Source organism: Puma concolor, chromosome A1, assembly GCF_028749965.1.
Source record: "Puma concolor isolate L17-30 chromosome A1, mPumCon1.1.hap2, whole genome shotgun sequence".
NCBI lineage: Eukaryota > Metazoa > Chordata > Mammalia > Carnivora > Felidae > Puma > Puma concolor.
In genome coordinates, this window is record NC_141667.1 from 221,904,926 (window position 1) to 221,965,873 (window position 60,948).

The window sequence follows — 60,948 nt, forward strand, 5'->3', positions numbered from 1 at the left end:
ACACTGGACCACCTATGTCTGTCACAGGCAGGCTCTTGCTTTTTCCCCACAAGGTATATTCTCATTTCCATTTGTATGCTGCAGAAACCGAGGCCCAGAGGGGCCAACAGGCCCACAGCCGGTACATTCAGAACTAACGTTCAGTTTTAGCTGACTGCCTTCAGAGCCAGTTTAAGACTTGTTTTTTTTTTTTTTTTCTGGTTCCACCATGGCAAGAGGTACCTCCTGAGGAAGTCCACGCTTCGTGTCATTCCCTTGACAGCCGTTCCCATTTGGCCAGAGCTGGTTGCTCTGCCCCTCAGCCCTTCTTGTATCTTCAGACAGCTGAACTAGAAGAGGAGCGCGTGGACATAGGGAACGAGGCTTTACGAAGAGAGAACCCCATCCCTTCAGGAAAATGCAGTGCCTGGAGGGAATCTAACCAGGGCCTAGACCCCTCAGGGTATCGAAGCTGGAAGGGAGTCCAGAACGCGCTGCAGCCCTTTCTGTCATGGGAGGTGACCCCGAAGGGAGGGGTGTCTGGCTCCCAAATCTGCAGCTGGCTGGCCACAGGGTCAGTCCTGGAACGGAAGGCTAGGTACTGGGACACTGACCTACTTTGGGAGTTGAAGTGATTATTTCAACTGCCCACCCCGGGGGCAAAATACAGACAGTTGAAACCAGTCGGGCGAGGCCAAGCCCTAGGGATTTGGGAGCAGGCCGATCAGTCATTCAGCGTTAATGAGGCTTGCTCAGCTCACAGGACCCACTGGGGGGAAACCGGATGTGGGAAAGACAGGTCCGCTCTGAGCACCTTAGAGTGCAGTCGTCAGGGAAGCAATTGATGGGAACGTAAAATAGCCTGAAACCTCAGGCATTTGAAAAAAAAAAAAGAAAAAAATTGAGGAACGAAGGAATGAGTCCCCTAATGAATTGGAGGCCCTATCAGAGCAGGTCACCGAGTCTCGGCTTGCTCTGCCGTGACATGGGAGTTTCTCCCACCTGACCTTCCAGAATTACTAGATGGCTCCAAGAAAGATGATGTGTACAAAGACCACAATAGGTACGAACAAGATAACTGCCAGTTACTTCTTGCACTAATTTCCCGCATGGGGTGCCCGGGCCTGAAGCCTCCAGGGCCCAGCAAGGCAGTCTCCTGGATGTCACGGGCCCTCGAGGCTGTGCCTGAGTCCCCAGCACACCCGGGGCCCAAGGTGGAGGTGGAACAAGTCCCCCAGTTGCTTGGCTCCCCTGCAGCCAAACGCCTGGTTATTGAAAACCATCTAGGTCTCATGAAGATGTCACTTTTCCCCAGGGATTTTTGGAGGCCACGCGAGCGCTCTCTCGTCCATAAAGCGGGCGGTAAATGACAGAGGTACGATGCAAACGCGGGACCCCCTGGCACCGAGGCCCAAGCCCTCCCCGCAGGCTGCTCTGTCCATACCGCTAACTGCTCCTCCCCTTCACCTCCTCCCGGAAAAGAAGCAGCTTGGGACCAGCCACCCTTCCCCAGTTGGAGGAGGTGGCGGCAAAGCCTCTCAGGATGACTGAGGCACTGCTCCGAATGTGCAGACTCGTTAGGCTGTGTGTGGATGGGGGCGGAGAGACCAGGTTCCAACTCGCGTCCGAGGCTCTTGGATGAATTCTCATCCAGAGTGTACATCTCGACAGCACTTACCTTTCTTTCTTGGGAGGTGGACTGGCCAGGGGCCTTTTCCGCCCTCTTGGAAGACTTGGAGGAGGTAGAGGAGACGCCCTGGGCGCCGTGCGGCTTCAGGTCCTGGAGGCTGCAGAGGTACTTCTTCCGCAAGGCCAGCAGCTCCTGCAGGTACTGCAGACAGTCCTGGGTGCGGGAGTACATCCACGCCTGGTCCCCTTCCTGCTGCAGGTAGTACAGGCTGGTGTCCATGCTGCCGGTGCTTTTGTATTTCTTTAAGGACTCGCTGAACGTCTCCCCGTGGTCCCCCACCACGTACACGGAGCTGCTGAGGGTCAGCCTCACCGCGGGGCCGGCTCGGTCGTAGAAGGCACTCTCGGCCACCTCCGCCTTCCTCTGCGGGCCGGGGTTAAAGAGAGAGTGTAGCTTTCTGAGCATGGTGCTCGATTTCCCTCTGCGGGTGCCTTCCAGCCGCCTGCGCCCTGCCACTCGATCTAGCTGGGGGCAGGGGTGCCAACGCACGGGCCTCCCGCCATCCGCCTTCCAGGAGGCCTCGGGTCTCTGCAATCCCAGAGAGTGTGGGCTCGGTCAGGCGGGCAGCCGGGGCATCTCTCGTGGGGGGGACGTTTACATCCAATGACCAAGATGCCATCAACCACCCGGGAATACGAGGACGTGCCCTGGGAGTTTAAAAGCAAGGGCCCCGGCTGCCTTCGAGCACCACCGGATGCAAATACCTTCCGTGCTCTTCCATCGAAGGCTCCAGCTGGATGCGGAAAGTGTGGCAAGGCTGCTTCTGCTCAGCTGTTCTCCTTCCTGTTCGTTTTCCACTTCTGGACGCGGTCTCACTCCGTTCGATTTGATCTTGGCGCGGACCTTCACATCTCCACCTTGGCCGAGCTGGCTCTGGTCCCGAGCGCCTCGCATCCAAAATGAAATCCTCCTTTGCAGAAACACCACGAAGCCAAAAATCGTGTGTTGCTTGAGGTAAAATCCAGTCCCCTGAGAGAGGCCAGGGTGGACGCGGCCAGGGCCGTTGGCAGGAGGCTCTCAGATCTTCGATAAGCTGGGCCCTGAGCAGGCATGCGGGCGTCCTGGAGGCGCCTCACCCTGCAGTAACGAGACCTCGCCACGGTTACCGGATAGCAGCCCATTGTGGAGACAGGAGGATTCAGATATCGGGACAACTTTCTGCACAAAAGCCTTAGTGAGCCGAGGGTGGCCGTGTACACGGGGCAGTCCCCCGTCCTTCGGCTTGAACACATTTTCATTTCCATAGACTAGTCATGATCAGGCATCAACTGCTTTTCCAAGAGCATCATTTGAATACATTAGAATCTCAGGGATGTCCCCGCTAGGATCTTTCTCCGGCAAATGGCAAACGTCATTATTACGTTCGTTTCTCCATACAGTCTATTTCTCTCCCTTCTTTACTCGGAGGACTAACGCCTCTAAATCTCTAGCACAGGCATTTGCTGAAGCTGGGACAGCTCTTAGAGGAAGACGATGAGACCCCAGACACCGAATGGGAAGTGTTCCTGGATGTGTGTATCAGCACGGTTTATTTTTGCCAGACTTTTGTTCTGTTTGTTGGTTGGTTTGAGAGAGAGACAGAAAGCGTCAGGCATTTTGTCAGACACTTGGAGAGGTCTGTGACACAGAAACAAAACTAAAATAATGTTTATATCCTGCTTCAGAGCGATGACTATGCTTTTTGAAATGCAGCTAGCAGAGGACATCGTAAGTATCTTCGTACTGAGCACGGGTTCCGTGCGTGGCATTCCAGACACGATGTTGACCCTGTGACCCCATGCCCCTGAACGTGCAGGAGCACTTAACGTTGTACAGTAGCAGAGGGCATCAGGGCTGATCAAGTGCCTCCACACACATTAATTTATCGAACTGTCATGGCTTCCTTGGGACAGAAGTGTCCTTTCCATTGTCATTATTCGTCCTCAATTCACAGGCGAAGAAAGTGAGCCTGGAGCAGTTGGGAGACTTACCTAAGGTCTAAATTGGTGAGTGAGAAACTTGTCCTCAGACTCAACCCTCCTTCTTCAAGCCCCACTGCCCCCTCGGTGCCATGGACTCATGACGTCACACGCTCTGAGGTCTCTGTCCTGCCCATTTCTCTGGCTCCGCACAAGCACAATATCAAAGCACTGAGGATAGACAAGAACTGACAGAACTTTTCCTAGAGGAATCCAGGGACTGTGACCTTTCTCAGTCGCTTCTGTGCCAGTGGGCTTACGATGAGATTAATTCAACATAAATTTAGAAAAGGTTTAAATAGATAAAAAATGAAGTGTAGGGGTGACTTGGTGGCTCAGTCAGTTAAGCATCCGACTTCAGCTCAGGTCATGATCTCAGGGTTCGTGAGTTCAAGCCCCACGTCGGGCTCTGTGCTGACATCTTGGGGCCTGGAGCCTGCTTCAGATTCATGTCTCCCTCTCTCTCTGCCCCTCATCTGCTCATGCTCTGTCTCTCTCTGTCTCTCAAAAATAAATAAATGTTAAAAAAAATTTTTTTAAATGCAGTCTAATCTATATCACATCCGGAACGTCCCAAGAACCTAACCTCTTGAGCCCAAAGAGAATGAAAGTATCTTCTATATTTTTCTCCTCTCTGCTCCTACTTCCTGGCTAGATTCTTCCTAAGGACCAACCTTATGAAAAAAAATTGATGGAAAATTCTAGTGACATCACTTGCAGAGCATCTCGTGAATACAAAAGAATTGGCAGTAGGCAGTGCCCAGCTAGCTGACTCTCACCTCCTTACCAAAGCAGCCTTGAAGCCACCCCTCTCTCCAGAGCTCCTGCTCAGGGAGTTGAAGGGAGAGAATACTTTCTCTCTACAAAAATATTTTTTGTCTCTGTTCAAGAAAGTTCATCTCAAGTAGCAACTGCCTTTATACCTCATTTAGATTTTCTCATGGCCTCACCAGAAGAAATGGGTGTGAAATCACCTTGTGGTCTTAAAAAGTATATTTCTAGGACCCTACAAATGCCCATCAAATCCCAAATCAGGCCAGGTCTGGCTCTTCCCTTGCATCACGGAGAATGCCGGGCAAGCACATAGGTGGGGAGGGCCCTTTGACTGCATCCTCGCCCCCAGCCCAGCCCCTCCACGCCAGCCCTGCTGTGCACAGGAAAGAGCCAGCTGGTCCTGGAGCTGTGTTCCTCACTCAGCACAGAGCCCACCTGTTCTTTGTATAGATATCAAGAGACTTGAGGCTTGACTAGAGCCCCCAGAGAATTGGCATAAGGTGACTCAGTGTATCCAACCTTGCTTTATTCCAGAATTTCTCAAACTGCAAGGGCAGAATCCCAAGGCGGCAGCAGAATGGTCCTGAGGGACCCAGGGGGTTTGTTCCACGGCAATGCCAATGCCAGGTGGTGGTGGCCACGGGCGGGAGGTGCGGACGAGGGTGTTGGAGCTCCTGTCTGCTCCCACACCAGCCTAGTCCGTGCCTCCATGCTCGCGGCCCAGGGGGCAGGGCCATTGGCAGGAGAGAATGCCAGCATGAGCCTCCCTCGAATCAGGTCTGGGTCCCAGGTCTGCCACCTCCCAGCATAGGAATGCTTTTTCAACTCTGAGTTTTGGTGTTCTCGCCTGCAAAAGCCACTATTACCCATTTCATCGAGTTGTTACAATGATTACAGAAGGCAATAGAGAGGGAACACTTAACATGTCCTATCCGCTCAGTCAAAAGCGTCAATTAACTCATACAATAATATCAAGATACTATTACTGCTTGTACTATTTTTGCGGCTTCCAGCCCAAGGCTGCCAAACCATCGTTGCAGGCAAATACTCTGCACCCAGGCCCCTCAACCTTCAGCATTCGCAGCTGTCACAGGCTGAGGCCCGCCTTAGGAAAGGTGGGCACGGAAATCTCTAGTTGAGCCCGCTGCCCTGGACAGTGCTGTGTTTCCCCGGGGACGCTGACTGTCCTGAGCAGCCCACTGCTTCGAGGGCACGTGGCCAGGCACTCCTTCCCTTCCAGCACAAAGCCAGTGAGCACCTGACCCCTTCAGAGTTGGGAATGTTGACCATGACTGCGCTGTTACCTGGGTAGTCCTGGCGGGGGGCACGCATCCCGAGGGAGCTGCTTCTCCCCTCCCGCCAGGCTGCAGCCGCTCTTCCTACGGGGTCCTGGGTCAAAGCAGATGGTCTGTCCGCTCGCCCTGGGTCTAGACACCCCCTTGGCTGTGCCCCTGACACGAAAGAGACCCTGAGTCAGCACTTCCCAGAAGGCAGGTAAATAGAGAGGAGGAATGAAGGGGGGAACGCAGAGGAAGAGGGGGGGAGCTGAGAAAAGGAAGAGATCAAATCATCCACGCTGAATATTTAATGAAGGGTAAGATTACAAAGTTTGACAACGCGTATCCCGTGTCGCTCTGGTCCACTTGCACGGCGTATTGGAACATTTCGCCTTCGGGCTGTGCTATGAATTGAAAGGAAAAGAATTTCCCCTGGAGACAGGCTCCCGTGGCTCAGACGCAGGACCCTGTGCCTTTGGACCTCTGTCCAATGAAGCACCGCCCTTCTGGAAGCAGAGAAACTCAGCCCCACAGCGCCCCACCCCCACCCCCGTGCTTGGCCCTCTGCATGTGGAGTCTGAAAATGGAATAACGTATGTTTTTGCCGTGCCTTTGTGCTTTAACAGGCTTGGAAATCTCTTAAGATGTGCCTGGAAGCAAACATCAGGTCCTCTGAGGTTCACAAGACCAAAACTGTCCTGGCACCTGAGTGCACGGAGCGCCAGGGGCTGCACTTGTAGACACCCCTAGAAGGCACAACCCCAGTTTTGGAACCGCCACCAACTGGAAGGCAGGATGGGAGGTAGGCTAACTCGGCTGGACCAAGATTCAGGAGCAGAGTGAGAGGGAAAGTTAGAGGGGAGAGCAAAGGTGGCATTAGGCAGTGAAAGGAAGCTCAGGGGCCAGATCGACAACTTTGAATTTGATTCAGCTGAATACTGTTTGTCAGAGCTCTGGGAGTCGGTAAGACATATTCATGCAATTTAGAAAAAGTGCCCTCTTGAGGTGAGGGCCAGGCAAGCAGTCCCCATTGGCTCTCTTGGTGAGGTATCCTGGCACAGTGCACAACCCATATAACTGTACATGACAAGCCTGACCGGTTAAGAACTTAGAGCAGAAGATGGTGTGGCAAATGGGATTGTGAGAAAATTCCATGTAGAAACCTTAAGTGGGAGCCCCATAAGATTTAAGAAAAGTTAGTGCTTCGTTGATCTATTATCACGTACAAACCAACCCGAAACTCAATGGCTTCAAACAACAATCATTTTATTTGCTCACAGTTCTATAATTTAGCGGGGCTTTGGTGGGGGTGTCAGTGGCACCCCTGTGCCCGCACTCCAGGTAGGCTGGGGCTGGGGTCAGCTGGGGACCTGGGACAGTGGGCCTCTCTTCTCCACAGGGACCTTCCAGCAGGGTAGCCAAAATTCTCGCCTGGCTGCTCAGGGCTTCCAACAGTGCAAAGGTAGAATCTGTCAGTCTTAAGGCCTAAGCTGCGAATGAACTTCATGTTCTTCCGCCGCCTTCTGTGAAGAAGCCAGATCACAGCACAGGACTAGCTCAGAGGAGGGGGCGAGGGGCGGGGGGGGGGGGGGGGGAGGTGACCCAAGGATGTGAGTACTAGAAGACAGGCTCACTGGGGCTACCAGGGCAGTCTCCTGCCACTGTCAGGGAGTTGTGGTGGCCAGCCGGGGAGGGGTGAGGACCTCACTGGAGGGCAGCCTATTTAAGGATGATCGCCTATCTTCCTTTTTTTTTTTTTTTTAATTTTTTTTAACGTTTATTTATTTTTGAGACAGAGAGAGACAGGGCATGAATGGGGGAGGGTCAGAGAGAGGGAGACACAGAATCTGAAACAGGCTCCAGGCTCTGAGCGGTCAGCACAGAGCCCGACGCGGGGCTCGAACTCACGGAGTGTGAGATCGTGACCTGAGCCGAAGTCGGACGCTTAACCGACTGAGCCACCCAGGCTCCCCTCTCCTATCTTCCTTTTTAAGGATAATCTCTGAATTATTTATGCTTGACTTGAGGTGTACTATATACCCCAATCAGTTTATCTTTCTAAGCACATTCAGCTAAGATTAATGGCAAAATAGTTTACCTTATCCAAAATCAAGTGTCAAAGGCCACTATAGGAATAGGCCTCAGGACGCCTGGGTGGCTCAAGTCGGTAAAGCGTCTGATTCTTGATTTCGGCTCAGGTTCATGAGATCGAGCCCCACATCAGGCTCTGGGCGGACAGTGCAGAGCCTCTTTTGGATTCTCTCTCTCTTTCTCTCTCTGCCCCTCCCCTGCATGCGCACCCTCTCCCTCTCTCTCAAATTAAACTTTAAAAGCAAGGAATAGGTCTCATTCTTACATATTTGTATGAAGAATACACATATATCAGAAATATACATATGTGTATGGCCAGAATATATGATCAGAAAAAGAAAGCACTTACAAACTTAAAAAAAAATGTCTTAACTGTTATCATCTTGTCATAAAGTGCCAGTTCTGCGTTTTGTGCTTTAGTTAATTCGCGCCCACTACAAATGGGCTTTACTGATATGCTAAGCTCCCCGAATAATCTGTGATGCATCTATGCATCTCGCTTGAATGTACATCCTTGGGACCCTGCGGGTCTCTATTCTTATCACTTCTTTTTGTCACTTCTGCTCTTGTTCCTGATCCTTATTTTAAAATAATCTTTTTTTTTTTTTAATTTTTTTTTCAACGTTTTTTATTTATTTTTGGGACAGAGAGAGACAGAGCATGAATGGGGGAGGGGCAGAGAGAGAGGGAGACACAGAATTGGAAACAGGCTCCAGGCTCCGAGCCATCAGCCCAGAGCCCGACGCGGGGCTCGAACTCACGGACCGCGAGATCGTGACCTGGCTGAAGTCGGACGCTTAACCGACTGCGCCACCCAGGCGCCCCTAAAATAATCTTTTAAAGCACTCTCTTTCTCATTGGATCCTCACCAGTCTTGTATGGATCAATTCACTGTCATCGGAAGTCAGAGCAGCGGGAGGGGGCCGTGCGGCTGAGGACAGCAGGAGAGAGGAGGGTTGTTCTGAACCTGTCTTGTTCACTGCTCTACCCCCTTCAGTAATCGGCTCTCTTTGGTCTTCTCAGAGAGCGAGCCAAATCAAAGCCACATGTGGCGAATGATCAATCAGCGTATTGATCCAGAAGCAACCAACCCTCCGTCTACCCCAGCCACCCTCACAATATATCATGCTCACTCTGTGTTATGTGTCGGTAGCATGGGCGAGTTTTGCTGTGGTCATAAATAACCCCCCAAACTCTTATTGGCTTGTTACACAGACTTGCCTCTTAGTCACGTTCCACGTCCTTTCAGGTTGGCTGGGGGCTCTGTTCTTAGTTTCTCAGGAGCCTCAGGCTGACAGAAACTCCATCCAGAAGAGTTTACCATGGCAGGTGGAAGATGGCATGGTGGAGGGTGTGTTATTCCTAGACCTTCCAGTGCAAGTTACACATTCTCTTCCTCCCACACTCCGTTGACAAAAGCAAGTCACATGCCCTCTCCCAGCTCCCAAGCAAGTGGGGAAAGGCAATCCTAGCATGTGCCTGGGCGACAGCCGGACTCTTTGTGAACAGCCTTAATAAATTCTGTGCGTTCTAATGCTTTGTTTGTAGCTTCAGTCTTCCCTCTTAGTGCGATGTGAGCTGGTGCAGGGCGAGACTCAATTCTACACAGTTAATCTGCCTCCACCACCTAGCCCGGTGCCTGGCACCCAGAAAGTACTTAAGGTTTATTGAATTAATTAATTAATAACTTGTCTCACATGATGAGGAAGTCAACATAAGAACGTAGGGGCTTGGGGCTTGTGTTGTGTCGTCAGTGGTCAACTTTGCTGGACTACCATCCACTTCTTAGCGGACCTTCCTTTCCCGCAATCCCTTCCTTGGAACATTGGAGCTCACTCTTTCAAGGAGAGGAACTTGCCTGAGCTTTGGAAGGTGGAAATGAAGAGAGACGATTATCCTCAGGAGGTCACAGGGGTCAGACCAGACACAAGGCTCTCGGGCTTCCTGGCAAGCACCAGATTTGGCAGATCTCCCAGGGATTCTTAAGAGTTGTAGCAGTTTCTCACCAAACTTTAGAGAAGCACCCACCTTGGTGTTTGAGGCTGTTCTCCCCGCTGTCTCCGTGACCTTCCAGCTGCTTTCACCCCCTCAGCTCTTCTCACTTCAGGTAAGCCCTAATTCCTATATTAAATCTCTATTCCCATAACATGTAGAATCATCCTTCATTTTTCCTAAGAGTTAAGTAAGACATTTTTTTTTTTTTGGTCACACCCCCAAAGAAACATGTTACCATGACCCTGGAGGAAAACCCTCTCTGTGAGATTTGCTATTCTTCTCCTCCCCCAGTCTGAGCTGAAAAGGGGGCCTGAAGAATTCAGACTCCGTCAGAGGACCTGCCAGCACCCTGCCTCGTCTCTCCACGCAGTGACAGCCTGTGTCCTGGGCAGAGGCGCCACTCTTATTTGTGACAAGTAAATTAGGAACAGGTGCAGCTATAAGCACTGAATCTCCCAAGGTTTGCAAGCAGATGGGCAAACGTGCCAGAGACCTGTCCATCCTGACCTATAATTGCATTATCTTCTGACTAAATTCTCAGCCCCCTGGCTTGCCCCTTCCGGCAAAGCATGTTATTTCCTCCTTCTTGGAATCGGAGGGAAACTGGTCCTGTACCCTGCATATTGATGCCCGGGTGAATTGCGGTTTCCGGGGCAGAGATCGCACTGTTCAAGAATGCATATTTTCTCTCTAAAGCCTTTCCTTCCTTTCGAGGGGAAAATGTGCAGCTACCTCTATGCCGTAGCTCCAAGAGCTGATGGAGAGAAGCCTCACACCTCTGCAGCAATGGCAGGTGGATTAAGCAACTCCTGGAAGTGAATATTGACAAATTTCAAAGAAACGCGGCACAATTCTCAGTGCTTGTGCAGGATTAGGTCACCTGGGTTGCTGCCATCAAAGCCCAGCCCCGTCTATGAATCAGAATCTACAGCCCCCAGGCTTAGCTTTTTATTTATTTATTTATTTATTATTATTATCTTCATGTTTATTTATTTTTGAGAGAGAGAGTGTGTGAGACAGGGAGGGGCAGAAAGAGAGGGAGACACAGAATCCGAAGCAGGTTCCAGGTTCGGAGCTGTCAGCACAGAGCCAGACGCGGGGCTCAAACCCACGAACCGTGAGATCATGACCTGGGCAGAAGTCGGAAGTTTAACTGACTGAGCCACCTAGGCGCCCACCCCCCCAGCCCCAGGCTTAGCTTTTTAATCTAGCAACAAATATTTCCTGGAGGTCACCCCTGTCCCAGGCTCTTCTGGGGGTTTTCCTGTGGCTGCTCTTTCTCTGTCTTCTTCGACTTTCCCCTTCCCCTTCCTCCGTCAGTCATCAAATAAACACAACCACAGCGTGATCCGCTAATATTTACTGGGCTCTTACGGTGGTGACTGCCATTTCTCTCATTTGGCTAAACATGCAAGTCGTCTAACTTCCACCAGAGGACAGCACCTTCACACAAATAGCCCAGCTCTGGTCCACGCGGAGAGTAAAGCAAGAACCATCCACGCCTCTGGTCTAAAGGTGAACGGGAACTGGGATGAGAGGAACCTGCCCAAATCTGTGTGTCCAAATAGCCCGTGTGTGCCTGCGTGAGTACGTGTATGAATGGACGGAGCTAAACATGTATAGTCACGGCTTGGAGGTTTGCAGAAAGGTCGAGGTACTATTGAGCAGCAACCACATACCAGAAATTGTGCTTCTTTTTTATTTTTTTTTTACTAAAAAAATGTTTTTTCAACATTTATTTATTTTTGAGAGACAGAGACAGAGCTCAAGCGGGGGGGAGGGACAGGGAGAGAGGGAGACACAGAATCCCAAGCAGGTTCCAGGCTCTGAGCTGTCAGCACAGAGCCAGACCTGGAGCTCCCAACTCACAAACCGTGAGATCATGACCCGAGCCGAAGTCGAACACTTAACCGACTGAGCCACCCAGGCGCCCCTAATTGTTCTTTTAACAAGGGATTATTTGTAACCAGTGCCATGAAGACCGGTGCCAATGAAATGCATTTGTCTTAATGCTTAAACAAAATAGGCATTTCACTCTAATTTTGTTGGCCCCATTCAGTTGGCTGATAAAGCATCTTTTTGTTAATAGTAATATAAGAAGAATAAATAGAGGAACTGCATCCAGGCAAATTCTATTTTAATGGTCTGATGATGAGGAAGGGATGTAGGGGAGAATATTCAAATTATTTTCTTGCAGTTAAGACATTCTGGAATTGAGCTGCAAATTTAAAAAGCATTGGCTTCTGACCCGTTTGTTAAATTGCCCACATGCACCCCGGGGTTCTGGGACACTTTATTTGCAAACAGTAACAGATTCGAGAACAGGAGGTATTGTGCAAAAAAGGGAGCCCTTCATGTGGTCCAAAATAGAGATGTGTGAGAGTGCTGACTTCACTTTCCTAGCCTGGGAAGTGGCCTCCCGGGGGACAGACGGCCAGGGAGACAGACGGCCAGAGACGAGAGGACTGGATTGCCAAGGAGGTTCTGACACAAGGTCAGGGTTGACCGTTGCTACTTTCTCCCTTTTTTTTTTTTTTTTGACGGACAAAGACCGAGACCAGACCTGACTGCTGTGACAAATGAGGAATTCAGTAGGGGTCAAGTGCTGGGTGTGTGAGGAATTTTAAAAGATGAGAGGGGAGGCAAAGGAAAGGCGCTGCAGGGAAATTGTAGATGCATCGTGAAGGAATACGAACCAACAGTTACGAATTCTACCAAGTTCCAGGCATCAGTCTAGGCGATTTATTGACTCATTCGATGCTGACGGTAGTGGTGAGGTACATAGGGGTTCGAGGGCTCCACATCTGCCTCCACCTGTTTTCCTGTCTCCCACAGGAAGTCACCGGGCCTTCCCTCTCTCCCGCCCCCCAGGGCAGTGAGAGCGAGGGCAGAAATGGGGAGCGGGTAGGTGGGGAGCAGACATTGGCCACGTGTCCCCTGCCGGCCACTGCTCCACAGCAGAACACAATAAAGCATGTCCCTACGGGCCACCGAGGGAGGAAGGGTGAATGCGAGGTTAGCCCCTCCCACGGTCACAGTGGGCCCCACGCGACCCCCTGGCACCCCTGGGCAGCCGGGCCTCAGTGCTGTGCCCACACAGCGTCTGGGAGGGAAGAGGTGTGGGGACAGAGGCCACCCTGCGAGGGGCCACTCGGCCTGGGGATGGCGTGGGCGGGACACGGTTGGAGGAGGGCAGCCAAGGACCGGGAGAGGAGGCCCTGAGACCCATCCCATCCTCCCTCAGCGGCCTCAGCCTCCGCCCGTGTGCAAACCCCCAAGGCCGCCTCCTTCTGAGACTCCTGCCCACCCCTGCACTTGGCAGGCCCTGGGGTGTCTGCCCACACCTCCCTGCCACTCGGAAAGAAGAGGCAAGGTGAAACCCGGATGGATTTGGATCTAAAACCCAAGCTGGCCGTGTCCTCCAGAGAACCCCAGCTGCTCCTCCCCCTCCTCTGTACTCCCCGACCCAGAACCGGAGTCTCCCTACGTAGTCATTGAGTCCGATCCTGAGCCGTTGAGCGCTGGGAACGAAGAGTTCGGTCAGTTTTCTTCCTGACGGCTGTCAAAGGAAGGGCCACCGTAAAATGTCACCTCCCAGAAAGGCCACTTGCCACAGACGTGCCTGATCGCAGGGTGGGTTCTAGGGCTTCAGCCTCGGTGTCCAAAGGAGCTCTCCAAATGATGCTCAGGCGTTCCAGAGTTGGTACCCACTAGGCAAGAGCACCATCCAGGGGATGAGGGCACACAGACACAGACCTCTTCACCAGCCCTGGGGGAAGGATGGTGATGCCAGGAGGGTAACCTGCCCAAGGCCAGGCCCCCAGAGGCCAAGAGCGAGCCAGAAGTGCTGAGAATGCGTACATGTCGTCATTCGTTCACCCAGAAAACATGCACCAAGCACCCAATGCGCTAGGTGCTGGGAAGACCATGGTGAGAGAGACCATGTGGCCCTGGCCTGTGTCAGTTCCTGGCTGCCTCTGCTCCTCAGGGACACGGTGAGGTAGCTGGAGGGAGGGAGAGGAGAGGGAGGAGGGTGAGAGCAGCAAGAGTCAGGCACCTGGCCCCATAAGAGAGGAGAGCTGAGCTGTGTGTGTGTGTGTGTGTGTGTGTGTGTGTGTGTGTCTGTGGGTGTAGTATAGCCACATCCATGTGCAGCTTTTGGTTATCCTAAAAACCAAAGAGAGTGCATGTGGCAATTAAACAAACCCATTATGCAATTTATTTGTGTTGATAAACAGTGTATGTGTTTGTACCGACTAATTAACCAAAATTATGCCCTGTGCTAAACTTCTAAGCAATGCTCCATAACTAATAACTGAGGTTTTAGGTACTTGACAACGGAATCAAAGCCTGAACGGCCCTCTGGGATGTGCAGCCGAGCAGCCCTCGGCACACAGCAGGTCTCTGGCAGGCTGCAGGCTGAGTCTGTGGGTTCCAGGATCCTACCTGCCTGAACGGGGCTGTGACTGGTACCACCTAGCAACACAGACCAAGTCTGTGCCTCCCCTCACTGGGGGGGAGGGGGGGGGGACGAGGGACAGGACAATCCTGAGGACTATATGTACCCTCTGTCCCCCAAGCTGGCATCTCTGTCCTTTCCTGTCTCCCCCTTCTTGTAGCCCCTGGACAGAGGGACAGTCAACCGATGAAGCACAAAAGGAGGGATGGGCTCCTTCCCTCCCTTCCTTCCTCCCTCTCTTCCCTCTTCCTTCCTTCCTTCTTCCTTCTTCCTTTCTTTCATATTAGTATTTTCTTTTTTTTTTTTTAATTTTTTTTCAACGTTTTTTATTTATTTTTGGGACAGAGAGAGACAGAACATGAACGGGGGAGGGGCAGAGAGAGAGGGAGACACAGAATCGGAAACAGGCTCCAGGCTCTGAGCCGTCAGCCCAGAGCCCGACGCGGGGCTCGAACCCACGGACCGCGAGATCGTGACCTGGCTGAAGTCGGACGCTTAACCGACTGCGCCACCCAGGCGCCCCTCATATTAGTATTTTTTTTTTAATTTTTTTTTTAACGTTTATTTATTTTTGAGACAGAGAGAGACAGAGCATGAACGGGGGAGGGTCAGAGAGAGGGAGACACGGAATCTGAAACAGGCTCCAGGCTCTGAGCGGTCAGCACAGAGCCCGACGCGGGGCTCGAACTCACGGAGTGTGAGATCGTGACCTGAGCCGAAGTCGGCCGCTTAACCGACTGCGCCACCCAGGCGCCCCTCATATTAGTATTTTCAAACAACACATATATGTTTTGTCTGATTACAAAAGCAATATTCATGAGCACTCCATAATATTCTTTATGGAAACCAGCAATTTGGGAAAAGCACGACAAAGAAACTAGAAGTCTCACGTCATTTCATGATGGCTACACTATCAGCCTCCATTTCCAAGCTTTGGCATGTAAGACTCCCACAGCCCACACCGTGCATATAGTTTGGAAGCTTGCTTTTTCACTTAACAGTATTTCACGGACTGTATGTTTCCTCGGGTCGTTGAATATTTCTCTTCAATTTCACTTGTACTGGTTGCCCAGTGTTCTGTGGTACAGAAGTATCAACATCCGTGCGATCACCAGTGTCCAGACCCCCTCACACCCCAGCTCCCTTTCTCCTTTCCTACTTTCTGTCCTCCATTCTTGTGAAACTTGAGTAAGCTGGGGCAGGCTCTGGAGAGGAGGGGCGGGGGCACTTGGACTCAAGCTTCACATTCACAAAGGGTCTCAAATAAAGACCGTTGATGGGATTCCCAAATGCTATGCTACGGATTGAATTGCGCCCCGCCCCCCCCCCAATTCGTATGTTGAAGCCCTAGTCCCCATTGTTGAAGGTGGGGCCTTTGGAAGGTGACTACGTCGTGAGGGCGGGGCCCCCGTGATACGAATAGCGTCCTTATAAGAAGAGACACCAGATCTCTCTCTTTCTCTCTCTCCTGTGTGAAGACAGAGCAAAATGGCTCCCATCTGTAACCCAGGAAGAGGGCTTTCACCAGGAACCAAGTCAGTCAGCACCTTGATCTGAGATTTGTAGCCTTCAAAACTGTAAGAAATAAATGTCTGTTGCTTAAGCCGCTTGGTCTGTGCTCTGTCGTTATAGCAGCCCGCGCTAAGACAGCCAGCCATGCAGCTACACCCGCAAAACAAAAATTCTCACTACTGGACCTTAAACTTGCTGCCTGTTTTCAGACCACACCCCTAACGTGTATTATGATTCCAAACTTTTCTAAACCCTATTATTATCTTGTAAGCAGTACAATTATTTTGCATTGCACACTTGGGGTTCGGTTAGAGGCACTTCTTTGTTAAATATAAACATACAAAATGCACCCCGATTTGTCCATACGTTTCGGAGTTTCTAAATTGTTTGTGTAGTAGGTATTTCAACAAATAGAAGTGGCCTGTTCCTCCTTTGACTCTCCAGAGCTTCTAATAAGTGTCTGCAGAATCGGGACCTTTCAGAACCCTGCCACAGGCTGAGATAACACCGGACACTGATGAGCACCAGAGGATTCCTCGCCCTTTGTCTATCCATGAGCTATGTTCCACCTGGAACAACACAGGTCTCCTGTGCCCCTCAAATGTAAACCAAGTTGCTCTTTGCCAAGAGCTCTGGTTTCTCCTCAATCTCAGTGTGTGTTTCCGGCCTCTACCTATCATCTGGCCAGATTTCTCAGCCTGACGCGGCCCACATGGATGGTCCGCCCACTGTGAAATCTCACACGCGGCCTTTGCCCGGCTTACATCAACCTCAGGATGCCCTTCCTGGAAGCAGGAAACAGCGGCAACGGGCGGGGGCGCTCGGGAGCTTTGGCAACACTCCCAGGGGCCGGGAGGGGGCTCCGTCCCAAGAAGTTCCAGGTCCGGACCACCTGCCCCACCCCGGGGGGCTCTGCCCAGAGCTGCTCTCCGACCTTGGGCTAGACGTGGTGGGGACACCGTTCTTAACCTAAATGCAAGGGACCGGCCTCTCAGATGAGTCCTGTGTGGAACAAATCGCACTGGGGTGTCTGTGGCGTCTCCCTTCCCGGGCACGGTGAGAGGGGGACGGGCTGGGAGGCAGGTGCCCTGGGAAATGTTTCCACTGTCATGCTGCTTGTCTCTGCTTACCCGTCTGTAAGCACAGGGTGGTTCCCGTCAGGGCTGTGTGCCGTGGGTGCACATTAGAATCACCTTGGAGAGCTGTTTCACGCCTGTGTCTGCACCTCCTCGCAGGCCAATTAAATCAGAACCTCTGGGGTGCAGCCCGCGGCTGCAAATTGCTCATGCCGACAGGCTTGGGGAGCCCTGGATGGGGGATCTCCGAGGGCCCCCCTATGTCTGATGTTCGCCATCCCTGTATGGCCCTGGGTGACGGTGGGCCCTCCCCCACCTCACGCCTCGTCTCTCCTAATAAAGGGATCCGGGAAAGCAGATGCATTTACAGTAAATGGAACCGAGCAAATGGAAATGAAACAGCACTTGATAACACTTTGCATCTGCAGAGCACTTTGGACCCGTGTGATTTCCTTAACAACCCATGGTAAATTGTGCCGCTATTATTACTCCTAGCAGAGAGGCCGGAAACACCCGGGGCTGGCAGAGAGGGGGTCTTGGGGGGCCTTTTCCACCACCCTGCCTCCCAGCCCTTGGGCTGCCGTCTCTCCATCCCTTCAGACAAACACTGGAGCACCTAACTCCACGGCAGGCACTGCACCAGACACGGTCCCCGCCCTGGTGGGGAGACAGCGACAGACATTGAAACCTACTCAACACAGCAGGTTGTGATAAGCACCGCATTGGAAACCCACAGGGTGCCGTGCAGAGAGCACTGGTTGTTGACAGTGGGAGGTGTAAGTCCCTGGAGTCACAGCAGAAGTGCCCACGGGGAGGTGGCATTTAAGTGGAGAGCCATAAACTAAAAGGGAGGCGGCGCTGGGAGGAGCCGGGAGACTCACAAATGGACAGCAGCCTGCACGGGCCCACCAGGGGCCCCACGAGGGTGTGAGATGGCCCCCTAGGGATCAGATCTGTGGCGTGGAGAAGGAAGGAGACAACTTCCCTCCACCACAAGGCGGGGCTTCCAGCTGATGGACAGGCATCTACTTCCACCGGTAAGACCTGCCTTAGGAAAGAGAAGAGGAAAACCCCTTCACCTGCAGAGGGTGCAAATTCCCTTGGGCCTCAGGCACCAGGACCCAGGAAGTATGCTCCTCCCCCTGGGTTCTAGCCAGACCGGCCCTGACTGACCCTGGCTGGTCCCGCCTCAGCGCTGAGGCTGCCGGGGGTTCCAGAATCTTCCAGTGGCCCAGACTTCTCTGCAGGCTGACGGCTCCTGACTCCAGATCAGGCTTCCCCTTACTCTGGAGAGGGGCGCAGGGAGCATCTCCCTGCAACATAAAGGAAGCCTCTTTTCCTGCCCTTGCCAAAGCATTGCCTGGACTGCCCACTGCTGCCCTACTCGCTTTTAGAGAAAGGCTGGTCTCTTTAAGATTTGGAACTGAAGCTTCTACAGGGGCCTCCTTGGGCTCCACAGGAAGAGCTGGCCAGCAATTTCCAGGGTCCTGCTAATTTCACTCCATAACTGCAGTAGCAGCTTCATACTTTCCCACTAGATGGGGTCCTTCATCTGTGCAGCTCACAGTTCCAATCATTTAATTTGGTTCTGAAGGCTGCTCAGAAATTTTTTTCCAAAGCAGAGAGAGATCGTCTTCTACAGGAAGTGGCCATAGGCTGAAATCAGAGAAGCCCTTGGAAATCTGGCTTCATCTATACCTTCCTTGATTAGCAAATGTGATAGGGTGAAGATGTTTGCAAAACAAACATGGCAGGTCTGAACTACGGGTGCAAATGTAGTCCACTAGAAAATGATCCCTTATGGAGGGAAAAAAAAAAAAAAAGAGGTTAGAGTGGGAGAGAGCCAAAGCATAAGAGACTCTTAAAAACTGAGAACAAACTGAGGGTTGATGGGGGGTGGGAGGGAGGGGAGGGTGGGTGATGGGTATTGAGGAGGGCACCGTTTGGGATGAGCACTGGGTGTTGAATGGAAACCAATTTGACGATAAATTTCATATATTGAAAAAAAAAGAAAAAAAAAAGAAAATGATCCCTTACATAAAGAGCCATTTGGAAAAGTCTCCAACTGGCTCTGCCTCTTAAAACAGGCCAGAGGCATTAACTCTGGACAATCAGGCTGAAAAAAATCCTCAGCCTGGTCATTGTCATCGTTCTGCTTGATCAACGGCAGCCTGGTTCCAGTGGATCAGCCCCAGACCCCAGACGCACAAACCAGGAGGACTGGGTAAGAATGAGAGTACGTGACGACACCTTCTTTGACATGTGGGAGCAGAGCTGAGACAGTGCAGGTGTAACCAGAAGAGAAAGACACCAACTCTCTTCAGAGTCCACATTTAGCCCAAGGAAGAGAACTCTCCAGAAAACAGACACAAGATACACGTTTTCACATCTTTGCATGTATATAAACTTTGCGTGTATAAACAGAATCTCTGACAAGCAAACTCCAACTTTGGAAGCGTGAAGTTTTCATAGATACGAAACCAGTTTAAAGGACCTTCCCTGTCTGAAATAAGGTCATAGGACTCTACAAAAGGTGTCATCAGCATGCTTCGAAGATGCTCGTGAGGCAAAACACAGGATAAACTTTTACTGTTCACATCGTTACTTACAGGAAACCTGTTTCGAGGAACCCCCACATTTGCCCAGAATCAGGGATGTTTTTAACAGGTAGTCTTTGGGGATTTGGTCATCGTCGTGCAGACAAACATGTTTGGGTACTTGGTCACTGTACTTCGTAATTTTCATTCAAATTTACAGCCTTAGGCATCACCTACTGAGAAAGTTGAGGGGCATAGCTATTGGGGTTTTTTGTTTGGGTTATTTTTTTAAGATTTTATTTTTAAGTAATCTCTGCACCCAGTGTAGGACTCAATCTTATATAACCCCTGGATCAAGAGTTGCATGTTCCACCGACTGAGCCAGCCAGACACCCCTGGGCTTTGTTTTCATAACGTGCTGGGAACGAGTTCAGGATGGTCCCATAGAAGGTAAAGTCAGAACGTCATTCACTTGGAAAGGTGGCCTTTAAGAAATGGGCTTCCCTGAGAGTTCTGGAGATTGGTTGAAAATATGAATGTACTTAACACTACTGAACTATATATTTTAAAATGATTAAGACAGTAAATTTTATATGTATGTATTTTACCACAACTAAACATTTTAAAATTGAATTTAAAAAATTTTTTTAAAAATTTTTTTAAGTGCTTCCCTTAATACACTTCTCTGTCCTGGTCACCAGCTAAAACATGTATCGGGTCAACGTTGGCATAAATTCTGTGTAAATTGCATACACTCTCAGCAGTACTATAAACATCTTCAAAGACTATCTAATGGAAACTCTGGTTCTCCAGATAGCTGGTTTGGCTACCCTAATAAACGAAATGGACTGACCCAGATGAACCCAGTGATTGCCTAGAGATCGCTCCTAGTGACACCAGAAAGATAGTCACAGTGAGTCCCGTGACAGTAATCATCTTTCCATCCCTAGTTTTTGGCCCAGAATGGAAACCAAAACTCAATCCTTGCTGAAGTGAACTGAATTCTTTGTGTTGACCTTGTCTCTATGTATATGCCTACAGTCAAGGGGCTACCAATGTCTTCTGAGATGTCAGGAGTCAGACATAACTCTGGCTGAATAAAAAATACCAAAAATGCCGTAAAAGGGGCCACAGGAAGTCTAGAGCTATCAAATCCTCAGCTTTCCAGAACCCCTCGGCTCTGAGCTGATCCCAAAGAGTCATGCATTGTGGTAGACGGGATAATGACACCCCTACCCACCACCAGAAAAAAGCATCCACGTCCTAATCTCCAGGTCCTAGAGATGGATGGATTTAAGATTGCTAATCAGTATGAGCTGGGGAAATTATCTTGAATCATCTAGATGGACGCTGTAATGACAGGCATTCTTAAAAGTGGAAGAAGGGTCAAGAGAAGAGGTCAGAGTGATGTGATGTGAGATGGGGAAAAGGACCACAAGCCAAGGAAGGTGGGCAGACGCTAGAAGCTGGAAAAGGAAACGGATTCTCGGATCCATATTAGCCTTCCAACCTACAGAAATCTAAGGAATAAATTTGTATCGATTTAAGCCACTAAATTTGTGGGAATTTATTGCAGCAGCAACAGATAGCCAACACTTCTATGAGCCAGGCACTGAGCCAGCTATAATAGGGATGCAAAGATGTCCCAGTATTCCAGGGACACATAGCCCAAGAAGGACAGAAAAATGCATACATGTAGTCAGACAACACACTATGCACTGAAGTCCTGCACCAAGCTCCGAGGGAGCAGTGAACAGAACATGCTCTCTCCTTTGCGTGGGTGAGTCAAGGAAGGCTTCCTGGAGGAGGAGAGGCATTTCAGCTGAGCCCAGAAAGTCAATTGGAGAAGTCTATAAAGCTCTAGGTCCATATGGTCCCAGAGCCTTTCAGTCACCTGCCTGTGGACATATGCATATTGAACTGGGAAACATTTTATTGTCCAGACTGGGCTAGACCCTTGATCCTCAAAATGTGGTCTAGGGACCCGGACATCACCACTAATGCAGAGTCTTGGGCACAGCCCAGCCTTACTGAGTGAGAATCTTTATTCTAATAAGATTCCTCAGATGGTTCGAATGTGCACTGCACTTTGAGAATCACTGCCCTTGCTCACCACACAGTGGAGGCAACAGAGACAAGGTTCCAGAAATCGCTCACACGTATAGACTTGATGGAAGGGACTGCATGTAGGAGTGCTTGGAGTGGTGCAGCCCCACCCCATGTGGTTCTCTGCATTCACATAGACACCACGTTCACAGTGGGATCACATGCCTCCCGCGGGCACACTGGGCAGGCTTCGTTTCACAAAAGCTTGGTTACAAACGTCACCCTTTTGTTTCCCAGAAAATGTGACTTCAGTTGTAACGGAGCAAATTTTTCTCCTGCTCACCGACCTCAATCCCATAATAATCACTCTAATAGCTAAGTCTTCAAATTAACTGAGTTTCCATTTATTTCTCCCGCCATTAGCAAAAACAGGTCAGGGTGGCTCTGGCAAACCCGAGGGCTGATGATCAGGGCCCGGGTTCCCGGAAATCCACGGCTGGGCCTTCCAGGCTCCGAGGCTTGCGTGGTCGAGCCACGTCCATGGGGTCTCTCCCCTGGGTATGCCGCCACATTTTGTCCAGTTGCTTTAGGTAAGGGCAATACATGCTGTCAACACTGCCCCATAAGCCACGTATCCTGTGGGTCAGTCCTAGTCTGAGAGCTGTATCTCTCCTCCACGGTTACCAAGCTGGGGTCCCCTCTATTTGTAACTGCTGGGGGTCCTTCCCATCCTTACCCCACGCGGGCACGATGCCGATATTGGGTTTCCATACTGCAGAGGTTTTGTTATGTTCCTGCAGTATGAGGAGGGCTGGCTTCCTGGGGGTGAATGCGGTGTTCCCGACTGGGGTCCACACCCAGAAGGGGTTGACAGTTAATGTTCTCTGGCTGCAATCTTAAAATCCTTAATGATCTTGGCGCACCTGGACGGCTCGGTCGGTTAAGCATCCGACTCTTGATTTCAGCTCAGGTCATGACCTCAACGGTTCGTGAGTTTGAGCCCCCCATCGGGCTCTACCCTGATACTGCTTGGGATTCTCTCTCTCCTTCTCTCTACTCCCCACCCCCCCACACACACATATGTGCATTCTCTCTCTCTCTCTAAAATAAATAAATAAACTTAAAATATTTCTTTAAAAAATCCTTAATGATCTCGTCTTTGACTGGATGTTTTATAAGTGAAGACGGGTGGGTAATAAAACAGGTGCAGTGAACTTGGTTTCTGCACTCACACAGCCCCCCTCCTAGCACCTCCCCGGCACCAGTTCTCTGACACCCACCCCTGGCCCTGCCCAGCGACCATTGCTACCTTCTGCACCCCCATAGGCATCTGGGCATGGGCTCAGGAGGCATCGGGGTCAGACACACATTTCCTGCACACTGGGTTGCAGGATATGATTCTGGGCACCTATTACAATCCACCACCTATCCATGCATCTTCGTGGCCGAGGGAGGGCAACATTAAATACCAAATAGAAAATCATGACAGGCCGAGAAAGAGACCACAAAGGAAAGGAGGAAGCTTTTCTCCTGCCTTTTTAAAAAAATTGTGATAGAATACACATAACATAAAATTTACCACTTTAACCTTTTTAAGTGCACAGTTCAACAGTGTTACGTACGTTCACATGATTGGTAACCATCCATCACCGCCATCCATCTCCAGAACTCATTTCGTCCCGCAGAACTGCAACTCTCCCCATGAAATGGTCTGTCCCTCATTTCCCCTCCCCCAGCCCCTAACAACCACCGTTCTACTTGCTGTCTCCTTGAATTTGACGACTTTAGGTACCATATGTAAGTGGAATCATACTATATCTGTCCTTTAGTGATTGCCTTATTTTACCTAGCATAATCTTGTCCTCAAGATCATCCATATTGTGGCATGTGTGACAATTCCCTTCCTCCGTAAGGCTATTCCATCATACTGATATGCCACATTTTATTTATCCAGTTATCCACCAATGAACACTTGGGTTGTTTCCACCTCTTGGCTATTGTGAATAATACTTCTTTGAACATGGGCATGCAAATATCTCTCCTGAGACCCTGCTTTCAATTCCTTCGGATATATGCCCAGCAGTGGGATTGCTGGATTATACAGTTTCCTGCTTTTTGAACAAACATTTTCATTTCAAACTGGGCTGTGAAAACCATGTAGATGCTCTGTGCACAACCAGCCAGGATGTGAATCGTCAAGCATCAGAGAACTGCCTCCAATCTGCCATCAAAACTGAAGACTGAAGCTTGTAAATTGGGGACCTGCTTGTGTGACCATCCACGTAGAGCAGGGGAGAAAAGCAAGGCACTGAATGGGGGTGTTTTCCCCCAAGTGTCACCACCAGTCAAGAGCAGCATGTATTGGCATCTGTGGCTGCAGAACATTCCAGTGGTTTTCACTTATCAATGTATGCTTTCATTTAATACATCTATATTAAACATCAGCCCGGAGCCAGACCCACTTGAGGATACTGAGGACAGAGCCGTAAATGATGCAGACAAGGGTCCTACAGGCAGTAACCTAACTGCACATATGACAGTTTATTATGCCAAGTTTTGTAACAGAGAAACGTAGAGCCCTAGGGCCAGGGGTGGGCGGGTTGATCATGCATGTGTCATCATCCCTGCCTTCAATGGGCTTAGAGGCTAGGTCGGAAATTTCTAAGGTGGTGCACGAGATGATTTCAGGCAATCCATAAATACCTTTTATTTTAAATAGGTGCATATTCACTTTAACGTATGTTTAAAAACGTCTATCTAATACATTAAATCTTTGATTTTAAATATTTCTTAGGATGACGCTCAGTTAAAAAAAAAAAGCCATGTAAACATAAATAAATATAAACCAAATCCAAAAAATTTTTTTTAAAAAGCCATGTAAACATAAATAAATATAAGCTAAATCTAAATTAAATATAAGCAAATAATGCAAAAACTACATGGATGAGACAAAAATCTAGACATTGCAAATCTAATATGACTCTGGGAAACTCTTTAAGGATTTTACAGACAAATGCATTTTTAAGGCAGGCGGTTTAAACTTTAAAAAGGCTGTGGCTAGGACTAACCCAAGCTAAACGTGTGGTGTCAGGAAAGTGTCAGGTATGGGGGGGGAGCGTGGAGTCAGGAAAGGCTTCCTAGAAAAACTCACAGAGTGAATTTCATTCCTCTTAATTATTCTCCCAGGTGTATTTGTTTGGATTCCTCAGCTACCGATGGTAGAGCTTCCGGGCAGCTTGGGAAGGAGGGTAATTTACAGAGGAACACGCACCATGGTCTCAGGTCTCGGGGCTCAGAGTGACAAGTCTTTCTCCGTGTCTGCGCCTTGTCTCTGCTCTCATCTGAGCATCTGCCCCACCTCTCCCTCATGCTGCACGTTGCCTTTCTCAGTATAGTTTCAAGAAGACAAGGTGGGAAGTGGCTGCCTACACTTTTCAGCTCCAATCGCTTCCATTAAGAAAAACCCAGCTAGGTTGACATTAACATTGCTTCGAAATCTTGACTTCTGGGAGAGTGGCTCTAATTAGGCCAGTAACAAGTGACCTTGCCAGTCACCACGGATCTGGGAGGGGGCAATCTGGGAGGGGACAATTCCCAGAATCAGGGTGGGAACAGGGTTAGAGGTCTGGGCAGACAACCTGATGACACACACTGGAGAAGCCCTTGTGCCATCAGCTTCTTGACTCCTTTGTGTCCAACAAGACATAGGGACTACCCACAAGCCTGGAACATTTTCTCTTAGGTCACCTTGAGGATAATCACGGTATAATCAGAAAGCTGAAGCGACAAGAGACCTCAACCACACTACCTGGCCGGTAACACAGGAGCTGTCTCAGGAAGAAAGAGGTAAGCAGATGAGCCCAGCAGGCACTTCGGATTTTTTGCTACTGAACCTATAGGAGGGGAGACAGAGGGCAAACATGGTTTAGGTGACCTGAAAATTTTACTTTATATCTCAGACCACCACTGGATCTGGCCCTTCCACTTTTGGGAGATTGCATCACGCAACAGAATAACTGCTGGTACATTTCCAGCTCTCACGGTCTGCCAAGTGCATACTACATTCTAAGTCTTTGCCTACATTAACTCATAGATAACCCTGTGATACACAGCTGCCATTATTTCCCCCCTTTCTGCAGATGAGGAAATGCAGGCACAGAGAGGTCAAGGAACTCGCCCAAGGTTACACAGCTAGGGAATGCAGAGCTTGGACTCAAAACCCCGGCACTCTGCTCCGGAGCCTGTGCTCCGAACCAAAAGGCAGACAGACCAGGGTTAAAGTCTTGCTTCACTACTTACTTATGATAAGGTCTCTCTAAACTATAAATTCAGTTGTAAAATGGAACAGAAGACACCTTACCTTATAAGGTGGTTGTAAAGACTAGAGAAGAAATCTATGTATCTGTACTTGGCTCAAAATAGGTACTGGACGGGAGGTAGTTTTTATTGTTGTTAGAGAGCACTGGTGAATCTAGTGACATTTGACTCCCCAGCGTGGCTGTTGCTAGGGTGTGTCCCATTTTCCACAGTGTAATTACTGCCTAGACCCACCATTAATTGGGCTGGCCCTCTCCATTGTAAGGGAGCAATCAGTCCAACCGCTACCCCCTGCCATAGGTCCATGAGTACAATTTGGTCATCACATTCGGCTTACTAACAGCACAGGTGGGGCTTTTTGCACAGTTACGTTGTAAATTCTCCTCAATTGAGGAAGAGCACACACACACACACAGCAAAGGACACGATCCCAAGTGAAAACTGAAATGTGATGTGCACATATGTATATCTAGGTCCAGCTATAGAACATTTCCAGCACCCCCAAAGGCCCCCCTGCCTCTTCCCCACCAACCCCCACCCCCAACCCCAGAGGTAGTCACAGGGCTGACATCTACTGCCTTAGGTTAGTTTGGCCTGTTGTTGACCTTCATAGAAATGGGATTTGGGGATTTTTACTGCCAGCATTTTCATGGCACTCCTTGCTTTCCTCCAGGCAGGTGACGGAGCAGCCAACTGGCATTTTTAAAATGTTGAAGGAATAAAGCAGGCTTAGTAGAAGCCTCAGTGAGTCATGGGCTAATCAATGCTCACTCAAATTCGGAGATAGGCAATTAAATATTGACACCTGTGTTATGCCTCCCGAAGCCCTTGCCAAGGATTTGCAGGTGGCAAGGACGAGAAAAGAGGAAGGCTTGTAGCCATAAGAGGAACTCAAGACAACCTCATGTCACTACCTTTATTGATATTACTAAGAATAATGGCTAAGAAAAAAAAAGCTTTTCCACATCTATAATGACCCAGTCCCTATACGACGGACTTTATATACATACTTTCAACAAACAGGTATTATACCCATTTTGCAGATGGGAAAACCTGAAATTCAGAAAAGTTAAGTACATTGCCCAAGGTCCCACAGCAAGGAGTGCCAGGATTTGAACCCGTGTCCGTCGGCTATCAGAACCTATGTTCTTGGGCACTATGCTATGCAAAGACGCAGGTGGTATCCTGAAAAGAACTTTGGCTTTCGCCCTGGGCAGAGGTGGGTTCAAATCCTGCCTCTGCCTCTCACTGCTGGCTAACCAAGTCAATGACTTCTCTAAAATCTTCAAGCAAGAAAAGAGCAGGGAGAGATGATAATCCCCACTTGGCTGCTTTATTAAAGGTAAGCAATGGGGCGCCTGGGTGGCTCAGTCGGTTAAGTGTCCGACTTCAGCTCAGGTCACGATCTCGCGGTCCATGAGTTCGAGCCCCGCGTCGGGCTCTGGGCTGATGGCTCAGAGCCTGGAGCCTGCTTCTGATTCTGTGCCTCCCTCTCTCTCTGCCCCTCCCCCGTTCATGCTCTGTCTCTCTCTGTCTCAACAATAAATAAACGTTAAAAAAAAAAAATTAAAGGTAAGTAATAATGTTTGTAACGCGTCTCTTTCCCAGAAGGCACGCAGCAAGTGGTGACGGTTAAGAGGATCCGCCACAGTGCTCGCTACAGGCAAGCTGCCCACGATGATGACAGCGGCTACACAGAGCAGCAAGGTCATTCCCAGCCAAGGAAACACCCACTGGCCACGGTGAGCCCGTTGTTCTGTCCCCTGGCACTTTCCACGCCTTCCAGCAGCGTCTGCCGGGGCCTGAAGTTCCCCTACAACTCTTTGCAGACCTGGCAGCAGCTGAACACACAAGCCAACAGATGGATCTGAACAACTTGAAGTAACCCATCAATTCAATGAAACAACTGTTATTGATTTCTGGGGGTTTTCCTCCCCCTGGTTGTTTAACGGAATTGATGGGTATTCTCTGGAATTGATTGCACCAGCCAGTTCTTCTCTTGTGATAGAGACGAAATGATAGTGTTCCCCAGAAAATGAATAAATCTGCTCGTTAAAGAGAATATTCGGGCAAATAATTTTTTCCTGTGACACTGGCTTTCCTGCTCAGTTCCCTCTGCACAGGGAACTGGGAAATACTTAAGGGGGCTTTCATTGCAAGTCAATATGCTGATAAGCTGGCTCCCTTTTCATTTTCTTACTGTTCTCGGGGACTGATCAGATGCCAAAATGAATCCACCAATCTCTCTCTCCCCGCACACAGACTTTTGCCAGTTCTGAGTCACTGAAGCCATTGTGTCTTATATATCTACCCTCCCCACCACCAATCACACACACAAAAGCTGATTTTCAGCATTAAATGACAATGCAGTCTCTGGGGCAGGTCGACAGTATGCTAACTCTCCGGGAAGATGATTTATCCACCTATGATTTATATTTTCTTCCCCGGAGGTTGCTTTTCATGGGTTTCAGACAGCACCACACTTGTTTTCACTGACAGTGATGAAAAAAACAGATGTCAGGACAAGGACTGAAAGGGTAGGGGAAGTAGGGGTGGCCGTGTAGAATGACAAGAAATGAAAGGGAGCTGAGTCCAGAGAATTCTGAAACCCTGCTTTGAGTTGCTGAGCTCTTAAGCTTCCTCCAGTCACAGGGAGTGGCTGGCTTGCTAACCCCCTTTCAGGAAACAGATTACAGTTGAATTTTTATTGGCTTTCAAAAAAAAAACTCAATCTCTCTCTCTCTCTCTCTCTCTCTCTCTCTCCCTCCCTGAGCCTCTGCTGCTGTCATTGTTATCCCATTGTTGTGCTGAGATCTCAAGGCTATGGTAATTAGCAATGCAACACATTCACACATACAATAAAAGAGTAAAGATCTTAAAGACAGAGGGTCTCACTCACCACGCAGCTCCATAAGCCAGCTGACTTGTAACATGCGATGTATATTCCACATTTTTATGCATTTTGTTCAGCATGAATGTCTCATTCCTGGCAGCTCATCCTCAAAGCAGTGTGACCTTAAGACTAGGTTGACACAATGCCAATATTTAAAACTTTGATTTGCTCCTCCATATTGACATACTTTACGGGGCCCCAAAGATAAAGTGGGAAATGAGCCTCCTTCATTGAAAACTAATGAAAAATTGTTTGTTCTCCAGTGCCTCACAAATTCACAATCTCTTAATGGGATTAGAAGAATATTGCTCAAGATGGCAGGTGTAAAATGAGTGAGGACATATATTAATAATAATGATGACGATAATAATAATAACTCTTGGCAAACCAGAAATAGGAAATTCCTTAACTTGATTTTTTTTAAGTATTTACCAAAAGCCCACAGAGTGCCATTCTTAATGGTAATCACTAGAGGCATTCTCTCTGAAGTACGAAATAGGGCAAGGAAGCCTATGGCCAGCACTTCTAGGCAACATTGTATTAGAGACCCTGTCAGCATAGTAAGAAAAATAAATAAAATCTGCAAGGATTTGGAACAACAAAACAAAACGTCCTTTTTCACGGTCACACAAAGAAAACTCAAGGGATAATTCATAAATACGTAGAATTAATAAGTGGGTTCCACCCTGCTGTTCAGTATCATAATCAATGTGCCAGTATGAGTTGGCTTCCTGTATCTAATTCATTTGGCCAATAGGCATTTATTTAGCCCTTGCTATGTGCCACAGTTCTAGGTGCTTCTAGTATTTCCATGAATAAAATGGGAAAGAGCCCTGCCTTCTTGAGCTTACTAGCCAGAGTCCGTTAAAGAATGTAATTGATACTATATGTTAACTAACTTGGATTTAAATAAAATTTAAAAATTAAAAAAAAAAAGTAATTGAAATGAGTGGGAACAGGAAAACTAGATGATCAGCAAAGGGTTGGAGCCTCGTAAACATTAGGGCTCTGATCCTGGTAGTTGGTGGCATTATATTATCTATCAAAACGTGTACCTGCTCTTATATCATCAAAGACAAGTGGGGTGGAAAGAACCCAGACAAGCACAAGAGTCAAGGTTGGCCTGTGTTTAGCAGACAAAAAGGTTTTGTTTTTTTTTAAGAAATCACACCCCTAAAATTTAATATTGTTTCAATATCAACTATTAGGCAATCTATATTCAAATTTCACTAATTACCTTAAGGAAAGTCTTTAGAGCTGACTTTTAAAAATCCAGGATCCTGGGCATCTGAGTGGCTTAGTTGGTTAAACTTCCGACTTTGGCTCAGGTCAAGATCTCACACTTTGTGAGTTCGAGTCCCATGTCGGGCTCTGTGCTGACACCTCAGAGCCTGGAGCCCACTTCAGATTGTATGTTTCCCTCTCTCTCTCTCTCTCTCTCTCTCTTTCTCTCTGCCTCTACCCACCTCCCCCACCAAAATAAATAAACATTAGAATTTTTTTTTAAATCCAGGATCTCGTTAGTGCTCACATATTCCATTCATTCGATTGTATGTGCTATTGTCTTAGTCTCCTTTAATCTAGAGCAATCCTTCTACCTGTTCCCCTACCCACGCCCCACCTGTCCCCCCAACATGTATCAAAGGCCATAGCTCCTATCAGTCAGCCCGCTTATTCAGCTGCCCTTTCTAGACTCTGGTAACTACTCCTGCCTCTAGCCCCTCAGGTTCCCCACTGTTTCTAACTCCAGAAGAGTGGATTTTTAATCACTGATGTTCCTAAACTGTGTTCACATCTTCATCAAAATTCCCATCAGTAAGATCTCCTGAAATGACCTAGATTTTTCCTGTCCAGGCCTTGACCAACGCAGGGAAGGAATATAGAGAGCCTTGGATCCCAAACACTGGTTCCTGGGACAGTCAATGTAATAGGTGGGGAAGGACAGGAACAAGCAAAGAACACCAAGAAGGAGCAACCCAAGGAGGTAGGAGAAAACTCACGAAAGTGGGGTATCCAGAACACCAGGTGAAGAAAGCATTTTGGGAAGGATGCTTTCAATGGTGTTGATAAGTCATGGAGGGTGAGGACTGACTGAGAATGTGCCCTTGGTTTGGCAACATGGAAGTCATTGCTTTGACAAGAGCAGTTTCATTGAAATGCTGATGGAATGCGTCCATGTATAGTGGTCACAGATACAGAGTGAGGGCAGATTCTGCTGATACCTTCCTGGTGGCAATAAGTAATCACAGTTTCTGAAAAGTGAGATATAAAACTGCATTTAAGCTATGTTTTTAATCGACACAGCGTTATACTCCCAAATAATAATGGCAGTCATCATTAAGCACTAACTAAGCCATACTCAGGACCAGGTGCTTTGGGTACATACATTTTTTAATCTTAATAATAATCCCATGAGACAGAATGATTATTTCCATTTATTACTATCAGGGTACGTCACTAGTCAAAAGAGGGATACTTTAATGTGTACTTTAATGGCACTTTCATTCTGCTGGCAGGGTTTGAATGGAGGACTGTGACACAGAGAAGCATTTGGACATCATTTGTCCAAGTTTAGAAAGCTAGAAAGTAGAGGAGCTGGAATGTAAATAAAACACTGTTCTTTCCAGCCTTATTTGACTTCAGAATAGCAAACAAATGAATTTACATTTAAAAAGGTTGTTCAAAAAAATCAAGCATGACTTTATCTGTATGATAAAGCCAGACCAGGAGTTTGCTTCATTCGAACTCCAAAGGCATTGCAAACACACACACACACACACACACACACACACACACACACTCACATACACATACACACACGTGTTCACATACACTTCTCTGGGAGGGTCGGGGAGGGTGACCTGGGCAATGTGTGTCTTTGGGCAAGTCAAAGAAAGGAGTGGATTTCTAGAAGAAATATACAACAGCACCTTCTAAAGCTGAAAAGCCCTGTTTTGATATGTGTCTAGAGGCAATAGTTATAAAACCCATGTCTCTAGGATTTCCCCAATCCCTCCTTGAAACAAAGCCTAAGGAGTGAGCCACTGAAGATGCAGGTAAGAGGATGGCCCATCTTCTGCACAGGGTGGTGGCATTGGCTTGCTCACGGGGACTACAAAATAACAGGGAAATGACAAATGACCTTTAAATTCCATTTTCATGGTGTAGAAAGTCTCAATGCTCCCTTTATTTATTTTTAATCTTCTGGGTAGATATCTCTGTTATATAGGCATTAATGCCTGATTGAGCCTCAACTAATCAACTCTAGGGGTTTCTGATTCCAACCCAGTATGTTAGAAGAAACATACTTTTCTAACTCGATTACCAGCCTTTGGATATACTATACATCCTGCTGCCTTATGGCTTTTACTTTTAATCTCTGTGAGCTCTGTATGCTCAGAGAGAAGCTTTCAAAATCATTTATTGTAAGCTTTCCAGCTGCTGCCTCTCAGTGTGTATGTCCGGCCAGAAGATGAAATTCCCATGAATAAATCTGGGTCCTAAGCCTTCAGCTAGCTGTACAATACAGTGTCCTCATAGAATTTTGAGAGTTATGTACTTCGTCGAAAGGGGAGAAGAAAGAGACCCTTCATTGTTGACCGCTTCTATGTACCAGATGCTGTAACAGACATCTCATAAATACTAATCACCATTTATTTCCTGGACAAGGAAACACACCTATGGGAGGTGCAGTTAGAAGAATCAAAGATACGATTTGTTTAGAATATCAGTTACTTAAATCAGATAATTTCCCATTATCTGATGGTCTTATAAGCCAGAGATTGCTAGTTTTCCCCTAGTAACCATTCTGTCTTCCCTCTCGATTTTAGCTGAACGAATGGCTTCCCAAAATCAAGGTCACATTTTCCAGCCTTCATGACAACCTGGTGTACTCATGTAACAAAGTTCTGATGACTGGGAGGTAAGTGGAACTGGTGTGAGCTTCTTCTAGCTGACTCCATTAACAGAAAATGGCTTTCCATTGGTCGATATGTCTGTATTCATGACAGTACCACACTATATTGATGACTATAGCTTCATAATCTACTTTGAAATCAGGAGTGTGATGTCTCCAGCTTTGTTCTTGTTTCATTCCTTAGAAAGAAGGCTATTTGTGGTCTTTTGTGGTTCCATATAAATCATAAAATTGTTTTTCTATTTCTGTAAAAGATGTCTTTGAATTTTGATAAGGATTGCATTGAATCTGTGGATAGCTTTGGGTGGTAAGGACACATTAACAGTACTAACTGTTCCAGTCCATGAACACAAGATGGTTTTCCATTTGTCTCTCCCTCATTTAATTTCTTTCATCAGTAATTTCTACTCTTTAGTATATAAATATTTCCCCTTCTTAGTTGACGTTATTCCTATGCAACAGAATAGAGAGCCCAGAAATAAACCCATACATATGGTCAAGTAATTTTCAACAATGGTGCCAAAAATACACAATGGGGAAGAATTCTCTCTTCAACAAACAAAGGTGTTGGAAAAACAGAATGAAGTTGGACCTGTATCTTACACCATACACAAAAGTCAACTCAAATGGATGAAAGACTTCAACATGAAATCTGAAACTATAAAACTCTTGAAAGAAAACATGGGGGAAAGCTTCATGACATTGGTCTTGGCAATGATTTCATGAATATGACACCAAAGGTACAGGCAACAAAAAAATAAACAAATGGGACTACATCAAACTAAGAAGCTTCTGCACAGCAAAGGAAACAACCAACAAAGTGAAAAGATAACCTACAGAATGGGAGAATAGTTGCAAACCATATATCTGATAAGGGATTAATTTCCAAATTATAAAAAGAGCTTATCAACTGTAGCAAAAAACAAGAAATCCTATTTTTAAATTATGCCCATCACTCATTAGCCCATCTCTCTCTTCTGCTCTTATCCTGAACTTTGACCAGGCTCTGTATACCCTGTGGCACCCTCAAAATTCCAGAATGCCCACAAAATGGCACCCATTTGCCTGGACTTCTTAGTTAACTTCCAGGTGATGAGCTAAGTAACAGTGATTTCTCCCCGTGCACTGCTTGCTATCTTCCTGAACAGCAAACAATGGAAAGGTAGGCATAAGGATCAGAGTTCTTTCAGTGCTTGTTGGAAAAGAGGTCATACATTTAGGAAAATGTCTTCCTTTCACAAAGTTGCTTCTGCTCTGAAGGATCTATTTTACCCTCCCTTTATCCTGACCGTTTCTCTGTGGTGTAATCAGAATGCCACAAGTTATTCCCAGACAGAAATAACTGTCTTTGGGAGAGAAGTCGGGCTTCTGATGCAGACAGAGTGCCCACACCTGGTCAAGCAGCAAACCCAAAGACCACCCTACAATTTCACTGAAATGCAATGAGCTCATATCAGGAACACAGGACACGATACAGGATTTCAACATCTTGAAATCACACAGCTACCTGATGTTTCTGAAAGTCAGTTGACTTCTCCATCACTCCTCCAAATGTTCACAAACTGTGAAATTTTGCTCCTAGAATTGACTTCCCATGCCTTGAATGATGCTGGGCTTTCAAAATTCCCTGCACTCTCTGACTCCACAAGGCCAGCCATCTGTCTTGGCTGATAAATTCCGCACTCACAAGGGATACATTAAGCCCAAGTCTTTCTATTTCCAAGGACATATGCTACATTTTTTTTCTTTCTTTCCTTCTTTTTTTTTTTTTTTTGTATAAATTTTCCTAGATAAATAAAGTTGACATTTAATTCCAGCTCCATCTGGAAGATCAGGGAATGCTGCCCTCACTCAGCACGCTTCGCTTCATACCCAGGAAAGTTCTTGGCCCCAGAAGTCAGTGTGGCTTGGTGGGAAATGTATGATTCTGAGAGCCTACAGACCTGGGGTTGAATTCAAATCCTCCAAATTACTAGTTGTGTGACTTTGGGCAAACGATTAATCCTTTCTGAGCCTTTATTTCACCATCTGTAAAGTGGGGATCTAGCTAATTCTACTTTGCGCAATCAGCAATGCTCATATGTGAGGTAATTGATATTAATTAGGCAAGTAGAGGCCAGTATTTTTTTAAGGACCTGAGCAGTTAAGAACGTGAGTTTTCATGCCAGAAACACTTGGCTTAGCATCCCCATCAGCACTCTGATTTTGGAAAATTTGTTTAACCTCCTGAGTTTGTTTCTGTGTCTAGAAAGTATTAATGAAAACTAATGTACTTCTTGTTGGGAGTATTAGAGATGGTTTCTGTAAAGCACCCAGCACCTGGAATGTGCTTAATAAATGGTAACTTAGTATCCTTGATGTTGCTATTATTATTTTTGGACATCTTCCCAAACACTGGCTCAGAATGCCTATTCTCTCAGCAAAATTATCTACCGATTCATTTTTGGAGACCACGCCATACTTGGGGGTCCGTGGGTTTTTGTTTGTTGTTGTTGTTGTTGTTGTTGTTGTTGTTGTTGTTGTTTTGGCCCAGCCTGCCGCTAAATCCTGGGTATGAGGACAAGAAAGGGTTCTCACTTCCTGATTCTTTTAATTCATCGAAGACCTCTGTGGCCTTTCTGAAAAATGTTTTGGGTACCACACCCAGTCTTTCAGAGTAACCAAAAATGTGTGAGCCATGATGGAGATTTCGGATTTCCTCTTCACAGGGGAGAGAATGACTCGGGAGAACTATGTGCCTGAGGTTATGGAGGCTTATAGGGCTGGAAGCCCAGTATAATTCAGTGCTATCTGCTTGTAAGGGAACCAATAAAAACTATTACTATTACTCAGGCATTGAGGTCTCTGCCATACAGGGCCGGCTTCTTTCAAAGCCTCTCTAAATTTTCATTTATGATCTTTATTTTAAGCCCAAATAATGTTCCGATTATTGTGTAAAGATTGTACCAAACCCATCCATCTAAGTTCTTGTTACTGAACTATTCATCTTCTTGCCCAGAGGCAGTCAACTCCTCAATCAGTCCCTCTGCCATTCTTACCGAAACAATAGTTGATGGGGTTTGAATGCTTAAGACCTAAGCACAATGAGGAGGGGAAGAGTTACCCATGAAAGCACATCCAATCGACCGGCTTTACTTCACTTGAACTATGGGAGATTCTAAAAGGCATCTTTTATGAATAAGAGATTGGAAAAGGACTACACTCCCTTACGTTTCCATGACCACTCATGGCAAAAGCCAACCCTATGTCCAGCTGAAATGAGTATAACTAAGGAAAAACTACACCAGAAGGACTGAAAATTAAATTAGTGTGTAGAAAGCATGCATCTTGCATTGCAAGAGGATTTTGTGACTGTGCTATATTTGTCCATTATAAACACAATTTTATTTTATCCTATTTCTTAAATTGTGTTTTATCTTGGGGCACCTGGATGGCTCAGTTGGTTGAGCGTCTGACTTCGGCCCAGATCATGATCTCACAGTTTGTGAGTTCAAGCCCCGCGTCAGGCTCTGTGCTGACAGCTGGGAGCCTGGAGCCTGCTTCGGATTCTGTGACTCCCTCTCTCTCTGCTCCTCCCTTGCTCGACTGTGTCTCTCTCAAAGCTAAATAAACGTTAAAAAAAATTTTTTTTTCAATAAAATAAATAAATTTTATTTTATCTTAAATTCCAGCATAGTTAACATGCGGTGTTGCATTAGTTTAAGGTGCACAATATAGTGATTCAACAGTTCCCATCACCTATTTTACCCCTCCCCACCCACCTCCCCTTTGGTGACCAACAGTTTGTTCTTTGTCAGCACAATTTTAAATGTTATCTGTAACCATGTCTTGAGAACCTTCTGTGTTGGGGTTTCCACAGCAGAGTACTCATATAAGAAAGAGATAGAAACATGGGGTGCCTGGGTGGCTCAGATGGTTAAACGTCTGACTATGGCTCAGGTCATGATCTTGCGGTCTGTGGGTTTGAGGCCCACGTCAGGCTCTGTACTGACAGCTCAGAGCCTGGAGCCTGCTTTAGATTCTGTGTCTCCCTCTCTCTGCCCCTCCCCTGCTCATTCTCTGTCTTTCTCTGTCTCTCAACAATAAACACATGTCAAAAAAAATTTAATAAAGAGATAGAAGCAAAAATAAACAAGAGGATGGCTCCCTCGCATGGCCATCTATATGGTAATAATAAGGGAGGGGAACCTTCCAAATGGTGTCCAGAGCTCGAGGGTGGTTGAGGGTGATTGTAAGACTGTGTCTGTGATAACTAGTTCACAACATCTGTATTTGGGCATGATGACTAACCAGAATAATATGACAATCATATATACATATACACAATAATCCAGATTACAAAACACACATATATACTTATAACACATATTATGTAATTTACATATATACATAATAATCATATCTGCACATCTATATCTGTATCTGCATCTGTAGCTGGCTGTCACGTGCAATAGTAAGTCCAAGGCAAATCTTTCTTGGCACTGACACCCTTGGCAACCTAATCAATAATCAGTACTTTATTGGGCAGTTGTGCGATCGCTTCTCGGCCTTTTGGCTAAGATCAAGTGTAGTATTAGGCAGTTGTGATTTCACAGGCAGCATTTATTTCACTCCCCAAACCTGAACATCCATTAAAGTACATTGAAAAGAAAGCCAATACTGGGAACATTTGTTATCAATTTTTAATTTAACACACAATACACTGAATTTATCTGTCTATATGTAGAGAGAGAGATCTATATAATATATCTATTATATATCTCCTTCTTTTTCAATTGTCTTATTTGAACCATTAACCTTTGCTTGCTTTAATTACCAGAGAGCGGGGGCGCCTGGGTGGCTCGGTCGGTTAAGCGTCTGACTTCGGCTCAGGTCATGATCTCACGGTCTGTGAGTTCGAGCCCCGCGTCGGGCTCTGTGCTGACAGCTCAGAGCCTGGAGCCTGTTTCCGATTCTGTGTCTGCCTCTCTCTCTGCCCCTCCCCTGTTCACGCTCTGTCTCTCTCTGTCTCAAAAATAAATAAACGTTAAAAAAAAATTAAAAAAAAAAAAATTACCAGAGAGCGAATGTGGTATCCAACAATCTCTCTAACCCCGGCCTCCCATCCCTAGCCACCCCACCCCTCTCCCAGCAGCCAAGACAAATCTACTCTGGAACTTGTTTCCAGGATTCTCAATCAGGCTGCATGGAAAAAAATCAATCTGACCAAATAATCCTGTAATGGCAGTTGTTAAACATGCTTACAACAAATTAACAGAAGAATCTTGAGAAATAAATTATCACTCCAAATATCTCTAGAGTACACAGGAAACATTTTTGAAAATTGATCATATATCATAGGCCACATAGCAAATCACAAGAATCTCCTCAGTGTTTTCTGGTGGAATTGAGTTCCAGTTTCCCATGGGGTGAGCAAGAAGAAGAGACATCCTTACATTGCATTTCCCTCTTTCACATCATCAGGGCCACCCTCCTGGTCCCTGGACCCCAGCCTAAATAAGCCATCTGCTCACAAGCCCTTATTCCAGGCTTTGTTTTCAGGGGGAACCAGATCTAGAATAAGCTCTTTCTTTGGCACTGATTGTTCCCATCCTGTTCGGTTTAGATTTTGCTCCTAGCGGTTTCTCCTCGGTCCATAACTTTGTTCTGCAAGGGAGTGTGGTTTGTTAGTTTTGAGGGTTCCCAGGGTCCCGTCCACTTTAGCACTCACCTGTAAACTGAAGGTTACAAAATTCTGTCCAAGTTTTTCTGTTCTCAGACCAGTCAGTTACACTTTCCTGTGAAAATGTGTTGGGAATTTTGAGGGGTTTGGCTCCCAGGTCTGCCAGAAATCCCTTTGCTCTCCCTCCATTTCCATGTAGTTGCTGATCTCGAGAAGGTTTGGTGACTCTGTGTAATTCGTGCCAACCCACTTGCATGTGGGCGTTCATGTCCATACTTTCTCACCTGGCCTTCTCTCCAGATGGTGTCTGTTCTTTGGTTTTGCTCTCCTAAATGGCATTCCGTGTCGTTCCTTTCAATGCCACAGTCACACAGTCCGGGGAGGATGTATTTAGTAAATGGCCTGCAAAAACAGGTGATTGCAAACAAATAATGGCCAAAACTTTACAAGGCACACCAAAATGAGTTGTAGACGAAACAGGATAAATGTTAAAATGTAAAAATAATGACAAGAAAGGGTAGGTAAATATGTATCCTATTTGTAAAGAGGAAATTTTTTTTTCTAAGCTTAAAACCCTGTGATACAAAGAAAAAAAAAATGATGGATTCATCGTATAAAAATTTCAAAACCTGATGTAAACGAATGACAAATTAAACAATAATCAACAAGCAAGAAAAATACTGGCAGTTAATATGATGGGCAAAGGATTAATATTTTTAATATACAAATGCTATGAAATAAATCAGCACGGGTTATACTAAAGCCTGTACAGAAAGACAGGCATAAAGCATAAACATGTAATTTGCAGTAAAGAAAATAAAAATGACTATAAACACAGGAGTAATTTTCAAAATTACTGTTTAGCAAAAACAAATGCAAATTAAAATAATAGGATATCTTTTCTCCCCAAATTGCCAATATCTTAAAACCAGGTAATAATGTCTTCTTAGCAAGGATGCTGGAGAACTGTCATTTTCAAGGACTGTTATTGAGAATTAAATTGATACAATATTTCTGGAAGGCAATTTGGAAATATGCAATAAAGAGTTAAAAAATATTAATGTCCTTTGACCAAGTACTTAAGCTTTTATTAAGTATTAAGTAAACAACCTCAAAAGCAGACAAATATTTGTGGCACGAATGCTCATTATCAATGTCATTTACAATGACAGAATGTTGAAATTATCTAAATATCCAAAAGAGAATATTTTGCAGTCACTAACATATTATCTGAAGGATAATTTTATATGTATATGCAAATATCATTAAGTATATTATCAAAACATTCAAAAGTAATATATTACCATTTTATTTGGGTTATGTGCTACATGGTGTTTTGTTTTCTTTTCCCTATACTTTTTCCTATTTTTCAAGTTCTCTAGCATGAGAAAATGTTGCCTTTTTTTTTTTAAGTATTTACTTATTTATTTATTTTTGAAGGAGGCAGGACAAAGAGAGCCCCTGTCAGTGCAGAGCCTGATGCAGGGCTCAAACTCATGAACCCGTGAGATTGTGACCTGAGCCAAAGTCAAGATTTGGATGCTTAACTGACTGAGCTACCCAGGTGCCCCAATGTTGCTTTAATTATAAAAAAGTAAATTAAACCGTTAGAATATTACTTGGTAGGGGCACCTGGGTGGCGCAGTCGGTTAAGCGTCCGACTTCAGCCAGGTCACGATCTCGCGGTCCGTGAGTTCGAGCCCCGCGTCAGGCTCTGGGCTGATGGCTCGGAGCCTGGAGCCTGTTACCGATTCTGTGTCTCCCTCTCTCTCTGCCCCTCCCCCGTTCATGCTCTGTCTCTCTCTGTCCCCAAAATAAATAAAAAACGTTGAAAAAAAAATTTTAAAAAGGAATATTACTTGGTAAACGTAGAATACAAGCAAAAGTGTGTAGTATATGAAAGTATATGATAGTTGCAAATTATCGGTGCCCAATACATCATCCTTCTCATCACAGGGATGATCCTGCCTTCACAGAATAGATCCGTCCACTTATCATGATTTCCTTCCTCTTCCCAGGAAAAATATTAGAAAACACTTACTCTTTAATTTACCTGTTTCTAAAGTTTGAGCACCATAGCCCTTCTCTGTGTTCTTGTCAGACCACTCTGTTTTATTTAAATCTATTTTTTGAATTTTGGTAAAAGGCATCGCCGTCTACTTGGTCAATGTAGCTGGATCCTAGGGTATCCTTAACTTCTTCCTGTATCTGGTTTTTACTCCCTGCCAAGCCAACCTTGGAATGCTGACTCAGATATAACATCAGGAAACCTGAATCGGCCTCAGATAGGGGACTCACTTGTGGTGGGGATAGCAAGAGGTGGTCCAAGAAATAGTAAACCAAATGTCTGGGCAGACTCCAAAGGAGAGATTCATGTGCAAAGGCTAGAGCAGTGGCTCTCATGCCATCTGTGAAATGTGTTAAACTCTAGATGCTGGAGTCTCCCCACAAGACAGGTTCATTCAACCAAAGCTGCCAGTGATCTTACTGCTAAATATAGTGGACACTTTTTCATTCTCATCTTGACTGAACTCAGCAGAATTTGACACTCACCGGGAAAATTCTCTCCACCGGGCTTCTGTGGTGCTCTGCTCTCCTCTTCCCTCCTCTCAGGCTAAGACTTTTTGTCTTCTTTGTCAGTTCCTCCTACACTGCTCCTTCTCAAAGTGTTGATGTCTTTGAAGCTCGCATCCCTTCTCTTATTGATCTAGAAACTCTCTCTGAACACTGTTATATCTTCAATTACTTTGTACATGCCAGGGACCTCATAGATATATTTTCAGGATTAGTACTCTCTCCCGAGCCGTTGGCACACAGTAGGTGGCTAATAAATGCCCATTGAATTAATGAATGAATAAAGGACAAACATTTCTGAAGTGTGTAATTACTTTTGATTTCATTTTAAATGGGTAGCTTCTTGGTGACATGGAAGTAATCTTCAGCTCATAATCACCATCTCCAGTTCATCCTTTATATATTCAGTGAATCCAACAGAGGTTGGAAATTGATATAAACTTTAACAGAAAGGAGTTCTCTTGGATGATCTGTCTTCATTTTGACTTGTAAGTTAGTTATCTCGTGCATCATCGTTTATCCCACAGTACCTAGATTACGGTCTTAAGAAAGAACCTAGAATTTGTTGGGGGGAAATGGCTGATTCTAGGTCTAGGGTAGGAAATGAAAACAAGATGCACCTAGAATACCAGATAGCAAGGAAGCTATCAAAGACCACAAGGGCCATGTCAAAAATACTTAGAGACCAACCTGAAGAGGCTCTTGCCAGCCAAAGAGAAACAGTTTGAGTTTTAAATGGATCACTGCAATTGATTAAGTCCATTAAACCAACAGGCTCATAATGATATTTTAAAAATCTAATTGTTTACCTTCAAAGAATGATAGGAAACCAATTTATCATCTTCAAAGCCAATAGACAAAAGGAAATAAAAAACATTCATCCTTTCTACATGAATTATCACTCAATAAGCAAATAGTAAATGAGCAAAATGTCCCTTTATGAAGAGTTCTACAATAAATAATTTGCAAAGAGTGATAGAAAGAACACTGTCTCCAAATCCCAGTAAATTAATGGATCTGTGCGTTGGGCATCATCAACTTGTACCATCCCAAAAAAGAAATGACTGCACATAATATGCCTCCTCATGATAGAACACAATGCCACCCAAAGACTGCAGTTATAATATGAAAATTTTCTTGGGATCTTTCATAGAGGATAATTGTTACAGTTAATGCAACCTATAATATACTTAAAAGTTGCTACCAAAGTAGATCTTAAGTATTCTCACCACACACACACGCGCGCGCGCGCGCGCGCGCGCAAATAGTAATTATGGGACACAAAGCAGGTATTAGTTAAAGCTATGGTGATAATTATTTTGCAACTTATAAGTGTATCCAAGTAACACATTGTGCACCTTATGACAGATGCTAGCTACACTTAAGGTGAGCACAGCATAACGTACAGAGAAGTCGAATAACTATGTTGTACACCGAAAACTAATATAACATTTTGTGTCAATTATACTCAAATAAAAAATGTTTTTAATTTATGGGGAAAAACGTATTGTACACCTGACACTTATACAATGTTATGTGTCAATTATATCTCAAGCTGGAAGGAAAAACAAACACACCACAACTTATGGTCTTGCCAGAAGGATTAAATATGAGCCTGATCAAGACTTTAGATCTAACCACCAACTGGCAGGAAATACAAAGGGCAAAGGAGCACGTTAAATTGTACCATGATCGTGCTGTAAAAAAATCCACACTGTAGGTGACTCTTCAGGTCAAATGCAACAGGTAACTTTTAAGAGAAGTAAAGAGATGCGGGTTGGAGGTGGGAGAACTAGAGATTAAGAGAGACTTAGTCATAACTTCTTTAAATGGGAAAACAATAGTGTCTACTGATGTATCTGTATATTGAAAATATTTATTTTTTTTAATTTTTTTTAACGTTTTATTTCTTTTTGAGACAGAGAGAGACAGAGCATGAACGGGGGAGGGGCAGAGAGAGAGAGGGAGACACAGAATCGGAAGCAGGCTCCAGGCTCTGAGCCGTCAGCCCAGAGCCTGATGCGGGGCTCGAACTCACGGACCGCGAGATCGTGACCCGAGCTGAAGTGGCCGCTTAACCGACTGAGCCACCCAGGCGCCCCTATTGAAAATATTTAAATGACACAAAAAATTACGAGATTCATTTGTATTACCATATTTATATACTCATATCTGATTAGGGGAGACAGGTGTTGAGACTTGAATCAGCCGCATTAGAGGGGCTTCTGGCGTGACTGGCAAAGTTCTACTTTTTGACCTGATTGTTTCCCTTATAACTCATTGAGCAAACATTTGCTTTGCAGCTTCTTTTGCATCAGGTTTATTTTAAAATATATAGATTTTTTTTTAAAGAATCTATGTGTTAGCCATTATTCTTTACTGCTTGTTTACTGTGCTATTAAGACAGAGGGATCGTATTATAAATGTCAAATTGAGAAATATATTAGGTTGCATTTTTTGCACTAAAAAATTGAGTCCCAAAGCAACTGAACAAGTAGAAATAAAGGAGATGTAAACTTTGCATGAAACAACTTCGAAGTTTTCTCGCAAGTTCAATGTGTGTTAACAGGGTGATAGAACAATTCCTAAGAGGGACCTTGGTCTTTGGCTACATTAATAGAACTACCAAACCTAAAACAAGAGAGATAGGGGCTGTTCTCTATGCTGTTTGAATGGTTGTAGGCACTATAACGGTTCTATAGAAACCCCAGGCAGGCAAGGTTGCTCAGAGGAGATGGGCAGAGAGAAGGTTCTCAAAACCATATCATACAAGGATGATGAAGTGACGAAGGATGTTTGCTCTGGAAAGACTAGTCTGGAAGATAGGTGACCATTATCTCCAAACATCTGAAGAATAGCCTGTTGAAAAAGAGAACATAGTTGGTCCACAGGATCCCAAGATCAGTGGGTGAAGAGCCAGACAAATTTGTCTCATAAAGAATTTTCTGGCCATCAAAGTCTGAGGAAATGTTATGATTTACCTTAAAAATACAAGATTCTTGGGGCACCTGGTTAGCTCAGTTAAGCATCTGACTCTTGACTTTGGCTCAAGTCATGATCTCATGGTTCATGGGATCAAGCCCCATGTGGGGCTCTGTGCTGTGAGCAGAGAGCCTGCTTGGGACTCTCTCTCTCCTCTCTCTCTGCCCCTCCCCTTGATTGTACATGCTGGTGCTCTCTAAATAGACAAATAAACATTTTTTTTAAAGTACAAGATTCTTGTCACTGGAATGTAATCATAGGCAGGATGACCACTTGGGGACGAATAATGGATAAGTATCAAAAGTTAGTGTAAAATGAAATCTATAGGTCCTTTTAATCCTGCAGGTCTTTGAATTCTTGTTATTCTGTGGAGCACAAACCCCCCCTGAGACCAGGAGCTATAGAAATAACAATGCCCCATTTATTGTCAATTCCTACTTCATTTCCCTACCATGATAAGAATGAGCCACGGGAAAAAATACATCTTTTATGTTGTGTCATCTTATGTTAAAATGCTACCAAAACTCTACCCTTGATATGAGCTAATAGAAACACATTTGAGGAGTTGGGCTCCTGGCTAAACACCTATATGTGACTGGGGCTCCTGGGTGGCTCAGTAGGTGAAGCATCCAACTCTTGATTTCAGCTCCGGTCATGATTTCAGCTCAGGTTGGTGAGATTGAGCCCCTTGTCAGGCTCCATGCTGACACTGCAGAGCCTGTTTGGGATACTCTCTCTTTCCCCACTCTCTCTCTCTGCCCCTCCCCTGCTTGTGCATGTGCGTGCGCGCGCGCACACACACACACACACGTTTTTTTTCAATATATGAAATTTATTGTCAAATTGGTTTCCATACAACACCCAGTGCTCATCCCAAAAGGTGCCCTCCTCAATGCCATCACCCACCCTCCCCTCCCTCCCACCCCCCATCAACCCTCAGTTTGTTCTCAGTTTTTAACAGTCTCCTATGCTTTGGCTCTCTCCCACTCTAACCGCCTTTTTTTTTTTTTTTTCCTTCCCCTCCCCCATGGGTTTCTGTTAAGTTTCTCAGGATCCACATAAGAGTGAAAACATATGGTATCTGTCTTTCTCTGTATGGCTTATTTCACTTAGCATCACACTCTCCAGTTCCATCCACGTTGCTACAAAGGGCCATATTTCATTCCTTCTCATTGCCACGTAGTACTCCATTGACACACACGCTCTTCAAACAAACAAACTTTAAAAAAAGTTTAAAAGCTTTGTGTGATTTTTCAGGCCCAGCCACAAGCAGTTACAAAGGCTTTACCTGGCAGGCCTCTTTGAAGGAAGTGCCTCGCCCACACAGCACATTGCCAGCTGTCCTGAAAGCTCCAGTTAAGGCTGACCACACTCTTTAACAAACCTATATTCCTAGCCCTGGCACCTTGATTTGGAGGTCTCCTTATTGGAAACCTTGAAGACATCTTTCCACTTCTAGCCCTCCCTCCTTCCCTCCTTCCAGCCCCTAGATTAAACATGAGACAGGTCACGTTTATATATGATCCATAAAACCATAGGAGCCATTAAACTGCAAGAGCCTTGCACATCATGATCTCGAAGTTTGTGAGTTCGAGCCCCGCGTCGGGCTCTGTGCTGACAGCTCGGAGCCTGGAGCCTGCTCCAGATTCTGCGTCTCCCTCTCTCTCTCTACCCCTCTCCTGTTCGTGCTGTGTCTCTCTCTCTCTCTCTCAAAAATAAATAAACATTAAAAAAAAATTTTTTTTTTCACTGCAAGAGCCTGTGTTCCCTCCCTCAACAGTGAGACGATCCCCATGTCTGCTCGATGCACTTGAACCTTGCCAGGAGCATCACTTCATGGGAAAGCGGAACAAAGGGAGCTGGAGTTTTCCTGAGTTAGGCCTCTTGCTCACGCTGTCACAATAAGCGATTAAAGGCTTCCCTGTTGCTTTTGTGTTCGTGGCTTTAGTCGGCTACTCTGACACCCTTCGGCTCAGCTGAGCTCCGGACAAAACACACAATCATGATAATATGCTTTAAAGATATCAGAGGTTAATTTTAGATCTCATAACACACATCATTGTGAACTATTCCTGCATTCACTGATACATGTTTTTAGGGGCACCTGGGTGGCTCAGTTCGTTAAGCATCTGACTCTTGATTTTGGTTCTAGTCATGATCTCACGGTTCATGAGATTGAGCCCTCCTCTGCAGGGGGGCCTGCTTAGGATTCTCTCTCTCCCTCTCTCTCAGCCCCTCCTCAGCTCTCTCTCTCTCCCTCTAAATAAGTAAACAAAGATTTAAAAAAATAATAATACATGCTTTTATGCTTGTCAGGTCTCCTAAGAAGGCCCACTGTAGCCAGACAACCTTTTTCTTCTATTACGGTCATTACAACCTTGATAGCTTTTCCGAAGTCTGCTGTCAATACACAGAAATCTTACTATGACTAATAGTTAATTTGAGACTCCTCTGTTATTTCTATGTCTTGTCCTTTAACCTTCCCTGAGCCCCTTCCAAGTACTTGTCTTCCTGTTCTTGGCAGCCCCCGCATGAGTCTCAGCTTACCTACCGTTCAAGCAAGGCTTATAATGGTGTAGAAATACATCATCAACCTGCCTATCACTCCTTCCTTCAGGAGAAACGTTCTCCTTACAATCAAAGTTGTCAAGGTGGGGACCATGCTGACCACACTTTAGTGCCAGGGATGGGCACGTGACTCAAGCAAGGACAATCAGAAGGCTCCGGCTCAATGGCCATCATGATGGTCTCAGAGACAAGACGTGTAAGCCAGGCTGAAGCACAGTCTTCCCAAGGATTTTTCTGCTGCGGATATGGAAAAAGTTTCTTTTTCTTGTTCTGGGAACTTGAGTCCTAAAAATCTATAAACTCAAGCTGCTTTGAGACAGCTTCCTTGATTGGAAAAAGCTGTCTGCTATGGGAAGAATAAGGCCAACACTGAAAGGAAACGGAAGAAGAAGACAGAGAAAAAAGATTGAATAATCAACTCTTTGGGTCCAAATGTCCCGCAAGTGCACTTCAGTTTTACAGTTACATGAACCAATACATTCATTTTCCTTTGATCTGAATCAGTATGAGTTGAGTTTGTCGCTTGCAAACCAAGAATTCTGATTAATATATACAGTACATCACAGTTGTGTGTTCGTTTGACATAATGCTCTCCTAGATAATTGTGTTAATGAGACAAGATCTGAAATTAAAACTCTAAAGTGAAGATAATAGCATTCAATTAATTCTGTCACATATTCATTTATTCAATTGTCATCATGAAGGGTAAGATTTGGGAAAGAGGATAAGACATCATTTATAGCATAAAGCCCTGATATCTCCATTGCAAAATTCTAATCTCTATAAGATGACTAGAATATAGCTATTTCTGCTTGAGAAATGAGTGGTTTCTGCCTAATTTTGAATTTTTGCCTTATTGTGTGTTCTGAATTAGTACTTCTATGAATGGAAAATATTAATTCTCATCAGAACCCATTTGAATTCTGACAATAGTTGTGATTTATATTTGCATCTAATTACGTTTTACTAAAAGGAACAAAATGGGAGGTAACAGAGACTGAATCCCATTCAGTCCTGAAGAGGAAAGGGAGTCTACAGAAATTATTATAAGAGTCTGGTAAAGTTGGACGAGAGTAGATGTGTGAAGAGCATTATATTTTCAACACCTGAATGTAACACGAGGCATAGCACTCATGCAGGATGTCAGTATTTCTTGGCTCTGGGTTCCCAGTGAAAGTAGGGCTTCTCTGACTAAATGCACACACACACACACACACACACACACACACACACACACACACTTTCACTACATGCATGCTCATACACACATCAGCTCCGATACTCTCTCTCTCTCCTTCTCTGTCTCCATTCCTGGCTCTTTAAACACAAGGAGTTACCGGCCACGTTTATTATCCAAAAGATTAAAAGTATAATTAAAGACTTTCAAAAGTGTAAACGTGTCTACAGATTCACTCATTCCATCTCTCCTTTTTTATCCACTCCAGGCCTTTAACATCTTCCAAACAGACACTGTATGGTTTACTAAAAACATACCAGCCCCTGTCCAAATTTCTGATGGCTGCCTTAGATATTTTATACAATCATCTACAATATTTTTTCTACATGCTGCTAGGGAAAAAATAATAATTTTCTCTGAAGAGGCTTTATGATTCTCCTTCCTGATTCCTCCTGTTCCTGTATTAATTAATCTCCAAGGTTTTCAATCGGTTTAGTTCCAAACTCCCGCTGCATATCAGTACTACCTGGGGAGCTTTCTTTGGAATCCAGGTGTGCAAGCCTCTACTCTACAGCCTGTCACTCACAGTGTGGTCCAGGGACAAGCTGCACTAGCATCACCGGAGAGCTTTTTAGAAATGTAGAATCTCTGGCTCCACGACAGCCATGCTGAATCAGAATCTGCAACAAAAATCCCCATGTGATTCTTTGCACATCAGTGTCAAATAGCATCTACAGATCATGGTCAACAGAACTGCTCCCTCACCGCTCCACTCCTATTATCAAAAATTCTGACTTCTACTTAATTAAGAATATTATGTAGTGCCCTTCAATTTGATTTATTCTTCATCTGTACCTGGCTCCAACAAAATTTAAATCCGATCTTAGACCACAGGAAGAATAGGCTTTAAACTTTGTAAAGGTCCTCTTTAATGTCTCATTCCATTTATTCTCAGAAGTATATTCCCTGTAGGCCTGGACCACGAAAGCGTCCCGAGCTTTATCTTCTTGTATTTCTTGACCTTTGCTTCCCATGTAGGTTTTACTTCCAAGGCTGTTTTATCTTCTTCGTGACATTGTCTTTCATCTTCTGCTACTAAATTTTCAAAATCGTTCCTTTGACAGACTTCCCAGGCTCTTGCCTTTCATCTTACTGACCAACTTTAATTTTGGGTAATATGGAGACCCCATTTTCTGTAGGCTCTCAGGCTAGATGCAACGACCTATTCCAAGTACTCAATTTCATCTCTAGGAAATTGTCAATATCCATTTTCTGGCTGTTCCTACTTGACTTCAAAATGTCTGGATAAAGGTGATTCATCAATCACTGTGACATTTTATCTTCCCACTGCTGCATGCTTGGTGTTACTCAAACCACCTTCTGAGTGGTCCTCAACTTTTCACTTTTCATCTGGATATTTTGATGTCATATAGAGGCAGTAGATTGAAAACATACACCCAAAAGTGATGGGCTCGTTATAATGAAAGCCATACGGAGTAAGCAATGATAATCAAAATATGAGGGTTGTTATGAATGAATTCTGCCTCTGTGTCTTTGCTTCCTCACTTCCAGAAACTTCTGCCACACCCTTTCAATAACCTCTCCCATGACTAGACCCTGGACGAGGCCATCAACAGGCATTGCCCACCTCTGACACCCTGAAGGCCAACTTCCCACTTTCTTATCAAAAATCGTTTACCGGTCAGACTTGTATTCCTTCGTCCATGCCTATTGACCCTGAATCAGGTGAAATCAGTCAGAACATGAACTCAGCCTTACTGCGGTTTCCATAGGAAATCGAATGACCTAAGAATGTCAGGATTTCTGAGGTCATTGCTAAAGATTTTGTGAAATCACGCAGAAAGGTCACATCCCATATGGTATAATAATTACTGTTCTCCAAAGTCCAGACCTTCCCAAAGAGGCCTCCACCCTCCTCACCCAACGAAAATAGTATGTAAATCAGAAAGGGTGTGAATGTACTTAAAGTATTCCAATGTCCTTATATTAGCCAAAAGGAGACGAAAAGTATTTAACATTAGACCTTGGTAAGGTAACAATGCATGCTGTAATTTCTAGTGTAACCACTAAAAGAAAACAGGTATAATACGGTTGACCCTTGAGCAACATGGATTTGAACTGTGTGAGCCCACTTACACACAGACTTTTTTTCCAATAAATACAGCACAGCATTGTAAATGTATTTTTGCCTCATGATTTTCTTAGTAAAAAGAAAATTATCTTTTCTCTATCTCACTTTATTGTAAGAATACAGCATATAATACATATAACATACAAAATATGTATTAATCTACTGCTTATGTTATCTGTAAGGCTGATAGTAAAAAACTCATTTGTGTGTGTGTGTTTGATTATATCTTTATTGAGACTCCTACTTTATGGGTATTTTAGCTAGATACAGACATCTAGACTTTCTTAATTCATTGAGGAAGTAAGTTCACTGCTTTCTGACTTCTTTTATTGCTCACGAAAAGTATTGCCATCAATCCTTTAAAAGCAATATGTCTTTTTTCTTTAATCGCTTTTAAGATAGCCTCTTTGTCTTTAGTTTTCTGTCAGTATTTCTTGGCTCTGGGTCCCCAGTGAAAGAGGGCTGTATTAGGTGTGGCATCCTTTTAACTTTCCTTCTTGGGAGTCATACAATCCTTAAATATGTGATTGGCATCCTTCCATAGAAAATAGTCACTGTCTCAAGAAGTAGAGCTTCTTCCTCATTCTCTCCACTCTTTTTTGGTCTGATTTAATGTAGGTTGAGATTTTCTTACTGTATACTTCTTCTGCTACTTTCTAAAGTTTTCTTTTTTTTTTTCTGGGTAACGACTATATTTTAGGTTAACATAACCAGCCCCTGGGTACAGTAGTCAGAACCCTAAAGACTATTTCACTCCAAAAATATCATTTAAATACCAAACCAAAACACTGTGGGTTTTAATGGTGGTTTATAGGAGAACAGGTTATTTTATACAAATTAATAACATGCCTTTAAAACCATGTAAGTGAAGGAGGGTCCGCAGGAAAGTACAGATCTCAGCTTGCCCTGCTGCGTGTGACCCATAGAGGGCACTGTTGTGCTCACTGCTGCTTCACAAGTCTCAGTCCTAACAGGCGGGAATAAAGGTTTACCATGCAACCCTTCATAGGGCAATAATAGCCCAAGGGGGAACAGGTGGATAAACTTCAACTCCATTACGGATTCAGGATTTTGGTGGTAGAAACTAACCATCGTGTTTAACATGGTTTATACAGGAAATTCCTTTCTGGGTTCTGGACACGTGAAATTTGTAAATTTCTCTATGCACTCATTTTTTTAATTAACATAGTTATGATTATGCTTTCTAAGAGTATCTGGAGCTGTTAACTAAAAGCCAAGTAAAGCATACTCTTTAAAAACAGGAAGAAAAAACAATAATTTTAAGAAAGTGTAGTAGATGTTATCAGGAGGTTAAGATAAATTAGTTACTGTGGTTGAGAACAAGAGTCACTGCCAAAGACTCCTGGGAGGTCTGTATGGTGAAGAAACATCTCCTAGCATGTCCCCACTGGGCATGACCCGAGGACTGGCTGGGCAGAGAGATTGCTGCTGAGGAGCCCAGGACATCAGCAGGTTCTTTAACATCTCTGGGACTGTGTTCTCCTCTGTAAAAGTAGTGGGATTGACAAGGTTAACTTCAGGTCATTTTCAGATCTACAATGCTGTGATTCATCCTTGACTCACAGATCGGTATTTTTAACTGCCCCAGTTCATCCAGAGAAGCAATTTATTTTTCCTCGTATTGATTTGTAGAGGAAATTTGTCACAAAGTTCTTTATGTAAGGCACATTGACTAACTTAACTGATAATGTGCTTACTATCGTTTTGCAAAGGATAAAGAAATGCACATTTAGCGAATTAGAGAGAGACAAATATCATATGACTTCACTCATATGAGGACTTTAAGATACAAAACAGGGGCGCCTTGGTGGCTCAGTCGGTTAAGCGTCCGACTTCAGCTCAGGTCATGATCTCATGGTCCGGGAGTTCGAACCCCGCGTCCGGCTCTGTGCTGACCGCTCAGAGCCTGGAGCCTGTTTCAGATTCTGTGTCTCCCTCTCTCTCTGACCCTCCCCCGTTCATGCTCTGTCTCTCTCTGTCTCAAAAATAAATAAACGTTAAAAAAAAAAAGATACAAAACAGATGAACCTAAGGCAAGGGAAGCAAAATAATATAAAAACAGGGAGGGGGACAAAACATAAGAGACTCCTATATAGGGAGAACAAACAGAGGGTTGCTGGAGGGGTTGTGGGAGGAGGGAATGGGCTAAATGGGTAAGGGGCTTAAGGAATCTACTCCTGAAATCATTGTTGCACTATATGCTAACCAACTTGGATATGAATTAAAAGAAACAAACAAACACGGTTAAAATTTTAAAAAGTAAGAAAAAAAGAAAATAGTCAAAAAAAAAAAAAAGAAATGCACGTTTAGTAAGCTTTTCTCATGACCTCCTCGCATAAAACTTGAGGACAAAAAGTAAAAGTCAACTCAGTATTTCCTAAAGCTTGTTCCATTAGTCTTGGTTGCAAAATACAATTAAAGTTAAAATTTTAAATAAAAAAAGAAAGAAAGAAATGTTCATTAAAATGTAATTACAATTCTTGAAAAGAGAAATTAAAAGATTTTAAAGATAAAGAAAGCTTTCTGTGATCAAACAAGGAGGAAAAGTCATAATGCACATTAGCTTGCCAAGGCTCTATAAGGATAGGTCGTAAAGACTTGTTTTTAGAGCTACGTTTCTCAAAACTTTTCGTTTGCGGGGCACCTGGGTGGCTCAGTCAGTTAAGCATCAGGTCACGACCTCCCGGTTATGGGATGGAGCCCCACATCAGGCTCTGTGCTGACAGCGCAGAGAGCCCTCTTCCGGGTTGCAGACTGCCATCTTCTCACGGTATTCCCATGTGGTGGGGAAAGTGGGAAAGAGCTCTCTAGGGCCCCTTGTAGGAGGGTACCAATCTCACTCATGAGGGCTCCACCCTTCTGACCTCATCATCCCTCAACGATCCCGCCTCCCACTACCATCACAGTGGGGGTTAGGATTTCAACATGTGAATTTGGGGGGACACATTTAGTAATAATTGGTTTCATGTAAATGTAAAGCTTTAAAAAATGTTTATTTTGAGAGAGAGAGGGTGCGTGCGCACACTAGTGGGGGAGGGGCGGAGAGCGAGGGATTCAGCAGATGGCGGCTCTCGCACTCTGGAAGCATTCCCTTCGGTAGCATTTGTGTCGTTGTGGTTTCTAGTTCCCCTCTTCCATCACTGCCCTCTCCCTCCCTCTTCTTTCCCCTTCATACTTCCAAACAGGGTGTTCCTCTGTGCACCAGGTCTCCCCATCCCTGCCACCCGTCCGCTCTCTCTGGGTCACCTTTTACTTCCCCCACAGTGTCGATGTCATCTTTGGGTTGATGGCTTCACAGTGTTATCTCCACCCAGCCCCTTGGTCATATCTGACTCCCCCTTTCTCACTGTGCCTCTGAAACACACTTCCCTCCTTCCTACCTCGGGGACTTTAGACTTGCGTTATCCAGCATAAGCAAGGGCCCTGCCAGTCATTCTCAATCACATACCCTATTTATTGTCCTTGTAGTATTTGCTGCAAGTTATCAACATTTTGCGTATTTATTTGTTACTTTGCTGTTTGCCTCCTTCAGTAGGAGGCAATCACCTGGAGTGCAGGACCATATCTGTCTGTTCTCCCAAGTATCCGGCATGGTGCCAGGCACATAGCAGGTGCCACTACATTTTTGTTGGATAGATGAATATGATTCTTTTGGCTTCTTAAGCTAAGAGTCCCCTGACACTCTTCTCTGGTGATTGAGTCTAGAACATAGGGTCTGGAACACCTCAAAAAAAATGGATAGTTAACAGAGCTTTTGATGTCTCCCTGAAGGATCAAAGCTTCAAGGGAATTTGGGAGAACTGGGTGGGAGTAATTCCCAGTCTACTTCTCTGAAGAGTTCCCTAAATGCCAATTCTGACCCATTGTATTTTTCCAAAAATAGCCATTAAAACACCTCCCATTCCACATACTCTTCTTGAAATGTGGCTTTGATACTCCTCCTATTGAGAGGTAGCATCTATATTCCCTCCCCTTGAACCCTGATGGGCTTATAATTTCAGCAATGACATTGTGTCTTAAAAACTCCCTTGAAGAAATAAGCAAATATGAAACAAGGCTACATCATAAAAGGCACTACAGCTTTGGGGCAGCTGGGTGGCTGAGTCAGTTAAGCGCCCAACTCTTGATATTGGCTCAGGTCATGATCTCAAAGTTTTGTGAGTTCAAGCCCTGCATCACACTCTGCACTGGCAGCATGAAGCCTGCTTGGGATTCTCTCTCTCTCTCTCTCTCTCTCTCTCTCTCTCTCTGCCCCTCCCCCACTTGAGCTGCCTCTCAAAATAAATAAACTTTTTTTTTAGTCTTTTCATGCTTATTTATTTTTGAGAGAGAGACAGAGGGCAAGTAGGGGGGGAAGCAGAGAGAGAGGGAGACGCAGAATTTGAAGCAGGCTCCAGGCTCCAGGGTCAGAGTTGTTAGCACAGAGCCTGTTGTGGGGCTTGCACTCACGAACTGAGAGATCATGCCCTGAGCTGAAGTCAGCTGTTCAAACGACTGAGCCACCCAGGTACCCCTAAATAAACTTTAAAAAAAAAAAAAGCAATACATCTTTCATCTAGTTCTCTGGGAATGCTTGCTCTTAAAACGTAGCTGCCAATCTACAAGAATGCTCAAGCAGCCACACGGAGAGGCCGTTAATAGATGCTCTGGCCAACAGCCTCAGATGCAGTAGCAGAGGAAAGCCAATGTCGGCCACCAGATGTGTGAGGAAGCCTGACAGATGATCCCATTCCCCCAGTTATCATACCCAGCCTTGGAGTCTTCCTAATTGAGGTCCCAATAATATAACAGAGGTAAGCCATCCCCAAATCTCCCCTGTCCAAATTCCTGACCTACAAAAATCTGTGAGCATTATAAAACAGGTATTTTTGTTTGTTTGTTTCTTTGTTTGTTTATTATTTAAGTCCACGTTAGTTGACATATATTGCAATAATGGTTTCAGGAGTAGAACCCAGTGATTCATCACTTACATACAACACCCAGTGCTCATCACAAAAAGTGCCCTCCTTAATGCCCTTCCCATCTAGCCCATCCCCCCACTCAACACCCCACCAGCAACCCTCAGTTTGTTCTCTGTATGTCTCTTACGGTTTGCCTTTGTCTCTGTTTTTATCTTATTTTTCCTTCCCTTCACCTGTGTTCGTCTGTTTTGTTTCTTAAATCCCACATATGAGCGAAATCATATGATGTTTGTCTTTCTCTGACTGACTTATTTCGCTTAGCATAATACACTCTAGTTCCATCCACGTTGTTGCAAATGGGCGAAATTTCCTTCTTTTTGATTGCCGAGTACTATTCCATTGTATAAATATACCACATTTGCTTTATCCGTGTGTCAGTCAATGGACATTTGGGCTCTTTCCATACTTTGGCTACTGTTGATAGTGCTGCTATAAATATGGGGGGGGGGGCAGTGTGCCCCTTCAAATCAGCATTCCTGTATCCTCTGGATAAATACCTAGTAGTGCCATTGCTGGTCGTAGGGTAGTTCTATTTTTAATTTTTTGAGGAACCTCCAATCTGTTTTCCAGAGTTTCTGCACCAGTTTGCATTCCCAGCAACAATGCAAAAGGGTTCCTCTTTCTCCACGTCCTGGCCAGTATCTGTTGGTTCCTGAGTTGTTTCTTTTAGCCATTCTGACAGGTGGGAGGTGGTGTCTCATTGTGGCTTTGATTTGTATTTCCCTGATGATGAGTGATGTCGAGCATCCTTTCGTGTGTCTGGATGTATTCTTTGAAAAATTGTTTGTTCATGTGTTTTGCCTATTTCTTCACCCGATCATTTGTTTTTTGGAGGTTAAGTTTGGTAAGTTCTTTATAGCTTTTGGATACTAACCCTTTATTTTTATTCATATGAAATTTACTGTCCAATTGGTTTCCATACAACACCCAGTGCTCATCCCAACAGGTGCCCTCCTCAATACCCATCACCCCCCCTCCCCTCCCTCCCACCCCCCATCAACCCTCAGTTTATTCTCAGTTTTTAAGAGTCTATTATGGTTTGGCTCCCTCCCTCTCTGACCATTTTTTTTCCTTCCCCTCCCCCATGGTCTTCTGGTAAGTTTCTTAGGATCCACATAAGAGTGAAACCATGTGGTATCTGTCTTTATCCGCCATGTATTTGCAAATCTCTTCTCCCATTCCTTGAGTTGCCTTTTAGTCTTGTTGACTGAATAAAACAGTTTTTGGACTTTATTTCTTTTTCAATGTTTATTTACTTTTGAGAGAGAGAGAGACAGAGTACAAGTCGGGGAGGGGCAGAGAGAGGCACAGAATCTGAAGCGCCTCCAGGCTCTGAGCTGTCAGCACCAAGCCCAAGGCAGGGCTCCAACTCACCAACTGCGAGATCATGACCTGAGCCAAAGTCGGCCGCTTAACCGACTGAGCCACCCAGGCGCCCCTGAATGAAACAGGTTTTCGAGGCCATTATGTTTTAGGGTTTTGTTAGCAGCGATGGCCACTGGAACACTGATATTCTTTGTTGTTAGTTATAAAATGATCCCTAACCTCTATCAATTGGACAAGTGGCAATATTGATACAGTTGTGAAAATCTGCACACAAGGGTTCTTTCTGTCTGGCGACGTGAACCATTCTTTCACTTCCGTGTAAAGGCAATGTGCTGTGGTGTGCCAGGGGCAGTTCATACTGGCTTATGAGCCTGTGCATACCTTCCAGACTGGCCACAGTGGAAATACTTACGCCATAGGAATTGGCAAGCACTACAAATTAGGGCTTTTTGCTCCCCCTCCGGAACAATGGCTTAGCAGCACACCATTAGAAATGTGCTGCTGCATTTTTTTTTTGATAATAATATTTCCACCTGATTGCAAAAAAAAATAATAATGATAAGTTTGACTTCATCGGCACTTTTTCTCCCAAGGCTGCTCTTAAGCCTGTGATGTTCTAAGAGCTGCTCGTGAGACTGAAACTTGTAGGTCGGCTCCCCGACTCTAATATTCTCTGCAAGGACTTCCACAAGGGCTGTTCCATCCCTACGGTGTACCTGACACGTGGTTACAGACAGAGGCGGAGCGAGCCCAGAGGTTCTGGGAGGGGCTGGATGCCCCGTGATGCCCTAGGACGCAGGGGTTTTCCTCCCCCCACTCAATGTGTTCATAGAAAGCTCTCCTGCTAACCACAGCCAAGCCACTCAAAGCGTGGCCACTGCTGCAGTTTCAGATGGTAAGGCACAACAGGGGCCTTCCATCCCCCCCTGTGGTGGCTAAGGACCACACACGGGACCGAGAGCGCACAAAAGGATGAATCAGGCCCGTGAATTGAGCCTTTGATAAAGGCTTGTGGAATTGCATTATTAAGTCAAATCTCCCAGTGCGTAAGTGGTACTTTCTGGTGCCACTTTAATAAATTACATCTCTGATATGTTATTTGCATAGCTGTTAAATATCTTCGTCATCAGGATAGGAAACTGGGCCGGAGGAATGAAGCATCAATCCCTGTGTATGACTAACACAGTGGGAATGCTAGAAGTAAAACCAAGTTTTAATTCATTCAAACTAGAGTTTGAGAAGGAAAAACTTTCAACTCTTGTGTCATGTGCCCTTCTACACTCATATCAGCAATTCTGTTTCTTATAGCTGACCCTACAGGTATATTTATACCGGACAAAATAACAAAGAGGTGCTAGAAGGATGTTCATCGAGGTATTATTTGGGCTCATCAATAGGTTACTCCTTTAAAATGTGGCAACCCATGTAATGCTCTATTGAAAGAAAAGCTTTTCTAGAAGTAGGTATGCCTGTATGTATTTATATAGGAGCATCTCTAAAATACCTTCAGTGACAAAAATCAAGGCAGTGCAGTCTGTAATAATGTTGCAAATTACCTAAAAAATATATTCTTGTATGTGAGCATGTGCATGAAAAATGTCTGAAAGGAAGCAGAAAAACTGGTGGAGGGAGTTAGGTCAAAAGGACAAGATGTTTGGGGTGGAAAAAACCTGACTTTGCATTTATATGGTTTTGTTCTATTTGAATTTTTTTTTTTTTTTTACCATATGCATCTATCCTAAAGCTTAAGAAATCACATCAATGTCTCAGTAATAGCTTAATATAACTTAATAAAATCATGTAAGATGCTTGAAGTCCTTCTAGACAATTTTGTCCTGTTCATTTTTATTGTGCCTTCAGTTAGTATCCGTTACTCAGCTGTGCCTGTTTAGATTCACTCCGACCCCAAGCAGTAAACCAGAACCATTCTTCCAAAAAGGGCAAGTCTGTTTTGCCTGCTTATCATGGTATCTCACAGCACTTAGAACAGTACCTCGTGCACAGCGAAGGCAAATAAATAATGAAAATATATAGTATGGCAGACGGTGGCTAGTGCTGTGAAGAAAATTGAGCGGAGGTTGGGAGGAATAAAGTATAAGTTTTTAAAAGGTGATTGGAGGAAGTTTTATCGATAAGTTGATATTTGAGTAAAGACAGTGGATTGAGTAAAGCAAGGCATGAGACTATTGGAAGTAAGAGATTTCTAAACAGAAGAGTGGCAAGTGCAAGGGTCCTGAGGTAGGAGAGGTTGATCAAATAATATGCTGAACTTCTTTCAAATTTTACATTCCTGTGTACGAGATCACTTTAAAACTTAACGAATGAATATGAATACAATAGATTTTATGTATTTCACCATTTCTTTAATTCTCAGAGTTAAACACACTAACCAAGTAAATAGTTTTGTTATTTCAAGCACATGGAGATTACTGTTCTCAGGGGATTAGAGCTGAGGTTACTATCTCAAGAGAATTGGGGTGACTCGAGAAATCCTGGGTGATTCCTGAGAACCAAAGCTGCCTATTAACAAGTTGCAGCTATGCAGGGCAGTTTTGCAAACAACCCTGAGCCACAAGATTTGAGCACCCTTTTATGGACATTATCCCAGTAAGGACACCCGGTCCACACTGGTGTAATGGAGTAATCTCTTAGCTCATACCTGGATTCAGGTTCACAATGCCTAATTCTCAAGTCTGATTTGGGTCTGCAACCCCATGGACTGGGATCAATAAACTCTATTTCACCTTCCATAAGATGGTTTCCCAACTCATCTAGATCTTTGTGAGTCTCCTCCTTCTTGTGCTCCTCGCTTCAACAGTGATGTTCCCAGGGTCTGTTGGACTGTGTTCTTTCTCTTCCTGGCAACGACTCTCAATTAAATGTTCATAACATTCTCCCTGTGTTAATCCACCTCTCCATCACCTGATTCCCAGCCTGTCTATGAGCTATAGCTTCTCCATCACTGTGGTAACACCTTGTTTTGCTTTTCTGCCAGGGCTTTCTGATTCTCTCAGCAACCTCTTCACCTCATTCTACTTGACCTCCTCGTGATATTTGACACTCTTTTTTTTTTTTTTTTGAAGTATAGTTAACATACAATGTTGTATTAGTTTCGGGTGTACAACATAGTGATTTGACAATTCTTTACGTGACTCAATGCTCACCAAGATATCTGTAGTCACCGTCTCTACCACACAAAATTATTACAATATTATTACCTATATTCCCTACACTGTGCTTTTTATCTCCATGGCTTACTTATTGTATACATGGAAATTCGTACCTCTCAATCCCCTCTTTTGCCTATCCCTGACCCTCTTCCTCTCTGACAACCAACCACCGGTTTGCTCTCTGTATTTGTGAGAAGGATTCTAGATTTTTATTTGTTTGTTTGTTTTTTAGATTCCACATATAAGTGAAATCATAGGGTATTTGCCTTTCTTTGTCTGACTTATTTCACTTAAAATATTATGTTCCAGATCCACCCACGCTGTCACAAATGGCAAGATCTCCTTCTTTGTATGGCCGAATAATATTCCATTGTGTACATATTTTATATATTTATAATTTATACATATTTTATATACATATGAATACACACACACATATGTACCACATCTCTATTCAGTCATCTATCGATGGACACTTGGACCCCTTGCATACCTTCTTGGTTCTTACAGATTATCTGACATTCTTGATGACAAAGGTCCTTGCCCAAACTCTACTTTGGCTTCTGTAAGATAGTTTCCCACAAATCTAGATCTTTCCAAGTTTCCTCCTTCTTGTGCTCCTCTCTTAAACAGTGATGTTCCCAGGGTCTCTTGGACCCTTTTCCTTCTCTTCCTGGCAACGGCTCTCGATTAAATGTTCATAGCATTCTTCCTATATTAATCCACCGGGAGAAGTGAGACAATTTCCACCCCATCCCCACCACCACTGTCAACATAACTCATGAGTAATGTCACCTGCTCAGCGTTAAACAGAAAAGTCAGTAACGCAGAGAATAATATTAACCACATATAGAAGAAAATAGAGAGATGGCCCATAAATACAAAACTAAAGCTGTTTGTGTCTGTCCAAGCCCAATCAACTGGCTTGGGAGTACCTTCCCCTCCCAAAGGCACAACTGGAGATTTTTAACTAAGAAAGCCGAAATCTGAACTATCGCACTTTGTTTTTGCTGAAGAACGACTTGAATAGAAGGGTGTGGCTAGCAGGTGGCCTAAAGAAAGAGTAACAAGACAATGCCAATCTGTCCACGTGTCCAACACACAGACCAGAGGAGAGGGAACCCTTGTGGCCAGATCTGAGAGCTCACTGCCGTGGTTCATACCGTGTTTTCCCACCCCCCTATCCCATAATCTGCCTGAAGTAAGCAGCCCAGAGCCAGGGTACTTAAGAAAAGAATCTCATCTTTTGCTATGTGGGCAAGAAAGAAAAAAATCGAAAAGGCACCAATGTCCCAGCCCCTACCTCAGCCCCTTCCTTATCTTGGTCCTCCAGTGGAACCCCTCCTTGGGTGCAGGCATATGTCCCCTCAAACTGATTGTGGCTTCCTGCAAGCAGATGTAACGGGCTCTTCCAGGACCATAAATCATCAACTTGAGATTCTGTCACTTCCAAGGAGAGCAAAAGGAAGAGGCTGGGATCTCGAGACTGTTAACTCAAGAATCAAACCTCCTACGCTCAAATCCCAGCTCATCCACTGACTGGTTATATGCCTTCAGCAAATTACCTGCCTCACGGTACCTCATTTTTCTGGTCTGTCAACTGGGGATAAGTAGAGCATCTAACTCACAGGGTTTTAAGCGTCCAATGAGTTAATATATTTGAAGCGTGTCGAACAGTGCCTGGCTCGGAGTTAAAGTCTCACTATCCTCCTAATGGGCAGGGAGGAGCAGGAGAAATACCACAAATCTCAGCAGTCCTGGGCTCAGAACATTCATTGTGCCTCTCCTAATTTCTGCTCATTAGAGCAGAGCTTGCCTCTTCACTGATTCTTTCC

General features: G+C 45.1%; 1 protein-coding gene and 1 pseudogene across 1 annotated transcript in view; one reads left to right on the forward strand and one right to left on the reverse strand.

Moving 5' to 3' along the window:
• Positions 1–2,407, reverse strand: part of CA1H13orf42 (chromosome A1 C13orf42 homolog) — a 25,481-nt gene extending 23,074 nt beyond the window's left edge. The window contains exon 1 of the mRNA XM_025925078.2: positions 1,658–2,407. Within this exon, the coding sequence (XP_025780863.2) occupies positions 1,658–2,074 (417 nt within the window). The 5' untranslated portion in view covers positions 2,075–2,407. The remainder of the gene's footprint in view (positions 1–1,657) is intronic.
• A 34,648-nt stretch (positions 2,408–37,055) lies between these two features.
• Positions 37,056–37,136, forward strand: LOC112861930 (U2 spliceosomal RNA; annotated as a pseudogene).
• The last annotated feature ends 23,812 nt before the right edge of the window (positions 37,137–60,948 follow it).